The following is a 72,089-nucleotide window of genomic DNA, read 5'->3' as shown; positions in this document are numbered from 1 at the left end:
AAGAGGGCTAACAGAGGGAGAAAGATAAAGACGCTCCTGAAGAATAATAAGGTGAGAGATTTATAATTAAAACAATGGAAATGACTCGGATGGATCAAGACCAACGAACAGAATAGAGCCCAGAAACAAACTTGTGAATACATGGAAACTTGATACACACGACATTTCAGATCAATCGTAAAAGGAAGGGGTTTTGAAAAAATAGGGTGCTGAGACAAATGGCTATCAATATGTGGCGGAAATTAAGTCCCTACCTCACACTATGGGCTTCTCTAGGGCTCAGCAGTAAAGAGCCTGCCTGTCAATGCAGGAGACGTGGGCTGGATTCCCTGGTTGGGAAGATCCCCTGGAGAAGGAAATGGCAACCCGCTCCAGTATTCGTTCCTGGAGAATTCCGTGGACAGCGGGACCTGGCGGGCTACAGTCCAATGGCGTCGAAGAGTCAGACACGACTTAATGACTCAACAACCACCACCCCACACTGCACAAGTGTAAGTCCCATCAGAAAAAGAGCTAAATGCCAAACAAAAATTTTAAACAGGGAAAAAAAAAAACATTTTCAGACCTCAACATAGAAGTCACAAATTACATGCATATAGCTAAAGACTGATTAATCTCATGATTTAGAACTACAATAAAATTAGACTCCATAAAAAAGTAAAAAGTCAAGTCACAGATTTGGATATATTTGCCATACCTAAAGCAAACGATTTGTATCTGGAATATATCACACTGCAATACAGTGTTATATATACTAAATTAGCGGAGTAAGTGTGTGCACAATGCAAATTAAAGCCCATCATACCATCAGAAGGACACAAGCTTTAAGACCGGATACACCAAGTGTTGGGAAAAACATGCCCTAAAGAGAACTCATTACATTGCTGGTGAGAGCATAAATGGATAAAAAAACTAACTAGAGTATTGTGTAGTAAAATTAAATATGCACATGCCCTATGACCCAGCATTTCTACTACCGACATGCGGAAACTCTCGCACAGGCACTGCAGTTGGTGTAAAACACTGTTCACTGTAACACTCTTTCTAATGGCAAACAACTGGAAACAACCTAAAGCTGGATTCAAAAGGTATATTCAGACAATGGAATGCTATACAGGTTGAAAATGAAAGAACTGTCCAAATGTCATTATAAAAATGAACATGGATGGATCACAAAAAAAAATGTTAGTGAAGAAAATCCAGCAAGGTCCCCCAAAATATATATAGTGATGCCATTGTATACAAAATTAAGTGGTGCCCAAAAGTAAATTGCATTATTTATATATATGTTTATATGGAGCAAGTAAGATAAATAATTGTTGCAGTGTTATTTACAATAGCTAAGACAAGGAAGCGACCTAAATGTCCATCAACAGATGAATGGATAAAGAAGAGATAGTACATATGTGGGCTTCCCTGGTGGCTCAGATGGTAAAGAATCCATCCGCCTGCAATGTGGGAGACCTGGGTTCGATCCTTGGGTTGGGAAGATCCCCTGCAAGAGGGCACGGCAACCCACTCCAGTATTCTTGCCTGGAGAACCCCCATGGACAACGGAGCCTGTCCATGGGGTTCAAAGAGTTGAACATGATTGAGCAACTAAGTACACATTACATATACACAGTGAAATATTACTCAGCCATTAAAAAGAATGAAATATAGAGAAGGGAATGGCAACCCACTTCAGAATTCTTGCCTGAGAAATCCCATGGACAGAGGAGCCTGGTGGGCTACAATCCATGGGGTTGAAAAGAGTTGGATATAACTCAGCAACTAGACCATCATCGTATTTCTATCATGAACTTTAGATGCTGTAAGCAGAATATGGATGTGACTATATTTGCTTAACCCTGATTTGTGCTGGTGATGGTCCCAGGATGTCTTTCGGTTTGTGTGTAACTCATCTGCGCTTGCAGTAAATCCCCTCCTTGGCCCTTCCCCCCGATGTTATTAGGGTGGTTGTTGCTGTTGTTCAGTCGCCCAGTCATGTCCAACTTTGCGACCTCATGGACTGCAGCATGCCAGGCTTCCCTGTCCTTCACCGTCTCCCAGAGTTTGCCCAAATTCATGTTCATTGCATCGGTGATGCCGTCCAGCCATCTCATCCCCTGACGCCCTCTTCTCCTTCTGCCCTCGATCTTTCCCAGCATCAGAGACTTTTCCAATGAGTCATCTGTTCTCATCAGATGACCAAAATACTGGAGCTTCAGCTTCAGCATCGGTCCTTCCAGTCAATATTCAGGGTTGATCTTCCTTGAGACTGACTGGTTTGACAAGGACTTGCTGTCCAAAGGGCTCTCAGGAGTCTTCTCCAGCACCAGTCTCCAGGAATCAACCCTATGGTGCTCTGCCTTCTTCATGGTCCAGTCCTCACTTCTGTACCATGACCACTGCAAGACCAGAGCCTCGACTACACAGACTGTCGTCGGCAGAGTAGTGTCTCTGCTTTTCAACACCCTGTCTAGGTTTGTCACTGGGGTTAATTGTTATGGTTAATTATCTGAATTAGTCCAGGGAAAGTCACCTTTCGGAAATGGTGCTGAATGTATAGGTACCAACCTTAGTGTCTACACTGCGTACTCCACCTGATTTTCTCTGTTCAAAAACTCAGGTTTTTCTTCCCGGTGAGGAAAGATGGAAGTCAATATCCTTTCCCGCTTCACCTGAAATGTGGTAGTTGACCTCTACTGAGGGGAAAATTACTCTACAGGAGGGCTGAGCCTGGCTCACCCATCCTGTTGAGCTGGACAAGGGGAGCTCGCCTAAGTTGGCTGAGAATTTCCAGATTGCGGTGTCGGTTTTCCTCAGGGCTGGGAGGGTGGTCTGAGGAGCTGAGAGATGCAGGGTGGGTCGCAGTCGCTTTCTGAACCCTTGTGGGCCTTCGCCCCCTCAGCACCATCTTCCTCCTCACATTTTACTTTGAAAGGTTTCAGTACAAAAGGCGGAGAGAATGATAAAATTAACTTCTGTGTGTCCTTCATCAGAAGTCGATAACATTTTGCCTAGCGGTTTTCCTTAAATAAACTCCTTCCCTGTTACCTTAGGCGGTATCTGTCCCCAGTGACTGGAGACTATGGACAGGAAATTTACAGAACAAGAGACGCAAATAACAACTAAGCACGTGAAAACTCTTCAACATGACTGCTTTTTAAAAATAAAACAAGGAGATGAAATGTTTCAGTGTTAATACTCAGCTTGTCGGAGTCTGTGGGGAGGTGAACACCCTTTCTAATTTAGGAATGTGGTGTAGCCTGGACTCCAAAAGGCAGTTTCATAGTGTGCAGGATGAGTTAAAATAGGGAAAAATTGGCAATGTTCCAATACAGGATTTGATAAAAATATGGAATATGCATGTAATAAAATGCTATGAAAATATGAAAAAACTACACAGACCTTACAGACATGCTGTGCATGTGTGTGTGTGTGCATGTGTGTGTGTGTGTGACCTCAGTCACATTCAACTCTTTGTAATCCCATGGACTACAGCCTGCCAGGCTCCTCTGTCCATGGGATTTTTCCAGCAAGAATACTGGACTGGGTTGCCATTTCCTCCTCCAGGGGATCTTCCCAGCCCAAGGATCAAACCCTCATCTTCTGTGTCTCCTGTACTGCAGGCAGATTCTTCATCCACTGAGTCATCAGAGAAGCTGATACATCATTAAATAAAACAGCTATTGCAAAGAAATACGGGCAGAATAATTACACCTTTGTAACCTGTATATGCAGACCAGGAAGCAACAGTTAGAACTGGACATGGAACAACAGACTGGTTCCAAATAGGAAACGGAGTACGTCAAGGCTGTATATTGTCACCCTGCTTATTTAACTTATATGCAGAGTTCATCATGAGAAACGCTGGGCTGGAAGAGGCACAAGCTGGAATCAAGATTACCGGGAGAAATCTCAATAACCTCAGATATGCAGATGACACCACCCTTATGGCAGAAAGTGAAGAGGAACTAAAAAGCCTCTTGATGAAAGTGAAGGAGGAGAGTGAAAAAGTTGGCTTAAAGCTCAACATTCAGAAAACGAAGATCATGGCATCTGGTCCTGTCACTTCATGGCAGATAGATGGGGAAGCAGTGGAAACAGTGTCAGACTTTATTTTTCTAGGTTCCAAAATCACTGCAGATGGTGATTGCAGCCATGAAATTAAAAGACACTTGCTCCTTGGAAGGAAAGTTATGACCAACCTAGATAGCATATTGAAAAGCAGAGACACTACTTTGCCAACAAAGGTCCATCTAGTCAAGGCTATGGTTTTTCCAGTGGTCATGTATGGATGTGAGAGTTGGACTGAAGAAAGCTGAGCGCTGAAGAACTGATGGTTTTGAACTGTGGTGTTGGAGAAGACTCTTGAGAGTCCCTTGAACTGCAAGGAGATCCAACCAGTCCATCCTAAAGGAGACCAGTCCTGGGTGTTCATTGGAAGGACTGATGTTGAAGCTGAAACTCCAATACTTTGGCCACCTCATGCAAAGAGTTGACTCATTGGAAAAGACCTTAATGCTGGGAAGGATTAGGGGCAGGAGGAGAAGGGGACGACAGAGGATGAGATGGCTGTATGGCATCACTGACTCGATCGACATAGGTTTGGGTTGACTCTGGGAATTGGTGATGGACAGGTAGGCCAGGCGTGCTGCGATTCATGGGGTCACAAAGAGTCGGACACGACTGAGCGACTGAACTGAACTGAACCTGTATATGAATACACAGAGTTTGGGAACAAACATCAGTTAATTAGAAGTGGATATTTTTTGATGGTAGTTTTAACAGGTGATTTACATTTTTATCTTTATTTTTACCTATGTTGTGTGAACTTTTCATAAGTGATATGAACTTTATAATTTGAAAAAATAAGGTAAGTGGAAAAGTTACTTAAAATACCAAACAGAAAATGCTGTAAAGAAACCACAAGGAAAAAACAAAAACAAAGTCCCAGCTCTGCTGGCACTGGCATCATGGTCCAAAGGTCAAGCCCACATTCTTTTTCTTGGCACCGAAGTACTTCACAGGCTCTTTGAACCCTCTATGTGAAATAGGTTGCTTTTCTGGAATTCATAATCTATCAAAGGTATATGAACCAGAATGCCTGAACTCTTTGAGGAAAGAAATTTTCCCCAGCCCAGCCCAGCACCCAGCACCTAGCAAGGTGACAGTAGAGGCGGGTAGTACCTGACTGGCTGCTGTGAACACCGAGGCCTGATGGACAGGCTGGGGCCGAGCCAAGAAGAGAGAAGCCACAGCTTCGGGCACTGTCGTCCCGGAGACTAGAGGGCTGCTGCTCTTACTCTCAGTCCCTGTTCAGCACGGCAACCACTGGGAGAGCAGGAGTGGTTTGCCTCAGTGGGTGCACTCTGGAGGAGCTGAACAGAAATGGCAGTGCCAGCCGGGCCCACATCCCTGGGGCTGCCTCAGCTCAGCTGGGGCCATGGCAGGAGGGGAGGACCAAGGCTCCTGACCAAGCTGGGGCCCAGCAAAGCTCCTCCCCTCAGCTGCTGGGCTGCTGAAAGCCCTCCCTCACAAGGAGAGTACCCCAGATGCGCCGTGTGGCTAGATCTAGGTAACTAACAGGTAAAGACAACACAGAAAAGGCAAATGTTTACACTGAGATAGGCTCTTGGCAACAAATGCCCGAAACTGTATGATTCTGGAGCCACATGAATGTTTCTTTGTTTGTGTTTTTTTCCTTGCTGCTGTTTTAAACTACCACAAACCTGATGGCTTAAAACAATACAATCTATCATCCTACAGTTCTTTAAGTCAGAAGTCCAACACAAATCTCCTGGGCTTAAAATTCAGCAGGGAGAGTACAGAACATTCCATGTGCTTACCTTTCACCGCTTCTAGAAGTTGCTCACATTCCTTGACACATGGCCCCTTCTTCACCTGCAAAGCCAGCATGCTGCAGCTCTCTGATCATGCTTCTGTAGTCGCAACTCCCTCTGACCACCATCAGGGAAATACATTTCTCTGCCTTGACGACCTCTGTGGTTACACTGAGCCTATCCAAACCATCTCTGATAGTCTCCTCATCTCAAGGTCCCTAACCTTGATCACACCTGCAAAGCCCCTTATGCTATGTAAGGTAACGTATTGAGAGGTTTCAGGAATTAGGCTATAAACATCTTTTTTGGGGTATGGGGGAGGCATTATTCTCCCAACCACAGAAATGTCTATTATTGTTCATGATAAGTAGGCAGTTCTCTATAGAAAGATCTGGAAAATATCTGATATATTATGAACTAGAAGTCAGCAAGTTCAGTAAATATTTACAGAATATCCTAATTTTGCAGAATCTCCATTGTTCCCAATAAATGCTGAATGAATTCTCTCTGACCCACCCCCCGACGAAGGGCAGAGGGGGAAGTCCCACCTCAGTTTTGTAGTCATTGGTCCTTAGACAGATTTTTTGGCTAATTTGATAAATGAAAAGTTATCTTTTAGCAAACCATTTGTGGCAAATTGATCTACAGTTAAACCATAATAGATAACAACGAAAATAAGTAATGAAACAAGGGGAATGATTGCAGCCTCATCAAACTCCTATCCACCGGCCCCTCCTTCGCACCTGCACTGGCCCTACTCTGTGTTTGATGGCTCTTGTGTATACATCTCTGGCAACTTTTTCCCTGTTTGTTTTAAATTTCTGATTGGTTACTAAACAATTCTTCCTGGGTTCTTCACAGTCCTGTTTGAGGAGAAGTGTTTAGAAAAGTCCAAGAAACCAGAAAGTAGAGAGGAAAGAATCCGATGCAGGTTCAACATAGGAGGGGGTGGCCAGAAAGGACCACACACTCCGATTTGCCAGAGGCAGGTGTCAGTCAAGCAAGCTTGGAAGTGGGAAGGTGGGGCTTAGAGGAATTTGCCGAAAGGGAAAAAGGATATTTGCAGGAGATTCTTAATTTTTGAGAGTGCTGCATGGAATCCCAGGCAGGATCAAAAAATCCAAGTTGGGATTCTGCAGTTTGGGGTAGGTTCTGAGATGCAGACCCAAGGGCCTATGAAGGGAAAACACCCAAGAAAGGAGGCTGTGTCAGTAGCTTAGTCACTGGTGCAGTGGTCCGCAGGGATGGTGCCTAAGCCTTGGCTCCTGGGGTTGTCCCGTGCCCCCGCAGTGACAGGGCGTCTTGGCTTCAGCATTTACCTAACCTTACTCTACATCCAAGCTGAGGACTGAGGCTAACTCTAACTCCATTTATGCTTTTAGTAGACACTGAGTTCTGAATACCTAATAAGAGCAAACTCTGTAGTCATAACTTAAAAATTCCTCACCTTCTAAACTATATACAATATTTCAATATATCTAGGAAGGGGTGGGCTTCCTAGTTGACTAATCCTAACCCTAAACCTAACCCTAACCCTAACCTGCCTGCCAATGCAGGAGGTGTAAGACACACGGGTTAGATCCCTAGGTCAGGAAGATCCCCTGGAGGAGGAAATGGCAACCCACGCCAGTATTCTTGCCTGGAGAATCCCATGGACAGAGGCGCCTGGTGGGCCACAGTCCGTAGGGTTGCAAAGAGTCACACACAACTTAGCATGCATGCAAATGAAGGGAAGGCACGAAGCTTAACTGTTTCCTGTGGGGAGGCACGAGAGAGGAGCAGACACAGGAGGGCAACTCCACTTCCACTCAGAAGACCTCTGAGCGATTGCATTTTGGCAGCAGACATCCATCGTGTATTGGAATTGTAATTAAAAATAAGAAGTATTCAGTACTTGCAACACTGTGGTTACTACACTTTAGTTCTGTACTGCTTAATTTATTTTATACCCAGTCGGTATGATTTTCCAATGAGATCACATTGGCATTTGGAAGAGTGTGGTGGTTACACACAAGCCTGTGGGCAGAGATTCCTCAGCAACCAGATCCTTCCTCTGTCTCAACTTTAGTCCGCCCAGGTAACTCTCCCTCAATTAGTGATAACAGTACTAGGCTTCCCGGGATCTTGCCAGGTTTTTCCAGTCCTTGGCATGGCTTCTAACTCTCAGGAAACAACACTCCCCTCTGTGTCCCATTTCCTTTGGATCTGTTGCCTGTTATATAACAGCACAAACCTGAGAATTCAGTCAGAATGAACACCTTAGGTGGCTGCTGATAAGTTAATTATTGTGCTGACTTGAACTCTAGGTTGGTATCTCCTGGTTGGCAGTCTAGAGTCTTCTGCTTTATCCTTACAGTATTTACATTTGCCACAAGCCTGCACTCAACTGACATAGCCTGTATTTAATGGCTCAGACAAGTAAAGATTCTGCCTGCAATATGGGAGACCCAGGTCAATCCCTGGGTTGGGAAGATCCCCTGCAGGAGGGCATAGCAACACACTCTTCTTGCCTGGAGAATTCCATGAACAGAGGACCTTGGTGAGCTACAGTCCATGGGGTCGGACACAGCAACCCTCACGCAACACTTACTCATTCAATGGAATGATCAGGTGAGTGTATCCTCCTCGGTTCTGTCTTGTCACAACAAAGATTTGGAGTGATGGACATTAAAGCCCTCCACGCGTCACAGCCGTCGGGTCTTGGACAGACCGTGTTATAGCTCTTAGACAAATCAGTGTTACAGCTCTATTTTATTTAGAAAATAGGAAGGGAATCCATCCTCGAGGCGTGAGGGCATGCCGACCCAGAGATGTGAAGAGGAGAGAGTGCGGGAAGGTGCCAGCGTGCGGGAGAGAGAGAGAGTGAGAGCAGCTCTGGCTCCTCTTTTTATGTCTTTGCCTCCCCCCCGGCCTGCCCTGTGTAAATCGGGCTAGCCAGGGGTGCTGTTTGTTCTACCTGAGGTGCTCATTCCGGTCCTGACCTTCCTTTGTTCTATTTTCAAGGGCTTTCCTCTTCCTTGTCTTTTAGCCAGCGCCATTTTGGACTCCTGTTACCTATTCTAACTACCTAAGAGAATTTAACACAAAAGACTGAGGATTTCCAGCCCCCAAACAGATCTAACCAGGATGGACTTTTATTTTTTTATATTGAAGTAGAGTTTATTTACAATGTTGTGCCAACCTTTGCTGTACAGCAAAGGGATTCAGTTATACACGTATAGACATTCTTTTGAGCAGGCAGCCATCTTCAAGCTCATTAAGCCGATTAACGATACTCCTCTGATGTGCAGAATCACTGTGGTTTTAATTTTCTTTATAGTTTTTAGATTGTTCCAATTTTCTATCATATGCATATAATACTTTTTCTCTATAGCAGAAAAAAATAAATGTGAATTAAAAAAAATACCCCAAACCACTACACACGGTGTTAATAGTTCCTGCTTCTCTGCATCACTCGTACGCTTTGAATTCTTGCCCCGATCCAAGCCACCCAGTGAAACATTTCCTGTGAACCCTTTCTCAGAAGTGGTTTTCAAGTGGATATTATGAAGCCTTTCAAATCACATGGGCTAGCACTGGTGGCTCAGACGGTAAAGCGCCTGTCTACAATGCGGGAGACCTGGGTTCGAGCCCTGAGTTGGGAAGATCCCCTGGAGAAGGAAATGGCAATCCACTCCAGTACTATTGCCTGGAGAATCCCATAGACAGAGGAGCCTGGTAGGCTACAGTCCATGGGGTCGCAGAGTCGGACATGACTGAGCGACTTCAGTCAGTCAGTCAGTCAGTCAGCACTTGAATCATAGCTCAGAGTGAACATGGACAAGCGTCTTAATTCTCTGAAACTGTCTCTTCATCTGCAAAAGAAAGAAAGACCTACCTTCTGGATTGTCATGTTGTTGGATCAGCAGCCTCCCAAACTTTAACGTGTTGATGAATCACCTGGGAGGTTGTTAAAATGCAGGCTCTGACTTAGTAGGTCCAGGATGGCCCCAAGGGGTCTGCATTCCTAAGAGCTCCTAGAAACGGAGCTGATGTTGTGATGCATGAACCGCACTCTGGTGAGCGACACGACACCGCAAGAGTCCGGGCGCGAACGTCCTGCCTGCGCTGGTTCCTTTCCTTCCAGGGGGCCTGGGTGTTCCGGCTGCTTGATGAGCCCGCCTCGGAGAAGTGCTGACTGAGATCTCTTAAGGTGCAACCTGACTCACCTGAGCTTCAACCTGTTCCTATTTTCTCCCCACTTCAATATCCTTTGTTTTTTCTGTTCAAGGACTTCATTCTTCTTTGGCCTAACAAAGATACTGGCACCTATGCTTTTAGGTTATAATTCTTAATTATCTATTTTCGGCTCTGCTGGGTCTTAGCTGCTACATGCAGGCTCTCTCTACTTGCTGTGAGCAGGATTACTCTACAGTTCTGAGGAGTGGGCTTCTCATTGCGGTGGCTTCTCTTGTGGAGCATGGTCTCTAGAGCATGCCCACTTCAGTAGTTGTGACCCGAAGCTTGCGCAATCTTCCTGGGCCAGGGATTGAACCTGTATCCCCTGTGTTGGCAGGAGGAGTCTTAAAATGCTGGTCCTCCAGGCAAGCCCAGATTATATTTTAAAGATTATTGAGGTATGACTGATACATGATAAATTGCACTTAGAGTATACGATTTAATAAGTTATACAATATATGCTGCAAGGAGAGCCAACCTGTCCATCCTAAAGGAGATCAGCCCTGGGTGTTCATTGGAAGGACTGATGCCAAAGCTGAAACTCCAATACTTTGGCTACCTCATGCGAAGAGTTGACTTATTGCAAAAGACTCTGATGCTGGGAGGGATTGGGGACAGGAGGAGAAGGGGACGATAGAGGATGAAATGGCTGGATGGCATCACCGAGTCGATTGACATGAATTTGAGTAAACTCCGGGAGTTGGCGATGGACAGGGAGGACTGACGTGCTGTGATTCACGGGGTTGCAAAGAGTCGGACACAACTGAGTGACTGAACCGAACTGAACAGTATGTGTACACTTGAGAAACCATCATCATACTCAAGATAATGACATATCCATCACCCGCCCAAAGTGTCCTTAAGCTCCCGAAGCACATTCCGACCCTGGACACCAGCCATCTGCTTCTGTTACACAGACGAGTCTGCCTTTCCTAGAATCTAAATGCAAAGAATCATGCACATTTACTCTTTCACTATCTCACTTTTCCTCTTTCAGCCTAATTATTTCAGACCTAAGGATCATAACCCCCCAGGCTCCTCTGTCCATGGGATTCTCCAGGCAAGAATACTGGAGTGGGTTGCCATGCCCTCCTCCAGTGGGATCTTCCCAACCCAGTGATCAAACCCACCTCTCTTATGTCTCCTGCATGGGCAGGGGTGTTCTAACCACTAATGAAACCTGGGAAGCCTCATCTATTGTCTCTTTTTTCTTTCAGCCTAATTACTTCATCCGTGGTATGGTGTGTGCCAGTAACTCACGTGTTGTTTATTGCTGATAGTGTTTCATTGTATGGATGCTGCTGCTGCTGCTGCTAAGTCGCTTCAGTCGTGTCCGACTCTGTGGGACCCCATAGACGGCAGCTCCACCGTCCCTGGAATTTTCCAGGCAAGAACACTGGAGTGGGTTGCCATTTCCTTCTCCAATGTATGAAAGTGAAAAGTGAAAGTGAAGTCGCTCAGTCGTGCCTGACTCTTAGCGACCCCATGGACTGCAGCCCACCAGTCTCCTCTGTCCATGGGATTTTCCAGGCAAGAGTACTGGAGTGGGGTGCCATTGCCTTCTCCGATAGCTGCCATAATTTGCTTATCCATTGGCCTGTTGATGGAACTTTGGCTTTTTTCCAATTTCTGATTGCTACTAATATAGCTGCTTTTAACAGTTTTGCACAAGTCCTTGTATCAACATACACTTTCATTTTCTCTTGGGTAAACACCTAGAGGGGAGTGGTTGGGTCATATGGCCAGTGTATGATTAAGTTTAAAAAACTTAATCTATTTTCCAAAGTAGATGCACCATTTTACATTACCAACAGAGGAGTATGAAGTTCCATTTATTCCACATTCTGGAAATATTTACAACTGTGAATAAACACTGGAAAAAGTTTTTTAGGAAAGTCATTAGGGCCAAAAACACCATTTCCATCATTCATCCTACTCATGGGAGATAACACCATCAAAAGGCCATGTTTGTAGATTTCCAGAAGTTTGCTCTCGTAAGAGAATATAAAGGAAGAAATTGAACAATGCACTTTTCTCTGTCTTCACTGCTTTTTTAAAAAGCATTTTAAAAATAGATTTTCTTAGGGAATAGATCAGATTCTATCTTGTAAGTATTTTAAGTATTACGGTATTTGTCTGTGATGTGGTAAACAAGGACTATAGAAGTTTCCACTAGCTCTCCTTCTTCCTATACCCCCAGGGCAGTAGAAAATAATTCACCAACATTACAGGCCTTCAGTTCAGTTCAGTTGCTCAGTCCTGTCCGACTCTTTGCCACCCCATGGACTGCAGTTTGCCAGGCTTCCCTGTCCATCACCAACTCCCAGAGTTTACTCAAACTCATGCCCATTGAGTCGGTGATGCCATCCAACCATCTCATCCTCTGTCACCACCTTCTCCTCCTGCCTTCAATCTTTCCCAGCATCAGGGTCTTTTCAAATGAGTCAGTTCTTTGCATCAGGTGGCCAAAGTATTGGAGTTTCAGCTTCAGCATCAGTTCTTCCAATGAATATTCAGCACTGATTTCCTTCAGGATGGACTCGTTGGATCTCCTTGCTGTCCAAGGGACTCTTAAGAGTCTTCTCCAACACCACAGCTCAAAAGCATCAATTCTTTGGCGCTCAGCTTTCTTTCTAGTCCAACTTTCACATCCATACATGACTACTGGAAAAACCATAGCCTTGACTAGATGGACCTTTGCTGGCAAAGTAATGTCTGCTTTTTAATATGCTGTCTAGATTGGTCATAACTTTACAGGCCTTAAGAGCCTTAAATGAGTTAACAACAAACAAACAAACGGGAGGGGAAGGAATGTCTTTCCTCGTGACATTATATCTGACAATTTTCCCCTTATTTCAAGAGAGCCATAGAGAGAGCTGGTAGAAAAAGTAGGTAAAGAGCATCAGTAATCGTAGTGGACTCTCAGTCATCACAGAACACCCACTATGTGCTCCCTGGGGCTCTCTCTGTGCACATTCCCCTTCATTAGGGCTGTGGAGAGTAACCTGCTTTCTTTAGTGTCGACTCAAGCTCCACAGCAGGGATTACTGAAAGGTCTAAAAGTAGGGGAAAGAATCTAGATGACATTTCTCGGGCTCTCTGGGGAAGCACCACCCAACTCCCTTCAACTGCACACCAGGGTGGTTTCCAAGACCTCTGCCACTCTCGGCCCCCAGGTTCACTTCCTCTTCCGGGTATTCCACTCCAGAAATGATCCTTGGACTCAGCCACCAGGTAACGTCAGCTCCTTTTTATCTTATCTATGGAGAAGGAGTTTTCTTAACGAGTCTTTGTAACACTGACACCCTCTTAGAATCTATAGGTCTAACTTCTTTGTTTGAGTCCACAGAAGATGCAACCCAAATTCATACTTAAATTGTCCAGTCCTCTATCTTCCGAGCGTCTGAAGCGCAAATGACGTCAATATCAGGCCAGTCTGTAACCTCAGCCTTTGTTTCCCTAACCCTAAAAATATAACGAGGTAATTCCTACATCCTAGGGTTTATTCACGTACTCCCTCACATGTTCAGCCGTTCCTTCCTTCAAGAGTTTAAGCAGCCACTCATCTGTACACTCACTCGTTCGGTTCATCAAGTACCTAGTCCCTGCCAACCACCATTCTAGTGTGCTAAGTCGCAGGGAGTCAAGTTCCTCGAGGCGGTAGATACTCTAATGCTCTAGGCAGTTACTGCTTTTAGAAGAGTTTTTACTATCAGTGGTCATTTCTCCACAAACCATCAATTACTTAAATTACAACGGCAAGATACGGACCAGAGTTTCTTGGCACAGACGTTCCGAAATGCCTTTCCATTTTGGAAAATATTCCGGAAGCAAGAAGGTCCTCCTCCCTGCCAGACGGTTCTCCGGGCTGGCACCATGACGCCTTGAGGTTCCTGGAAACTTTTCTTGCCCAGGGACTCCAGAGGACGTGCAATGTATTTCTGGGCTGGAATTGCGAACCGAGTTCTGCCCAGTACCGTTCGGCCTCTGTCCTTAGCCTGAACAGTTCTATGCTTCAGTTTTCCCGACTGAAAACCAGGTGCCAGGCTCCTCACCGGCTGTGGCACGCAAGCTACGCGAGTCCCTTAGCCTTCCCGGTGCTGTTCCGAAAAGCGAGGGTTCGTCCACACTGAAGTTCTGGGGTGAGCGGGTCGCGCCCCAAGCTTGGGCGCGCCCCCCAGATAAGAGGGCGCTGATGTACAGGCAGCGAAGGCACCGAGCCCAACCCTGCCTTCCTAAGCATCATGAGACGTACTAGAAAATGAAACTGAAAACGGGGAGCTTGTTTCTAACCTGCCCCGGCCTAGTTCGCTCGGAGACTTGTGACGGCCCGGCGGGCAGGCTTCCGATTGGCTGCCTGAATGCGGAGTATAAAGGCGAGCGCGGCACCCGGCCGCTCACTCCGCCACCCGCGCAGCTGCTGCCAGGATGGCTGGCTTCGCGGCCTTGGTCCTTCTCGGGCTGCTGTCGCTGTCTGGACTGGACGCCATCCAGCGTGAGTGTCCTCTCCTCTCTCCCCTCTTCCGCCAGCCCGTCCTGTCCCGATCACACCCACTTGGCACCCTGGGCACTAACTCTGTCCACCCCGGTCCCGCTCCCAAGTTTTCCATCCCAGCTCCGTGGAGGAGCAGCCGGCTTCGTCTCGGGCAGTGGAAGCGGCGGGGTGCGCGGGGAGTGGGGAGAGGGTGCGACCTCAGGTCGCCAGCTTCCCCGGGATGTGGGGAGGGAGCCCCTGGCTCGGCCGGACGGTACCGCGCGGGTCGGGACGGAGTTCCTGGGTGCGGATGTGGTTCAGGGCGGGCGAGGTGGGGGAGGGATTCTCTTCCGCTGCTTCGCGGGGCTCTGGCTGCCCCCGCGCATCTCGTGCTGGGGGCGGGCTGGCGGGTCCCAGAGGGCAGGGTTGGGGGCTGCGAACGGGTGGAGACAACGCGTGGGCTTTGGGGGAGTCGCCGCCAGGGTATGTCGGCCAGCTGGCATCCTGAGGGCCTGGAGCTTCCAGCAGGAGCCGGGCAGGTTCATCTGCCCCTCTGTACTTTTCCCCAAATAAGGGACCAAACCAGAACGAGGAATTTTCGGAGACTTTGGTGGAATGCCTTGAGGTTTAACAAACCAATGCTCGTCGTTAATTCTCTTGTTCTCCTTACACTTCGCTTTTAATAACAAGCATAGAGGTCCCCGTTTACAGCTGTCTGTCCCGCTCTGTGTGCTGTGACATTTAATTGTGAAAGGGGTCTGCGATGTAAATACGGTGCCCTATCATCAGGGTGTCACAAATGAGGAAATGGAGGCTGAAAAGTTGAAACAAGTTAATCCCGCCAGGGGCTCAGTGGCAGACAGTAGAGCCTGACCAGAGCCTTTGGCCCGGTGGTGCGCCCCTTGGGCAGTCACTGGTACGTTTTCCACAATCTTCTGGGGTGAGATTCTAGGGAGCAGGCTGGGCAGCCGTGGGCCTCTGTGACCTTTGTTCGCAAAGGGCTTCCTCCTTTGGCTCCTTGCCTGGTTCTTTCCAATATGAAGTGTCTCTCTGCTTTCAGTTTTGAGTAAGTGAAGGTTTATCAGTCAGAAAGGTTGTAAAACTAGGGCTGAATAATCGACACACTTACCCAGGTTGTCAGGGACGCTGTGTTCAGATACCTTCTAAATACACCGAAGCTCAGATTTCTCTTTCATGTGAAAATGGAGTTTAAAATGTATTTGCCAAAAAAACACATGATGTCTGTATTATCACTATTGATATTTTGTTGTGGCCATAGAATTCTTTCAAAAAATAACAAGCAGATATTAAAAAGTATGTTCATTAGAAAATTTCCAAGAGAATACATGCCTGGAAAATACACAGGGGATTTCTAGAAGACATACAAATAACATGTAAGTGTGATTCACTTTGGGAGGGGGGGGATCTATTTTCTGCTCTTTCCCTGTGTAGGTTTTATTTCAGTCTGGGCGTAAATTTTCAGTTAAACTACAGAAGCTAAAATAACTCTTCCCCAAAATGCAGAAGCAGTAAGTGGCCGAAGCCAGATTCAAACCCAGACCTGTCGGATACACCTCCTCCTTTTGGAAATCACTACTGTGATACCCTTGCAAACCCACCCCCCGGCACAATCTGCCTAGCTCCCTCAAAGGGAGGATTCCAGGTGGGATGAACCTGTGCTGTTGGATGTATTATGGTCTAGTTATTAGATCCACCTGCAATGGGGGAGACCTGGGTTCGATCCCTGGGTTGGAAAGATCCCCTGGAGAAGAGAAAGGCTACCCACTCCAGTATTCTGGCCTGGAGAATTCCATGGACTCGATAGTCCATGGGGTCGCAAGGAGTCGGACATGACTGAGCAACTTAACTGTCACTTATTAGAAGCTCAAATGTAACTAAAGGTTTAAATAGAGGTAAACAGAGGTGTAAATAGAGGTTTCTGATTTATCTTCACTTTGAACGTTGGAAAAATACCAGGGCTTCATAGTATTTCCAGTCTAGCTCTTAGTGGGACTAGGGATCTTTTCTTTGATGATTGGAAGAGTCTACAGAGATACATCCAGTCACAGTGGCCTGGACTCCTCCTCCTCTGTGCCTCCTGGACATAGAGGATGAACTGACCTTTGTAATCATGTCCCCTGAGTGCATTTGTGTATAAGTGCATTATATACATATATTTATATCGGTCTGTAAGTTTAGCAGCATTAACAGTTCACTTAGAAAATGTAGATACAGAGCTTATAATACTTTCTTCCACATCCTCATGGAGGGTCTAAATGTGCGTCTCATTTTGGAATCCACCTGTCCTGTAGCAATGTGTAATATTCTCAGCCTGGCAGATGTGGAAGTCACTTGACCGTGCTCATTAAAAACGCAGCTCCCACCGTCCCATGCATTACGCCACTTGGTCCTGATGGAGAGTCTGATCTTTCCCATTTGCCGCAGTCCTCACTCCCCTGTTGTTCTCACCCAGCTCCTGTGGGTGTTTCCCTTTTGCTTCTTTCTTGTCTGGCTCATGAATCAGGTACACGTTCTGATAGAGGTTTGTCACGTAAACTCTAGACATGGTGAACAGCTTGTGTTCTGTGGAAATACACTGTGGGTGGACTCTGTTAGGAACCTGAGCAAGGAGGTAATGATGATTACACCTGCCGTTTACCAGGCAGCTGCGCTGTGCAGGGCTCTGTACTAGGCACCTGCTGAGAAGTCTGGTGGGTGTGCATCTAGACAGGAGACCAGGAAGAAAGCAGCAAATGTGAGGAAAATAACTGGCGGGGCTGAAACAGGGTATAATATGGGAGTCTTTTGATGTGGCCACTCTGGAGGGTGTGTGAAGTGAGAAATGAAGCCCGATCAGTCGACTGGGGCCAAATCATGTAGACTCTTGAGCGATACAGATTCTATGTGCTGAGGAGCCGTGAAGCCTCTTGAGAGCCTCCACACACAATTCTTAAAAGATACAGCATTGTGTCCGTTGACAGAAAAAGATGTTACCAGAAATCTGCCAGGAAAAGCCTGAAAGGCCTGTGTAGGGGATTATGTGGGAGAAATACTAAGTCGTGGCGTTTCCCACAAACTGGAGGTGGCCTTTTGCAAAAATGGAAGGTCATTTGGCCCGAGGGAAAGAGGAATTGGGAGAAATGGAGGATCCAATATAAACATTTGGTGCCTGATCTAGCTTCAGACCAAAGGAGCCCCAAGTGGAATACTCTGCAATTTCATGTGTCTTTCCCTGCCGCTCCTCAGGTATTCCAGAGGTCCAGGTATACTCAAGACACCCGCCAGAAGATGGAAAGCCAAATTACCTGAACTGCTATGTGTATGGGTTCCATCCACCCCAGATTGAAATCGATTTGCTGAAGAACGGGGAGAAGATTAAATCGGAGCAGTCAGACCTGTCTTTCAGCAAGGACTGGTCTTTCTACCTTCTGTCCCATGCTGAGTTCACTCCCAACAGCAAGGATCAGTACAGCTGCCGAGTGAATCACGTTACTTTAACACAACCCAAGATAGTTAAGTGGGGTAAGTTGTCAAGTTCTTTGGTTAACCACTGACAGTTGTATCTGAGCACAGCCACGGCATAAAGCTGCTTTGATATAAAGACATCTGCATCCTGGGATTATCAGGGAGTGTTACTAAAGCTCTGCGTAGTGGCACCCTCTGAGAGAGCTGGGCACAGTGTGGTCGCTGAGACAGTGGCTTCCCTGCAGTGAGAGCAGGGAGCAGCGGCACTTGCGCAGGCACTCCCAAGGCTTCTTCCCTGTGGCCTCCTCGGCTCTCCTGGCAGCCTCGGGCACACCCAGGACCAAGGAGGGTCTCCGGAAGGCACGGGCCTTGAGTGCAAGCCCTGCTACGGTAGGGCCCTCCAACCCTGGCCTCGTCCAGCTCTCTGGATGGCTTGGGATCTCCGGCTGGTAGGAAATGTCTAGGTTTTTCCTCACAGGCTCTTCTGCCATCTTTGTTCATAACAATTTTAGACTTTTGTAGTAAGCAGCATTTCAGAAATCAAACTTAACTGTTTTCTTTCTCCATGTTCTCTTCCACAGATCGAGACCTCTAAGCAGCACCATCAAGGTGGGTTTCTAACCTTAAGAAACTCTATTGTAATGTCAGTATCCTGGGGACCATTACAGACAGCTCTAATATGATAAGCCTCACAGTCTGGAAGACATTAATCAGGGTAACAATTCAGCAGGCAGAGAAGAATCCCATGGGGTCCCATTCCCTGCCCCTGGGAGCGGGGAAGATGAGGAAGGCCGTGATCCTGGGTGTGACTTTCCCAGCATCACTAACCCTCTAAAGGGAGGACAGAGGAGCTGCAGGTGTGGGGTTACAGGCAGAGGCAGCACCTGCAAGTGTTTGCTCTTGCTGCCATTTCCACGTTGGGTACTTCTGGGCCTTCAAAGGTGAACTGTCCCTCCCTTTGCGTGGCAGCTCTTTGCTAAATAGCCTGAAGAGAAGAGTGACGTGGTTCTGCAGAGACACCATTCCTAAGTGTCTGGGCACTGTAGTTGGGTCTCAAAGCTCCCAGTCCAATAGAGGAGAGAAGTGGAAACAAGACTGTTGTAACTCAGTGTAAAGACACTGTAACAGATGTATTGCAGCTCTAACACCTAACTCTAGCAGCATGGAACAGGGAGGGATTGGACTTCTCTGCCACTTCAGGTGGAGGCCAGAGACAGATAATCCAGCTTTTCTGGGAAATTGTATTACTCAGTGTATCTTGGCATGGAAAACCTATTCACATTTCCTGTTGCACTGTAGGACAGGGAAGTTAATTTGCGAGAGCATCAGAGAGTTTGGCTGACCTGCCCAGCATCACACCAGTTACTAAGTGGTGCAGTTAGGATGTGAACTCTATAACCAGTATCCTTTTCTTTAATGTTGTTAGTGGATCAGTGGGATAAACTAGTAGGTTATGCTCTTTTAATTCATCTGGAAAATCTCCTGCAGCTACTACTGTTACCATGAATGATTTATATACAGCACAAGTTAGATAAGTTTGGTGGTGCTATCTGTAATCTAAATAAAATAAATGTATTTGGTAATAACTCTTTTTTTCCCTCCCCCAGGTCTGACGATGCCTCATTTGGGTTGGACTAATTACAAATCTTGTTTTCTTGCTTTTTAATACTGATACACTTTCATGCTTTGTGCACATAAATTAGAAATTACATTGATGTTACCACAAACATCTTTTAATTGTTCATTGTGCCTGCCTTTCCCTGTAGTTTGGTCTGTGTTGGCAGTATCCTGCAGTGGAGGTGCTATGCCATCATCTTAGAGGTGTGGAGGGAAGAACTCTGATGTTCAACATCAACATCTTGGTCAGGGTGTTTTGCACACAAATTGTAATCAGATAGCTATGCATGTTTAGAGTAAATCCACAATTTGTAATTTTCCTTAGAATTTTGCAAAATGTTGTGACAGATATTTGTCAGAATTATTGGAAATGTGTTATGGTGGATGGCATTTTGTCATATAAAATGATATTTACTTCTTACTTCTGTTGAGACATGGCTATGCCTGTTTTCATTTTATTTTGTTTTACTAATTAAAATGTGGTAAAACTTGATGTGTATAGTATTTATTTTTAGCTCCTCTTCTACTGCCTTCATTCAGACAGGGAAGTGGTCTTCAGATGTTGTTTGGAGAAGAACATAAATTCCTGATGTGTAGGGCTGCTCACAGTGGAAGGAGCATCAGCTATTTGGATTTTACAAATGAGGGAAAGCCTCCCTAAGAAGTTAAATAAGTAGAGGGTCTGTGGTCTGCTGGGAGATCTGGCTTCTGTCTTTTAACCAGAATTCTGTTCCCTGGGCTAAGGAATGAGGAATGTGCAGACTCTCAGAAGGAGCAAAATTATCTGGAGGAGTTTTTAGCAAGCGATATATCCCAATGAAAAATACTAGACTTAGAAACCTCATAAGGCATAAATGAGGCATAGTTTATACTTGATGATCAGGTTGGTGCATTTTAAAAAACTTGACCATGAATTTGAGTTAGTGCTAGGTTCTGACAAGGTGAATAAAACTCAACACTGCTCTCAAATTGCCTTAGTGGAGGTGGAGACATGCACTTAAATAGTTAAAATACATCCTGATGAGCAGCTAGCACAGTTACAACCGAAGAACTGGGTGAGAGGAGAGTGTGTTCAGGGAATAAAAAACTCCAGGTAGAGTGTACAGTAGTTCTGCTTTTATTTCTCAAGGAGCTCCCATATTGTCTTCCATAGCGATTGCTAATTTACATTCTTACCAACTATGTACTAGGGTTCCCTTTTCTCTAATATTTATCTATCTATCTGACTGACTGACTGACTAACTTTCAGTATGCAAAAACGCAAACTTTAGGTAAGTGTTACGGAAGCCATTTGTTTGTGCTGTGTTTTACTGGGTAGTGGTTCTTCCAGTTGTTAAATGGGGCCTGAGTTAAGGAGGTAAAATGGTGAGATGTCTAGAGGTATGACAAACAGTGGTGCAGAGATGAAATGTGCACCCTGGACACACATTAGAGTTGTAGGGTAAGGGAGTTAGAGAAGGCGGGGTTTGGAAAAAGAACGAGGCCGGCACTTTACAGGAACACATCATCTTTAATGAGGTGAGAGGGGGCAGTAGTCAGATTAGTGAGCTGCTGCCTTAACCCAAGAAAAAAGTATGTATATGTAGGCATATATGTGGAAAGCTACTGTCCCTTAGGGGGCCTGTTCTTCTTCAAGGTTGTTCAGAGTAGTTTTCTCTTAAATGGCTGGGGCAAGGAATTTTGGAGATCGGCCAGAGGCTGGGTGTAATCAGCCTTAATGTCCATTTTTTTCTTTGGGTGAGAGAGTTGTTTGTTTTGCACAGTATGGTGGGGAGGACCTGGAGGGGAGTTTTAATTCCTGGCTATTTTGAGCCATGTAATTTTCCTTCAAGAATCACCTATGGAACTTAATAAAAAATACCAGCTCTAGAAATTAAAGCCTATTAAAAAAACCCACCACCTTCCCAAGTACCAATTCAGACCAACTAAATCACAATCTGTAAGTATGGAACCCACATACCAGTATTATTGTTTTTGTTGTTTTTTTTTTTTTTAGTTAAAGCCTTATTTTTTTACAGCAGTTTTAGGATCTCAGCAGCACTGAGGGGAAAGTGCAGATATTTCCCATATACCTCGCACCCACACATGCATAGCCTCCCCCACTATCAACATCCCCCACCAGAGTGGTACATTTGTTAAAACTGATGAACCTACAGTAACACATCACAATCAACAAGGTTCATAATTTAAGGTTGTTCTTGGTGTTTTGTTCCATAGGTATAACCCAAATGAACTTTTTGGCCAACCCAATATCATAACATGTATCAATCATCATACTGCCCTAAACTATGTGCTCTACCTATTAATTTCTGCCACCCCTGGAAATCACTGATCTTTTTTTCACTGTCTCCATAGTTTATCCTTATCTAAAATGTTATATCCAGAATCATGCAATATGTAGCTTTTTCATATTGACTTTTTCCATGTAGTTATATGCATTTAAAGTTCCTCCATGTCTTTTGAAAATGACTTTATAACTCATCTTTAAGCTTTGAGTAATATGACATTATCTGGATGTACCACAGTCTATCCTCTCATCTACTGAAGTACATTTTGGTTTGTTCCAAATTTGGGTAATTATGGATGAAGCTGCTATAAACAGCATGTGCAGGTTATTGTGGATGTAAGTTTTCACAGTACTTGCTTAAATTTTTACATAGTTCTTATGTACAGCCAAGGTTGAAACCCGTTGAGTTACATCATAAAGACTTTTTTGTTCCATGTCACTCAACTATTTTGTGAAAAGCTGCTTTGCTGGCTGATGTTTCAATGTAATGACACTTTGGAGCATGCTTTAGTCTCCCATTTCAGAAGAAGAGATTGATCAAAGAGGATAAATACTGGAGCTTAATTAAGCTTATTAAATATAACTGCAGTTGCAAATTAAAAAGTAATAAAGAATTAGATCTTATATTCTGACTTGGAAGAATACCCATGTTCTATGGCTGAAGCAGAAAAGCAGTTTCTAGAAAATATATATTGTAAGCCTTTATATATAAGTACATGCATTTTATATTTGTATCATACACCAAAGCCAGTCTGGTAAGTAATGCCCTGCTCTGAATTGTTATTCAGGGCATGAAAGCGAAAGTGAAGTTGCTCAGTTGTGTCAGACTCTTTGCGACCCCGTGGACTGTAGCCCACCAGGCTCCTCCATCCATGGGATTCTCCAGGCAAGAATCCTGGAGTGGGTTGCCATTTCCTTCTCCAGGGGATCTTCCTGACCCAGGGATCGAACCCCGGTCCCCCGCATTGCAGGCAGATGCTTTAACCTCTGAGCCACCAGGGAAGCCCATTCAAGGTATGGATGAGGGTAAATAAAGAGAAAGCAAGTCATTTTCATTAGTGTCAACTGGTGTTTTTCAGAAACCATATGTACTAGAGGGAGTGGGGAGGGATTTGGGGGAGGGATGGGAGTTGGGGATTAGAAGGGGAAACTGCAGGCTCAGACTCTGAGCAGTGGTGTTCCCCTCCTGCTGTTTACCGTGGCCAACAGTGAGGCCTGTGCCTTGCTCTTCTCAACATGGAGATGTGGCAGCTGAGCCAACCACCACCTACCATGGCCTGGCCAGATGGAAGGAGGGTAGGACCTATCAATATTGCCCACATTCTCCCAGGCAGAGAACTGGTCTCAGTCCAGGCTATGCTGGTGAAAGGGCCCAAGGAAGCTGTCGCTCAGTTTGGAGCAAATTGATTATTTGAAGAATTGTTTTGCTAATTGATATATAAATTTTTTTCTTTCAAGAAATTTCTTTTATAACTGTTTTAAAACTGCCCCCTATCAGGTGGCGCTAGTGGTAAAGAGCCTGCCTGCACTGGGGGGCGGGAGACACGAGACTCAAGCTCGAGCCCTGGGTCGGGAGGCGCCCTGGAGGCGGGTGTGGCAGCCCGCTCCAGTGTTCTTGCCTGGAGACTCCCACGGACAGAGGAGCCCGGGAGGCTGCAGTCCATGGGGTCGCTGAGGGTCGGACACAACTGAGAGACTTCACTTTCACTTTCATGCATTGGAGAAGGAAATGGCAGCCCACTCCAGTGTTCTTGCCTGGAGGATCCCACGGACAGAAGAGCCTGGCGGGCTGCAGTCCACAGGGTCGCAAGAGTCGAGCACAACTGAGTGACAACACACATAACACACACATCATCAAGTAATGAAAATAAAGAAAGTATTATAAACCTTTGTAATTTCTCTTATGGAGAAGGAAATGGCAGCCTGCTCCAGTGCTCTTGCCTGGAGAATCCCACGGATAGAGGAGTCTGGTAGGCTACAGTCCACAGGGTTGCAAAGAGTCGGACATGACTGAGCGAACCACCTTTTGGATCCCACTGGCTTCTCTCAACCCATCATTCTCCATTTTATGTTACAGAGATCTTTGTTAAATAGATTCTCCTTGCATTTCCTTGTAATTTCCCACTTCGGATAATTTAGAAAGATCCAAGAAACTAGAGAAAGACAGCACAGAATTGGATGCAAGTTTTAGAACTGCAGGGCAGCCTGAGAGAACCCCATAACTTCACTGACCAAAGCAAGTGATACTGAGAAAAAGCTGTAGGGTGGGAGCTGTGACTAAAGGCAATAAACCATAGTAAAGGGAGAAAGAAACACCTGGAAGAGTCTATAAAGAAACACAGAAACGCAGGTTAGAATTCAACAACTTTAACAGAACTGCTCTGTTGACCCAAGGACCTATAAGGAAACATCAAGAGATGAGACTGTGACTCTAACTTAGTGGTTTGTGGATAACATTCCTCAAGAATGGTGCTCAGATCTTGGCAACGTGGCAGTCAGCCTGCTCATTCGTTTCAGAGCATCAGTATTTACCATCTCAGGTATTCCACGCTGAGGTGCTACCTCTGATCCCATTTTTATATAGGCTTAAAGCAAACCATATTTACCTTTTAATTTTTTTTCTCAACCTCTCTAAGCAGATTAACACCAACAAGAAAAGGTCCAGAAATGTATACAACAATCTCTTAATGATGTTTATCTAGGGGCAAGGGCCAAGATGTCAGGAGAACATGAAGACAGAGTTTTAAAATATAATTCTACATACTTCTTTTATTATTTGAATGTATGTTCATAATTTTTGAAAAACACAAAGTCTGTATAGGCAAAAAAACCCCCCCAAAACCAACTTGTGAATTCTACTACCCAGAGATGATGTTCACTTTGGTATGATTAGTTTAAAAAATATTTTTACTTATTTTTCTGCACTGAGTCTTGGTTGTGGCACACAGGATCTTTGATCTTCACTGTGGCATGTGGGATGTAGTTCCCCAACCAGGGATTGAGCCTTGGTCCCCTGCACTGGGAGGGTGGAGTCTAGCCACTGGACTACCAGAAGTCCCTAGTGTGGTTAGTTTTTCAGGAGATTTTAACTTTTGTTCTATCTTTTAAAAATTGGTCACTTATTATTTTTAAATTTTTTGGAATAATTGTTATATCTCACTTTGTTTCCACTGTCCCCAGTGAAAACATGGCATAAAAGGAAGCAGTACAGAGGCCTGGCAAATGTTCATATCTAGTGTTTGGAGAAGGAAATGGCAACTCACTCCAGTATTCTTGCCTAGAGAATCCCAGGGATGGGGGAGCCTGGTGGGCTGCCGTCTATGGGGTCGCACAGAGTTGGACACGACTGAAGCGACTCAGCAGCAGTTTTTGTCGACAACTACTGTCCCAATATGTTTGCGCTGTCGCTTTTACTTATATTTCTTATATTTTAAACTTGAGGTAAAACTCAAAGCCTTTAACAAAATCAGTATTTTCTCTGTGATGTAGCCATCAAGATTTTGCCTCACTTTTTCCTTGAATTCTAAGCTTTTACAAAAAAACCCCAAAAAACCTGAAGACTAAAATTGGGGTCCCAGATATCTTAAAAGAAATAAAGTTACCTGTGAGTACCTTAATTGGAAATGTTATGCAGTAGAAAATATTCTGATACTTCAGAGAGCACAAGAAGGGTTTAATAAAAAAAAAAACAAGTAGTAAATGTAATTACAAATCACACTTTGATCACATATCAATTACTTAAGTGAAAGTCACTCAGTCGTGTCCAATTCTTTGGGACCCCATGGACTATACAGCCCATGGAATTCTCCAGGCCAGAATCCTGGAGTGGGTAACCTTTTCCTTCTCCAGGGGATCTTCCCAACCCAGGGATTGAACCCAGGTCTCCCACATTGCAGGTGGGTTCTTTACCAGATGAGCCACAAGGGAAGCCCAAGAACACTGGAGTGGGTAGCCCATCCCTTCTCCAGCGAATCTTCCCAACCCAGGAATTGAACCTGGGTCTCCTGCACTACAGGCAGATTCTTTACCAACTGAGCTATGAGGGGAGCCCAAGTACTTACTACGCACTAAATCCCATACGTCTCCTCTCATTATTTGGATACAGAGTTATTTATCTTCCTTAGTCCTCCACAACACAGATGATCACAAATTCTACAAAACTACAGCATATTAAAAAGCAGACATTGTCCACAAAGGTCCGTCTAGTCAAGGTGGACCATTTCTCAATGGTCATGTATGGATGTGAGAGTTGGATTATAAAGAAAGCTGAGCGCAGAAGAATTGATGCTTTTGAATTGTGTTGGAGAAGACTCTTGAGAGTCCCTTGGACTGCAAGGAGATCCAACCAGTCCATCCTAAAGGAGATCAGTCCTGGGTCTTCTTTGGAAGGACTGATGTTGAAGCTAAACTCCAATATTTTGGCTACCTGATGGGAAGAGCTGACTCATTTGAAAAGACCCTGATGCTGGGAAAGATTGAGGGCAGGAGGAGACGGGGATGACAGAGGATGAGATGGTTGGATGGTACCACTGACTCAACAGACATGGGTTTGGGTGGACTCTGGGAGTTGGTGATGGACAGGCAGGCCTGGCGTGCTGCAGTTCATGGGGTCGCAGAGTCGGACACGACTGAGTGACTGAACTGAACTGAAGGAGATGTTGTATTTCTATAGCACACAGGCTCAGTTGAAGACGGCAATGATGTGCAATCTTCCCCTCCCCCATGGGCCACTTCCTCTTTTTACTGTTTTTCACTTAGAAAACAGAGAGGGCTCTTGATGCCACACAATGCCATACTGTTACTTGAAGTGGTTTTCTAGGTATATTAAGCCGCCTGCAACTGTGCATACCATTTTCCTCATCTAAAGAGTCAGTGAATGTTTTACATCTTGTTCTTGCAGAAGCAGGCCCTGAGTCAAGGATCTGGATGTATTAATCTGTGACTTAGGGCTTCCAGGAGAAACCAAAGAGGGTGTGGGGATGAAGGATAGGAAATGAGAAGAAGCCAAATGAGGGTGTGATTTCAAAAATCCTACCCTCAACCCAGGCCCATGGGAGCTCAGAACGCAGGAGTGCACGTCAGAGACTGTCCTGCCTTGTAGCAAAGGAGCTGCGCTCTGGTATTCCACATCAGCCTGGCTTTGCTTGGGTGATGCCAGGAGTGTGAGGGGTGAAACACAGAATGCCCAGGTACTTCCAGCTCACTCCATTGTCTGAGGGTAATTTGCAGCCCTAGGGGTAATGCGCACGTGCTAACTGAGAGCAGCAAAATATGAAAAAGCTGGGGATGGACTCACAGCCATGGGTGGGGCATCAGTTTGCTACTGTGGGTTTCTTGTAAACTTCCTCTGGTGGGTGCACAGCACATGTAATCACAAACTTCCACTGTAAGTTATAAGTTTCTGACCATAAAGAAGGCAGAGTGCCAAAGAACTGATGCTTCCGAATTGTGGTGCTGGAGAAGACTCTTGAGAGTCTCTTGGACTGTAAGGAGATCAAACCAGTCAATCATAAAGGAAATGAACCCTGAATACTCATTGGAAGGACTGATGCAGAAGCTGAAGTTTCATTGCTTTGGCCACCTGATGTGAAGAGCTGACTCACTGGAAAAGACCCTGATGCTGGGAAAGATTGAAGGAAGAAGGAGAAGGGGATGACAGAGGATGAGGTGGTTGGGTGGCATCACCGATTCAATGGACAAGAACTTGAGCAAACTCCAGGAGATGGTGAGGGACAGGGAAGCCTGGTGTATTGCAGTCCATGGGGTTGCAAACAGTCAGACACAACTTGGTGACTGAACACCGAGAACAAAGCATCAGAGTGTGAGTGAACGCCACTGAACTCAGACTTGAGTGTAGATCCTAATTCCACAAACGGAATGGGAAAAGTCATGTTTCTGTTTAAGTCTGAATTCTAACTCCACAAAAGAAATTGGAAAAGTCATTATTACTATCTTGATTCTTTGTCACCAAATCCATAAATGGGAGAATCATCTTTACATCAAACGTTTACTCATTTATTTGGTCAATAATTCATTCAGTGAATATGGAGTATCTACTCTGAGTCAGGTTCTGTTCTAGGGTTATTCTGAGAAGGGGACAGTGGTAAGAAGAGCTCTGTAAAATGTAAAGCTCTAGGCAACTGCTTTATTTCCAGTGGTTATTTATTTTCACAGCTCACTACAACACATAAAATTGCCTAAACCACAGCAGGAGATACAAGGAAAAACTTCGTACAGAGCTGGTTGGGGGAAAAAAACCAACTAGAGTTGTTTCCAGAGTGCCTAGACCTGCCTCTGTCACAGTTGATCCTTTTTCAAATCTCTTAACATTTCCTATCATTGGTTTCCTTATCTGTAAAATGAACAGTTCTCAGCTACTAACCAGTGATTACCTATTAGAGCTCTAGGAGAGGGAGTTGGCAGTCAAGTTCAGGCTTGGCAGACTGAGGTGGGCACAGTCCCTAGGGCTCCAGTGTGGATGAGAGGCTCCAACTCCAGTCACATCTGGCACCTCCTGTTTATAGCAACTGTTCAATGGTCATCTTTTTGCTAATTCGATCATGAAAGCTGAGCGACTCAGGGTGTGAACGCTCTAGCCCGGCTGCACTGGCTGCCGTAAAGCAGCGCCAGGTGCTCGCAGCTGGCCTAGGGTCTCCGTCACCCGTGGCACTGCTGCCTGAGAGCTGCATTATATGCGTGGCTCCAGCTCAGATATGGTACTGCTTGCTGCGGTGTGATTCTCTGAAACGGTGAAAAATCTCTAGGTAGAAAACCAAAAGCAAGCAAACAAGAAAAACTCAAATACATATCTTCCTTTGAGTTGCCTGGTAGTTGCCGTCTTGGAAAATTCAGTGTATATGGGTCTGGCATAGTAAATGATCAGTAAATAATCAAGGAAAAAAATTAAAATAATTGAAAAACAAAACTCACTTCATCATGTGATTGTAAAGCCCAGATTACAAGCAGGGTTTTCAAAGATGGAGAGGAAGAAAGAAACAGTCGTGTATAGGCTGGGGTCCCTGGCTCAGCCCTTAAATATCCAGAGGGACCCCATCCCCGGAACAAGCAAAGGCAGCCCTATTAATTTTCAAAACTTCTCCCAGAGAGACATAATACCATTAGGAACCAGTTTTCCAGAAAATGAGAGTCGCTAATCTAATGACTAGGGGAGAAAACAAAACAAACACAAACAAACAAAGCAACCAACTTGGCCCCTCCCCTTTCTCGGAAAACAGACTTCAGAGAAAGACTCCGGACTGCAAAGTCCCCTTTCTAACCTGAAACAGCGCTTTCTGCCCAGAGACTTGTGACAAGCTACCACGGGCTTGGATTTTGATTGGGCAGTTGAGAAACTAAAACAGCGGGTGAAAAGGAGAGAAAGCCTGTGATTTCTGCCAACGGGTTGGTGGGAATGGCGGCCCTGACTCTCGCTCCGCGACCTTGGCTCTTTTCCCCTCTGGGCCTGACGCGCCGCCAGCCTGACGCGCTCACCCTGAGACCCCGCGCGCGCCCGCCCGCCCCGCGCTCTGCTTCTCGCGTTCAGCCCCGACCTCTGGCTCCTTGGTACTCTCTGCCCGCGCAGTGTAGCTAGGCACCCGGGCTCGGCTTGTTCAAGCTCAGTCTTGAGCAGACCAACAAGCCGCGGCGAGGCCAGAACCTGGCAGCCGCAGGAGCGCAGGCTTCCTGTTCTGTTCTCACACGACAGCTTCCCAGACGGGACAGGGAGAAACAGGAGACAACGCCACGGTCGTTGATAAGCTGCTGGGTGCGCCGGTGGGCGTTGAGGACGCTGGGCACTGCTTTGCAGGGCTGCCTGGTGTCACCCCAAGGGTTCTCTTTTCCTGGGCAGAGCGGAGGAGGGGCAGCCTGGTCACGAGGTCAGTGGTCTGTTGGGAGACAGGCGTTTGTGGGTCCAAGGTAAGGACCGCCTGAGTCAGCAGGTCAGCGCTTTAAGTGGAGCATTAAGCACTGGGCACTGTCCCCTCTGGGCTCCCACCATTCTCCTCTGGGGCGCCACACTTCCTCACTAGGTTCAAGGACTCGTATCTAAATCTAAATATCTCACACTGTCGTGTGTATCACTTCTATGGCATCTTAGGTGTTTTTTTTTTTTTTTTAATTAAAGCTTTACTGAATAATTCACAAACCGTAAAACTCACCTATTTACAATGTTCTTCAGGGGGTTACAGTATATTCATGGAACTGTGAAACTATCTTCTCAATATTAAAACATTTCATCATCTCCAAAAAGAAACATTGTACCAGTTAGCCATCACTACCCATTTCTCCCCAACCACTCTCAGGCTAAGGAAACACTAATCTTTCTATCTGGGTGGATTTGCCTATTCTTGATAAATCATACAAATGGAAACATACAGTATGTGGTCTTCTGTGACTGGCTACTATCACTTGCTATAGTATTTTCAAAGATCATCCATTTTAGCAACTATTGGCACTTTTTAAAAATTGCTGAGTAATATTCCATTGTATATTACACTACATATTGTTTAGTCATTCGTTAATGAGCATTTTGGTGTTTCGACTTTTTGGCTATTAAAAATACTATTATCGACTTTTATATGCATGCATGAACTGAACCGATGTGTGCTAAGTTATTTCGGTCATGTCCAACTCTGTGTGACCCTATGGACCGTAGCCTGCCAGTCTCCTCTGTCCATGGAGTTCTCCAGGCAAGAATACTGGAATGGGTTGCCATGCCCTCTGCCAGGGGATTTTCCTGACCCAGGGACTGAACCCGCATCTCTCATGTCTCTTGCACTGGCAGGCAGGTTCTTTACCACTAGCACCACCTGGGAAGCCCCATCAACATGCATGTACAACACGCACGTACGAGTGTTCAGTCCTCTTGGGTGGAGTGGAATTCTGTCCAGGAGTGGAATTGCTGGGTCATATAGTAGCTATATCTTTACCATTTTCAGGAACTGCGAGGCTGTTTTCCAAAGGTGCCATACCATTTTACCTTCCCACTAGAAGCATATGAGAGTCCCAATTTTCCTACATCCGTGCCAACATCTTTTTCTCTTCCCATCTTATTGTGATATAACTGACATACAGCACATAAGTTTAAGGTATTATATCACAATAAGTTTAGTGAACATCCATAATTTCATATGGATACAAAATTAAAGAAATAGAAAAAATGTTTGTCTCGTGATGAGAACTCAGAATTTTCTCTTAACTTTTAATATAACATCCTACTGTTCATTATATTTATCATGTGCATTTAATCCCTATGCATATAACTGGAAATCTGTACCTTTTGACTGCTTTCACTGAATTCTCCCTTCCACAACCCCCTGCCTCTGAGTAACCACACATATGATCTCTTTTCCTATGAGTTTATTATTGAAGTATAATTGAAAATGCTATATTAGTTCCTGTTACACAATGTAGAGATTCGATATTTCTATTCACTTCAAGACAGTAACCGTGATTATACTGTCAGCATACAAAGATGTCACATAGCTATACTATACATTTTGTGCCCATGACTTATTTTGCAACTGGAAGTTTGTACCTCTTAATCTCCCTCACTGATTTCTTTCCTCCCTTACTCCCTCCTCTCTGGCAACCACCAATTTTTCTCTGTAATTAGAATTGTTTCTATTTTGTTATGTCTGTTCATTTGTTCTGAAGTTTAGATTCCACATGTAAGTGAAATCAGACAGTATTTGTCTGTCTCTGACTTATTTCATTTAGCACAACACCCTCTAGGTCCATCCATGTTGTCACAAAAAGCAAGATTTCATTCTTTTTTATGGTTGAGTAATATCTATTATATAAATATATATGCAGCAACTTCTTTATCCATTCATCTACTGATGGGCATTTAGGCTGCTTCCATATCTTGGCTGCTGTAAATGATGCTGCAATGACAGAGAGGTACATATATCTTTTCTAATTAGTGTTCTTTGAGTAAGTTTGTTTTCTTTGGATAAATATCCAGGAGAGGAAATGCTGGATTATGAGGTACTTCTAGTTCTATTTTTCATTTTTTGGGTAATTTCTATACTCTTTTCCACAGTGGTTGTACCGATTTACATTCCCAGTTCACAAGGGTTCCCCTTTCTCTACATCCTTGCCAACATGTCTTATTTGTTATCTTTTTGATACTAGCCATTCTGATGTGTGAGGTGATATCTCATTGCAGTTTTGATTTGCATTTCTCTGATGATTCTTATGTCTGTAGCCATCTGTATGTCTTTGTTGGAAAAATGTCTATTCAGATTCTCTGATCACTTTTAAATCAGTTTCTTTTTTATCTTTTGTTATGTAAGTCCTTTGTATACTATGGATATTAACCCTTTATTGGATATAAATTTGCAAATACCTTCTATTCAGTAGGTTGCCTTTTCATTTTGTTAATAGTTTCCTTTGCTATGCAAAAGCTTAGATGAAGTCCCATTTGGATATTTTTGCTTTTATTTCCTTTGCCTGAGGAGACATATCCAAAGAAATATTACTAAGAGTGATATCAGACAGCTTACTGCCTTTACTTTCTTAAGAGGTTTGTGGTTTTAGGTCTTATATATGTCTTTAATCCATTTTGAATTTATTTTTGTGTATACTGTGAGAAAGTAGTTTTTTCCAGTTGTTTTTTTGCATATAGCTGTTAAATTTTCCCAACATCATTTACTGATGAGGCTATCTTTCCTCTCCTGTACTATTCTTGCTTCCTTTGGCCTAGATTATTTGCCTATAAAATGTGGGTTCATTTCTGGCCACTGTGTTCTGTTCCTTGGCTTATTTGTCTGTTTCTCAGACGGGCGGGTCATGGTGGAGAGGTCTGACAGAATGTGGTCCACTGGAGAAGGGAATGGCAAGCCTCTTCAGTATTCTTGCCTTGAGAACCCCATGAACCGTATGAAAAGGCAAAATGATAGGATACTGAAAGAGGAACTCCCCAGGTCAGTAGGTGCCCAATATGCTACTGGAGGTCCATGGAGAAATAACTCCAGAAAGAATGAAGGGACGGAGCCAAAGCAAAAACAACACCCAGTTGTGGATGGGACTGGTGATAGAAGCAAGGTCCGATGCTGTAAAGAGCAATATTGCATACGAACCTGGAATGTCAGGTCCATGAATCAAGGCAAATTGGAAGTAGTCAAACAGGAGATGGCAAGAGTGAACCTCGACATTCCAGGAATCAGCAAACTAAGATGGACTGGAATCGGTGGATTTAACTCAGATGACCACTATATCTACTACTGCAGGCAGGAATCCCTCAGAAGAAATGGAGTAGCCATCATGGTCATCAAAAGAGTCCAAAATGCAGTACTTGGATGCAATCTCAAAAATGACAGAATGATCTCTCTTCGTTTACAAGGCAAACCATTCAATATCACAGTAATCCAAGTCTATGCCCCAGCCAGTAACGCTGAAGAAGCTGAAGTGGAACGGTTCTATGAAGACCTACAGAACCTTTTAGAACTAACACACAAAAATGATGTTCTTTTCATTATAGGGGACAGGAATGCAAAGGTAGGAAGTCAAGAAACACCTGGAGTAGCAGGCAAATTTGGCCTTGGAATGCGGAATGAAGCAGGGCAAAGACTAACAGAGTTTTGCCAAGAAAATGCACTGGTCATAGCAAACACCCTCTTCCAACAACACAAGAGAAGACTCTACACATGGACATCACCAGATGGTCAGCACCAAAATCAGATTGATTATATTCTATGCAGCCAAAGATGGAGAAGCTCTATACAGCCAACAAAAACAAGACCGGGAGCTGACTGTGGCTCAGATCATGAACTCCTTATTACCAAATTCAGACTTAAATTGAAGAAAGTAGGGAAAACCGCTAGACCATTCAGGTACGACCTAAATCAAATCCCTTATGATTATACAGTGGAAGTGAGAAATAGATTTAAGGGACTAAATCTGATACACAGAGTGCTTGATGAACTATGGACGGAGGTTTGTGGCATTGTACAGGAGACAGAGATCAAGACCATCCCATGGAAAAGAAATGCAAAAAAGTAAAATGGCTGTCTGGGGAGGCCTTACAAATAGCTGTGAAAAGAAGAGAGGCGAAAAACAAAGGAGAAAAGGGAAGATATAAGCATCTGAATGCAGAGTTCCAAAGAATAGCAAGAAGAGACAAGAAAGCCTTCCTCAGCAATCAATGCAAAGAAATAGAGGAGAACAACAGAATGGGAAAGACTAGAGATCTCTTCAAGAAAATTAGAGATACCAAGGGAACATTTCATGCAAAGATGGGCTCGATAAAGGACAGAAATGGTATGGACCTAACAGAAGCAGAAGATATTAAGAAGAGGTGGCTAGAATACACAGAACTGTACAAAAAAGATTTTCACGACCGAGATAGTCACGATGGTGTGATCACTCACCTAGAGCCAAACATCCTGGAATGTGAAGTCAAGTGGGCCTTAGAAAGCATCTCTATGAACAAAGCTAGTGGAGGTGATGGAATTCCAATTGAGCTCTTTCAAATCCTGGTAGATGATGCTGTGAAAGTGCTGCACTGAATATGCCAGCAAATTTGGAAAACTCAGCAGTGGCCACAGGACTGGAAAAGGTCAGTTTTCATTCCAATCCCAAAGAAAGGCAATGCCAAAGAATGCTCAAACTACCGCACAATTGCACTCATCTCACATGCTAGTAAAGGAATGCTCAAAATTCTCCAAGCCAGGCTTCAGCAACACGTGAACCGTGAATTTCCAGATGTTCAAGCTGGTTTTAGAAAAGGCAGAGGAACCAGAGATGAAACTGCCAACATCCGCTCGATCATGGAAAAAGGCAAGAGAGTTCCAGAAAAACATCTATTTCTGCTTTACTGACTATGCCAAAACCTTTGACTGTGTGGATCACAATAAACTGTGGAAAATTCTGGAAGAGATGGGAATACCAGACCACCTGACCTGCCTCTTGAGAAACCTATACGCAGGTCAGGAAGCAACAGTTAGAACTGGACATGGAACAACAGACTGGTTCCAAATAGGAAAAGGAGTACGTCAAGGCTGTATATTGTCACCCTGCTTATTTAACTTATATGCAGAGTACATCATGAGAAACGCTGGGCTGGAAGAAACACAAGCTGGAATCAAGATTGCTGGGAGAAATATCAATAACTTCAGATATGCAGATGACACCACCCTTATGACAGAAAGTGAAGAGGAACTAAAAAGCCTCTTGATGAAAGTGAAAGAGGGGAGTGAAAAAGTTGGCTTAAAGCTCAGCATTCCGAAAAGGAAGATCATGGCATCTGGTCCCATCACTTTATGGCAAATAGATGGGGAAACAGTAGAGACAGTGTCAGACTCTATTTTTTTGGGCTCCAAAATCACTGCAGATGGTGACTGCAGCCATGAAATTAAAAGATGCTTACTCCTTGGAAGGAAAGTTATGACCAACCTAGATACCATATTCAAAAGCAGAGACATTACTTTGCTGACTAAGGTCCATCTAGTCAAGGCTATGGTTTTTCCTGTGGTCATGTATGGATGTGAGAGTTGGACTGTGAAGAAGGCTGAGTGCCAAAGAATTGATGCGTTTGAACTGTGGTGTTGGAGAAGACTCTTGAGAGTCCCTTGGACTGCAAGGAGATCCAACCAGTCCATTCTGAAGGAGATCAACCCTGGGATTTCTTTGGAAGGAATAATGCTAAAGCTGAAACTCCAGTACTTTGGCCACCTCATGCGAAGAGTTGACTCACTGGAATAGACTCTGCTGTTGGGAGGGTTTGAGGGCAGGAGGAGAAGGGGATGACAGAGGATGAGATGGCTGGATGGCATCACTGACTCGATGGACGCGAGTCTGAGTGAACTCCGGGAGCTGGTGATGGACAGGGAGGCCTGTCGTGCTGCGATTCATGGGGTCGCAAAGAGTCGGACACGACTGAGCGACTGAACTCAACTGAAGGGACTCAGCATGCATGCACATGTCCATGTGATTAGGGAAAAGGGCCTATTTTCTCCAGCTTGCCAGCAGCCCTTGACTCTCCCTTATGTGCTCTACCCAGCCATATTTTCCTTATGTAGACATTTGAGTTTTTGATCTCTGCTTTATGGGAAAAAAATGCCTTTGGGTGAAAGTTGGGCAGCCATGGAGGCAGGGCCCTACTGCTGAGACACACGTAGCAGTAGTCACTACAGTCACCATGACTGTAGCCTCTCTCTTCCCATACTGTTAGCGCCTGCAGCTGACCAATGGAGAAAGACCCCAGCAAGTGTTGCCCTTTGAGCGCCTGCTGCACTGAACAACTGAGAAGGACCCCAATCAGGGCTACCCTCTGAGCAACAGGGAAGAACCTGCCAGGGCGGCCTTCTGAGTGTCAGCTGCCAGTGGCTAGAAAAGAATCCTAATAGTATATCGCCTGCTCCAGTAGCCACTGGAAGACAAGAATATACAATGGGGAAAAACAGTCTCTTCCATAAGTGGTGCTGGGAAAGCTGGAGAGCTAGTGCAAAAGAATGAAATCAGAATACTTTCTAACACCAAACACAAAAACTCGAAATGGATTAAAGACCTAAATGTAAGATCAGAAACTATAAAACTCTTAGAAGAAAACATAGGCAGAAGCCTCTGACATAAATTGAAGCAAGATCCTCTATGACCCACCTCCTAGAATAATGGGAATAAAAACCAAAACAAATGGGACCTGAAAAGTGAAAGGTTAAGTCTCTCTCTTTGCGACCCTATGTAGCCTTCCAGGTTCCTCTGTCCATGGGGTTCTCCAGGCAAGAATACTGGAGTGGGTTGCCATTTCCTTCTCCAGGGGATCTTCCTGATCCAGAGATTGAACCTTGGTCTCCTCCATTGCAGGCAGATTCTTCACCGTCTGAGCCACCAGGGAAATTAAACTTAAAAGCTTTTGTACAGCAAAGGAAACCATAAATAAGATGAAAAGACAATCCTCAGAATGGGAGAAAATAATTGCAAATGAAGCAACCGACAATGGATTATCTCCAAAATATACAAGCAGATCATGCAGCTCAATATCAGATAAACAAACAACCCAATCAAAAAATGGGTCAAAGACCTAAAAAGACATTTCTCCAAAGAAGACATACAGATGGCCAATAAACACGTGAAAAAATGCTCAGCATCGCTCATTGTCAGATGAAACGAAAAGTGGAAGTGAGAGTCGCTCAGTCGTGTCCGAATCTTTGTGATGCCATGGACTATACAGTCCATGGAATTCTCCAGGCCAGAATACTGGAGTGGGTAGCCTTTCCCTTCTCCAGGGGATCTTCCCAACCCAGAGAACCCGGGTCTCCTGTACTGCAGGCAGATTCTTTGCAAATTAAAAACTACAATGAGGTATCACCTCACACGGTCAGAGCGACCATCATCAAAAAATGTACAAACAATAAATGGGGGACAGGATATGGAGAAAAGGGAACCCTCCTGCACCATTGGTGGGACTGTTAATTGATATAACCATATGCAGAACGGTACAGAGATTTCTTTAAAAACTAGGAATAGAACTACCATATGACCCAGCAATCCCACTACTGGGCATATACCCTGGGAAAACCATAGTTCAAAAAGACACATGTACCCCAATGTTCACTGCAGCACTATTAACAATAGCTAGGACATGGAAGCAACCTGGATGTCCATTGACAAGTGAATGGATAAAGCAGATGTGGTACATATATAAAGTGGAATATTATTCAGTCATAAAAAGGAACGAATTTGAATAAATTCTAGGGAGGTAGATGAACCTAGAGCCTGCTATAGAGTGAAGCAAGTCAGAAAGAGAAAAACAAATACCGTATATTAATGCATGTATATGGAATCTAGAAAAATGGTACTGATGAACCTATCTGCAGGACAGGAATAAAGATGCAGACATAGAGAACAGACTTATGAACACAGCCAGGGAAGGAGAGGGACCTAATTGAGAGAGCAGCATTGAAAATATACATGACCATATGAAAACCAGCTAGCCAGTGGGGAGCTGCTGTATAACACAGGGAGCTCAACCCCGTGCTCTGTGCCAGCCTAGAGGAGCGGGGTGGAGTAGGGTGGAGGGTAGGAGGGAGGTTCAGGAGGGAAGGGACATATATATACTTATGGCTGATTCACGTTCTTGTGTGGTAGAAACCAACACAACATTGTAAAGCAATTATCCTCCAATTTAAAATAAATGTTTTCTGATAGTATGATAGACCTATGTTGTTAAAAAGATGAATAAGATCATATCCAAGATGGTAAAGAATCCACGTGCAATGCAGGAGACCCCGGCTTGATTCCTGGGTCAGGAAGATCTGCTGGAGAAATGGATAGTGACCCACTCCCATATTCTTGGGCTTCCCTGGTGGCTCAGCTGGTAAAGAATCTGCCTGAAATGCAGGAGACCTGGGTTTGATCCCTGGGTTGGGAAGATACTCTGGAGAAGGGAAAGGCAACCCACTCCAGTATTCTGGCCTGGAGAATTCTGGGTCACAAAGAGTGGGACACGACTGAGCGACTTTCACTTTCACGAAGCTCACAACTAGGGGGGGAAGAGAATGTAGTGAAGGGCTTCCCTGCTGGTCCAGTAGTTAAGAATCTGCCCTGCAATGCAAGGGACATTCATTAGGTCCCTGCTCTGAGAAGATTCCACGTGCCAAGGGGCAACTAAGCCGGTGCTCCACAATGCTGAAGCTGTGCCCTGGAGCCCAAGAACCGCACCTCCTGAGCCCACGTGCCACAGTGACTGAAGCCCGCGCGCCTAGAGTCCCTGCTCGCAACAGGAGAAGCCGCCATAATGAGAAGCCTGAGCACCGCGATGGAGAGTGGCCCCTGCTCGCCACAGCTAGAGAAAACCATGCAGCCACGCAGACACAGCAGAGGCAGTAAATAAGTTATGTATTTAAGAAATAAGTAATGAGGCAGTGAAATAAAATCCATGACAGAAGTTTCTGCTAGGTGCTGCTGGGCATAAAAGAGGAAATAACTGACTTCTCAGTGGCTTCCCTGGAGTTGGAAAATGGAACTTCCAATTTATATTAAGTTCCACTGGAGTTCTTGAAGGTTAATACTTCTTGTTAAGATTAATACCTCTTATAGATACTTATATCTCTTGTTATATTTCAAGACAAAGTTAATTTGAAGGGGCTTTCGTTTTGTAAACTGTCTTCTGTATCAACGTTGGTGCGATATAATGATAGCTATGACTATTTATTGGGTGCTTACTATATGCCAGATACTGCTCAGTACTTTACATAAATTATCTCATTTAATCCTTGAAACAATCCTCTGAGGTTTGTATTACCATCTCTCTTGTATTTTTTATTTATTTAAAAATTTTTTGGCCTTGCCACATGGCTTGCAGGATCTTAGGGATCCTTGCAGGATCTTGCAGGGATGGCACTTGTCTGGTCTGCAGCAGAAGGGCAGAGTCCCAACCACTGGACCACCAGGGAACTCCCTATCATCTCCATTTTACTTACGATAAAATTAAGGCTTGGAAAAGAAAAGCAACTTTGGCTTATGACTACATTTTCATTTTTTAGTACCCCCGATTACCAATTATATGGTAAAACCTGGTATGTAGTTTTTTTTTTTTATTAGTGTATAATTGCTTTACAATGTTGTGTTAGTTTCTGCTGCAGGACAACATGAATCAGCCATATGTATACATATATTCCCTCCCTGTGGGACCTCCCTCCCACCCCACTCCCCCCATCCCATCCTTCTAGGTCATCACAGAGCTGGTATGTAGTTTATTAAACACCACTGTCTACTGCCCACTTGCTCAAAACTTTATTTTTGAATAATGAAATAAAATCTCGAAATGCCTTTTTGTGAGATTTTGGACCTCTATGCTAAATAGGTTTTGAAATAACAAACTTCAGAGGTGGAAGGGAAGCCTCAGGAGTTCATATTTTACAGATGGAAGAACTGATTCCAGAGGAGTTAGACATCTTAGCCAAGGTTACTCATCGTTCTGGAGGGTGGAGGGAGACAAGGCTTGTCTCTCCTAACCCACTATTCTCGCCCCAGGGTCAAAGACTCAAGAATGTGCTGACTTCAATGTTTAGTACAATCATCTTTACTAAACATTGTTAAACACTGTAACCAACAACAAAACATTCAAGATGAAACAAACGTTTTTTTTTTTTTTTACTTTGGGGAACATGATTTCTAGGTGATCATCAGCATTTCATAGCCATTTATTTGGCAAAGAACTTGATCCAATGAATGCTGTGTACCATCAAGGTAAGCATGACACAGCATAACCCAGCAGCTGTTCATAACTTAGGGAGGGGGCAGACGTGCAGTCAAACAGTTAATTATGTACAAACATGCTCAAAGGTCTATTGCGCTATACAAATGTGTGAAGCAGTGGTTCTCAGCTGGAGGATGGGTCACACTCCCATATCCCCAGCAGACATTTGGCAATGTTAGGAGATAATTTTGATTCTCACAACTTGGGGGTGGGGGTGATACTGGCATCTAGTGAGCAGAGGCCAGAGATGCGGCTAAACACCCTCAAATTCATAGGTCAGCTCCCCAACAACAAAGACTTAGGCAGCCCAAACTGTCAGCAGGGCTGAGGCTGAGGTGGTGTACAGGCAGCAAAGTATTTTCTACAAGGGACTGGCTATGGAAGAGTTTACTAAAGAGGTCAAGATTGGGGTGAGGGAGGGTGGGCCCCCAGAGGAAGAATCAGCATGTGCACAACCACAGAAGCAGCAGATGTAGGCAATCGCACACACCGGTGGGAGGGTCACGGGCGCAAGGCTGGACAGCTAGGTAGGAGCTGACACAGGAGAAAACAGATGGAGCTGGAGGAGCCACTGTGAGAACCGTGGGTCCTGTTCTGTGCTTAACAGGCCACTCAGGAGCACAGGCCAGGGGCCGGCCGCTGCCAGCGGAGACTGTCGAAGTGCCTAAAATGAGACTTCTCTCATCTTGCATCCTTACGGTCTGGGGTTCTCCAGGCATGTTACTTTCTCAGAGACACAATGCATAGGCTGTTTCAATGGAATAGAAGCTCTCAGGTGGAACAGCTCTCTACTAACGCCACCCAGCTGGGTCTCAACGCTGTGATGAAATCAGGAGCAGGGATGAAGTGGTTATTCCTCATGCATTAGTCTTACAGGCAAATGACGACGTTCCACTTTCAGGTAGCAATGTAGGCCAGAAATGGGGATATGTGACCCTTAAGATTAGACTGCCACTTTGAATCTAAATGAGTTGTTTTCCATTCCTTGCCAAAAAACGGTGGGCAGGGAGGCTGTTCCAATCAGGGTTTCTCTTTCTCTTAAGCTAACGATGACCAAAGCAACTGACAAACTGTCACGGAATCTGCCAGACCTCACACTGGCCTTCCTGTCTCCCCAGCTCCTGAACTTCCCCTCCTTCTCTCATGCTCTGGGCCCATTCTCAGCAAACTAACAAGTCTCTGACTCCTGATCTGCAGCCATCCTGGAGGCCTGTTGAGCTCTGGTCCAAGTGTCCATCTCTGCCCCCTGGTGGCTTGATGATAGAGCTTCATGGAGGTGAGCAACCTTTCTCTAAGTTAGCTGGTTTCCTGAATATAATGTGGAAAACTGGATCACAGAAGAGGGCATGGATTTTACAGCATGAAAGAAAATTCAGGGAAAGAGTTAACTTGTGGCAGTTTATAGCTTCTATATTCTTTCTAGGCCCTGAATAATTGAGAATTTAGAGAAGAGAGTATGGTAGGAAGTATTGAAATCCATCACAAACTTTTGAGAAAAATTAACTATACAAAAATATACTTTCCTTCTTAATGTAATCATGTTATTATAATTTTATATTTAAAAATTTAATTTGTTCATTATACTATCACACTTGGTATTTAACACTTAAAGTTGAATTGATTAAACATGTTAAATTGAATTCCTTCAAGATCTCTTCAGAGCTAAAATAATGCAGTTATACTCTGAAGTTAGTGTTTTCTTGATTGTCATATAGATATAAGATGTTTATTTACTACAACTACAGGAAAGTAAAAAAAAAACTCACTGATTCATCAACAAGAAACTATGACATGAATTATCATTTCCATTAGTTACCACTTCTTATATAGTTTAAATTAGATGTATATTAATCATTAAGATCAGGTTCTAATTTCCCCTATCACAGGACCTTTAGATTTGCTCTTACCCTTCTCTGTCCTTAGCTGTTGAAACAAAAAAGGTGTATTTTGTTTATAATTTCTAGAGAAAAAAGTTTCCATTATTCCCTATTCCTCAGTTCAGTTCAGTTCAGTTCAGTCGCGCCGTCATGTCCGACTCTTTGCGACCCCATGAATCGCAGCATGCCAGGCCTCCCTGTTCATCACCATCTCCCGGAGTTCACTCAGACTCACGTCCATTGAGTCAGTGATGCCATCCAGCCATCTCATTCTCTGTCGTCCCCTTCTCCTCCTGCCCCCAATCCCTCCCAGCATCAGTCTTTTCCAATGAGTCAACTCTTCTCATGAGGTGGCCCGAGTACTGGAGCTTCAGCTTCAGCATCATTCCCTCCAAAGCAATCCCAGGGCTGGTCCCCTATTCCTACTACGTTCTTGTTCCTTTACAGTGAGGTCAGTAAAAATGGATGCTTTCTTCTAATAATAAACAAAAATTGTGTAATTGTGAACCTCCCCTTATTTCAAAATTTCAAGCAGAAGCTAGAAAGGAGTGAATTAAATGACTTAAGATCTCTTTCAATTCTGAGCTCTGATAAGTTAAAAAAATTCATAATTCTCCCCTCTTATGTGAAAATGGAGGGATTTGTGAAGCATATGTCTTGCTAGTATGGTAACTCTGCCATGTGATTTGTCCTGTACAGACGAATTGTATTTCTCTGTTCTTTTGGTTAATTCTTCAGAAAATTTGCCCATCAAAGTTTTCTTTGAGGTAATAAAAACTGAGAAAAAATGCTCTTAAATAATGCAACAAAGGTCCTTACCAAACAGCAAACTCCCTTAAATATTTTATTAATCATGATTTCAAAAATCACAATTTAAAAATCAGGAAAAAAAAATCTCAGGGACAAACTAAGTATTTCTTCTGCAAGTTTCCAAGGACTTCATCACTCCCTGCCTTTTCTCTGTTCTAGAAGAATGTGCTTGGTGAGTGGAGAAGGATGGCTTTCTTAGACAGGCTTAGAAGGATGAAATCAATTCCTGACTTGGATTTCCCTCCCTCTGCCTTAAGGTTGGGCAACTTTCCATAAGGGTCTGTCAGTGGGTGTGATTTCCTAAGATTTCCAGGTAGAGCAATGTCAGAAACTTCTTTGATTTCCAATTACATTCCTCCCTCTAGAGCAGTAGCAGGTTTTTATAGGTTTTTTGCCTCACAAATTTGATCCATTTGATAAATTCAACTGCATAAAACACTGGTTGGCTTTCTGGTGACTAAATGATTATTAGGATAATGGGTTCTTGGTCATACAAACAGACCAAACCCAAGCGTCATCACTTAATTACTATGTAACCTTGGCAAGTTCTTTAACCTCTCTAAGCTTCAATGTCAGTTGGTGCTCGTGGTAAAGAACACTCCTGCCAGTGCAGGAGATGTAAAAGATGTGGGTTCACTCGCTGAGTCGGGAAGATCCCCTGGAGGATGGCATGGCAATCACCTCCAGTATTCATGCCTGGAGAATCCCATGGACAGAGGAGCCTGGTGGGCTATAGTCCTTAGGGTTGCAAAGAGTCAGATACGACTGGAGTGACTTAACACACAATCTTCAATCTCCGTAAAAATGGAAAAATATCTATCTCATAAACTTGTGGTTGTACAGTCACTGAGTCATGTCCAACTCTTTGCGGACTCTATATAGATTTTTATGAGGATTCATTTATACACAGTATTTTACACAATGAAAGATCAATAAATATTAGCTAATAAGATTAAGAGAATCCCTTGTTTTATAGCAGTGGCTATACTCTTGAAAGTCAGGATAACTGGCAAAACCTCAACTGGCAAGATGAATTCACATGAAATACATATATTTCATGTCACAAAATTCACCATTCTATGGTGTTCAATTCAGTGGCTTTTTGCATATTCACAAAGTTATGCAGCCATCACCATTCTCTAACTGTAGAACGCATTTATCACTCCAAAAGAAACTCCATACCATTAGCAGTCACTCCTCCTTTCCCCCTTGCTCCAGCCCTAGCAACAACTAGGCTCCTTAAGTCTTAAAATTTTAATGTTTCTGGTGTTTAGTTGATTTACAATGTGGTATTAGTTTCAGTTGTATGGCAAAGTGATTCAGTTATACATACACACATATTTTTTTTTTAGATTATTTTCTCTTACAGGTTCTCACAGAATATTGAGTAGAGTTCCCTGTGTTATACAATTGCTGGTCCTTGCGGGTTATCTATCTTATATATATAGTAGTGTTGCATATTCATCCCAAGCTCTGGATTTGCCCTCCCCCCGACATTTCCCCTTTGGTAATCAAAAGTTTGTTTCTGTTTGGTAAATAAGCTCATTTGTACCATTTAAAAACTTAGATTCCACATGCCAGTGATATTCGATGATATTTGTCTTTCTCTGACTTCATTTAGGGTGACAATCTCTAGGTCCTTCCATGTTGCTGCAAACGACATTCTTCCCTTCTTTTTATGGCTGAGTAATATTCCCCTGTATATATGCACACCTTCTTTATCCATCCCTCTCTTGATGGACATTTAGGTTGCTGCTGTGTTGTGGCTGTTGTAAGTAGTGGGGGTGCATGTTATCTTTTTGGATTATGGTTTTCTCCTGATGTATGTCCAGCAGTGGGACTGCTAGATCACATGGTAGATCTACTTTTAGTTTCTTAGGGAACATCCATACTGTTCTCCATAGTGGTTATACCAAGTTACAGTCTCATCAAAAATGCCGGAGGCTTTCCTTTTCTCCACACACTCTTCAACATTTATTGTTTGTATTTATCAGTTCAGTTCAATTGCTCAGCTGTGTCCGACTCTTTGCGACCCCATGGACTGCAGCATGCCAGGCCTCCCTGTCCCTCACCAACACCCAGAGTGTACTCAGACTCATGTCCATTGAGTCGGTGATGCCATCCAACCATCTCATCCTCTGTCATCCCCTTCTCCTCCCACCTTCAATCTTTCCCAGCATGAGGGTCTTTTCAAATGATTCAGCTCTTTGCATCTGGTGGCCAAGGTACTGGCCACCAGCATCAGTCCTTTCAATGAATAGTCAGTGTTGATTTCCTTTAGAATGGACTAGTTGGAACTTCTTGCAGTCCAAGGGACTCTCAAAAGTCTTCTCCAACACCACAGTTCAAAAGCATCAATTCTTTGGCATTCAGCTTTCCTTACAGTCCAAATCTTACATCCATACTGGAAAAACCATAGCTTTGACTAGACGGACTTTTGCTGGCAAAGTAATGTCTCTGCTTTCTAATATGCTGTCTAGGTTGGTCATAGCTTTTCTTCCAAGGAGTAAGTGTCTTTTAATTTCATGGCTACAGTTAACATCTGTGGTGATTTTGGAGCCCCCCAAAATAAAGTGTGTCACTGTTTCCACTGTTTCCCCATCTATTTGCCATGAATGATGAGACCAGATGCCATTTTAAGCCAACTTTTTCACTCTCCTCTTTCACTTTCATCAAGAGGCTCTTTAGGTCTTCTCTCTCTGCCCTAAGGGTGTTGTCATCTCCATATCTGGATTCCATCACCTCCACTTGCTTTGTTCGTAGTGATGCTTTCTAAGGCCCACTTGACTTCACATTCCACCCTACATATCTGCATTTTTTTTTTTTTTGGCCTTACGTTTAAAATTCATCTTCTAGATTCTGTTTCTTTATGATTCTCCATGGCGTGACCTTTTTGTTCCAAACTCTACCTCATGGAAACCTTAAACCTTCTGCTTCGATCGTCAATTTCCTGATTCTCTCTCGTTTCCAGAGCTAATTCACAAGAGGTTCTGTTTTTCCCATACCATCTTTTTTTCACTGAGCCATATCTTGGGTTGTTGAACAGCCTATGGAATGGGTCAGAAGCTGACTTGTATTTTAATCACTTGGGAGAAGGTCAGTGGAGGTCGCAAGCTATACAGAGGCTTGACCTTTAGCATGGACTATGGGAATGACAGCAACTGTATCAATGTATCTAGTAGGTCCTGGGGGTGAATCTTAGTTTAAAAATCCAGCTGTGGGAAGGATAGAGCACAGCCTTTTCTATAACACTGCTTAGTATTGACTTTGAGTCCCTATAGCTGTTGCTGGAAGGAAATGTAACTTGTAATCTTTTAAGAGAGGCATCTACATTGATGACTGCTGAAAGTCCATTACTTAATCTGATTAAGATGGTATATGAAAGACATATTGAAATATCCTCCCCTACCCTCTCCCCAGCCCTTTTCTACATACATAAAAGGATTTGATAAATGGTCAAAAACAATTTAAGCGTTGGTTTTCAAGTGTTAGAATAAAAACTGATTTGCTTTCTTCTCTCAGAAATCCATCCAACTCGAAACTATAAAGAGAATGAAAAACAGACAAAATAGATAAATGAAAACAGATAAAAATAGTCTGTAAGCCTGGACTACAGCCTATGACTACAGCCCAGTATAGCAAAAGTCAAACAGGAATGTGATAATGGATGCCTAGGGATGCACATTTTATACAATGTGAGAGTAATACGGCTCTCCAAAGAAAGTGACCCGAGACCAAAAAGCTCTTGTACTGAACAACAAGAACAGGCAAGCAGACCAAATTTGGAGCTTTTTATAAAAAAAAATCTCCATTTGCCACAAAGATTTGAGGTATTGGGAAGGTGAAGCTGAACAAGGACAAACAGTCATGCCTGTAAAAAGCAGTCTGTTGGTAAGGAATAGTGAAGGACATGGACTCTCCGTCGTAAGAAACCCTGAAATGCTAATCATGGGGAAAAGCAAGCACTAGCACATACTGGTTCATGGAGTAAATGACCTTAAATATGCTCCTGCCTCCATCCTCTTGAAAGTCTCTTGCAAACAGCCGATGAAGAACTCAGCTCATTCAATGTTTAAAAAAAGCAAAAAATAAGTAGCATCCATAAAAAAAGAGTGGGGAAAAATGTCCAGAGCAAAGCACTGAGAACTTTGGAATTAGAGAATATGAGAAGGACATTAAGAGAAATGTGGGCTAAAGGGAGAGGCCCCTACATTTGCCTGATAGACGTTTCAGAAAGACTGAGGAGAATGGTGGAGGGGTAATATTCCAAGAGAGATGGCTCTATTAGGTCCAGGCAGGCAAGACCCAGGATTGAGGAGATCAAGTGTCAGGAGTGAAGGACACAGGCAACACAGGGACACTAGGGAGCAAAGGTCTAGGAACTCAAGCAAAGCATTTGGGGAGAAAGAGGTGAAAGTATAAGTGTGGAAAGAGAGCAGAAGAGTTATCGATGAGTATGGAATCTGATGAACGGTGAGGCAAAGCATTTTTAGCCATGTTCTCTTGGCTAGAACAGATCTGAATATGAGTGAAACTAACTTTACAAGTAGAGGCAAGCACAAAGTTATGACAGGTAATGGAGGGTTAGAAATGAAGAGCTAAGAGTTCTGGATACTTAGATTCTTGAGGGATGTACAGCAGATAGGGACAACTGAGGTCTTAGGGCCAGAGCCCTTTGGACTCCCTTGATTCTACGACTGACTTGAGTGTCAGAGCAAATTCTGAATTCCAGTTTTCCTTTCAAGAGCATGAGAGTAACCTATGGACTAATCATCAGGGATTCTGCCTCAGAATAAATTTTCCATCTATATTTAAGCTTTTCATCCTTTGGAGGACACAATACGCAAACTGAAAAATAGTGTATGTACATTTAACATTTTTCTCCCATGATAATGTTCCTCACTTTCGTCTGCCTAAGATCTGATCTTTTGAGTCCCGTCTTATATAGCCTATATATTTCCATTGACCACACCCCCAGTCATACATCAAGGACCCATCTATTATGCTCTCCTAAAACATACTAGAGATATTACCTTGCCAACAAAGGTCCGTCTAGTCAGGGCTATGGTTTTTCCACTGGTCATGTATGGATGTGAAAGTTGGACTGTGAAGAAAGCTGAGTGCTGAAGAATTGATGCTTTTGAAATGTGGTGTTTGGAGAAGACTCTTGAGAGTCCCTTGGACTGCAAGGAGATCCAACCAGTCCATCCTAAAGGAGATCAGTCCTGGGTGTTCACTGGAAGGACTGATGCTGAAGCTGAAACTCCAATACTTTGGCCACCTCATGTGAAGAGTTGACTCGTTGGAAAAGACCCTGATGCTGGGAGGGATTGGGGGCAAGAGGAGAAGGGGATGACAGAGGATGAGATGGCTGGATGGCATCACTGCCTCGATGGACATGGGTTTGAGTGAACTCCGGGAGTTGGTGATGGACAGGGAGGCCTGGCGTGCTGCAGTTCATGGGGTCGCAAAGAGTCAGACATGACTGAGCGACTGAACTGAACTGAAAAAATACTTAGTTCTGCTATACAAATTATCCTCCTGCTCTGAAGAGGTTTCGTCTCAGTCTCCATTTCTATACTCCTGAATCATAGCATTTCAGCTTTAGCACTTAGGAAAGGGTAAGAATACACAGAGCTGGTAATGGTATATGCTGGGAGCAGTGGATCCTGGCATTTGAAAAGTCTAAGCTGGGGGCAAAGTCATTTCAGGAATCCTGGCAGAAAACTTTGGAAGAAGGAGAGCCCTGGGCTGTCAATGGTGACAAGGTCCTCCACACAGCTAAGTCAGACAGACCCCACAGGGCCCTGAGCCTCCAGAAGTTCAGTTGTGGTAAAGATATCGCCTGTGAGATGGAACTCCAGACTTGGTTTCAGGCCACCCTCTTGTTGCTGATTCCAGAACAGAGACAGGCTCAACCCATGGCTAGTGCTCAGATGAGGCAGAATAAAAGTGAATGGAGTGGGCAGGGAAGTGCCACGGCTAGACCTGGGCAAGGCTCCCACTCTGACCCTCCTCCAGCTATATTCCTCTTTATAAGATAAAGAGGCCATGACTGGACACAGAGCACATGCTCTCTCCCATAAATATTTTAAATTACATGCTATGCATCCAGGACTCTTAAAATTCTCTATTCAAGAGATTCTGTGTCCACTGTTGGGACCTCCATAGCTCCCATAGGCAACTGTGTGCCTGAAGGGCCGCTGTGTATAGGGGTGTGTGTGTATGCATGTATGGAGCTTTGTTTTGTGGGCTAGGCTTTCCACATACATGCTTATGAGGTATGGGATAGGGTAAGGGAGTTGGGAGGTTAAGAGGAATGGGCCAGGGACTTCGAGCAGTACTTTGCCATGACCTATAAATGCTAGTGAAAACCCAGATGGGAGCAGTTCAAGGGCAGAGCCTCTATCTTACCCACATCTATGCCCTAACAAGTTTGGGCATTAGAACAGAGCTGGAATTATTGAATGTTTACTTCATCAGGCTCTTAGGTACTGATATCAAATCCACTTCTGCTGGTTACTATTTAATAACAGCAGCTATAATACTGTGAATCATTTATTCTGGGAAATATCTGGCAATACTGTGAACCGTTTATCCTGGAAAACCTGCCACTATAAAACATCTCAAAATGCCACAAACATCCTTTGTAATGCATACCTGAGTGGACAAGAAAGTAAAGAGACATTCCAAAGAATACAGACTGGAAAACAGCAAGATGGGCTGGAGTCACTGAGAGCTGTATCAGCAGTGCGAGTTTCTGTGTATCTCAGGAAAACCAAGATTAAACAACTTAAAAAAATTTATTCATTTAACTTGTGGAAAATTGATTTAACAATCTTTAGACTCATATCAAGTAGGGAGTTGGACCTCAGACCCTAAATAATGGTAACACATTTGAACGGTTACATCCTCAGCGAAGGAGTGGCAAAGAAAAATAATAAAGGACCTTTACTATCTTGATCTGGGGTCTGAGTGATAAACAAGAGTGTCTGTGGAGAATTTTTAACCACAAGCTTGCCCTCCTACAGGGTTAGGCTTAAAATGTACAATCCCCTCTATGAGCTGTGAAGCTGTGTGAAGCTGTGAAACTGTGTGAAGCTCGCTCAGTCATGTCTGACTCTTTGAGACCCCATGGACTGTAGCCTACCATGCTCCTGCATCTGCGGGATTGTCCAGGCAAGGATACTGGAGTGGGTTGCCATTTCCTTCTCCAGGAGATCTTCCCAACCCAGGGATCGAACCCGAGTGTCCTGCATTGTAGGCAGACGCTTTACCGTCTGAGCCACCAGGGAAACTCCATGAGCTGGCTAGCAGTAAAGAGCCCGTCTGCCAATGCAGGAGACGCAAGAGAAGCGGGTTCTACCCCTGGGTCGGGAAGATCCCCTGGAGGAGGGTATGGCAGCCCGCGCCAGTATGCTTGTCTGCAGAATCCCATGGACAGAGGGGCCTGGCAGGCTACAGTCCATAGAGTCACAAAGAGTAAGACACGACTGAAGCAACTTATTTAGCATGTACGCTAAATAAGTTGTAGCATGTAGCTACAACTCATGTAGCTACAGATTTGAAACCAATAATATTAACATAAAATGGTGGAGGGCTGGTGTAATTTGGATCTCCAAGCAGAAATAAACAGATATTCCCTGTAGGGACTTGCCTTTAATCTAGGCAAAATATAAAATAGAAGAGATTCATAAACTAAATTATACTAAATTACACTGCTGCTGCTGCTAAATCGCTTCAGTCGTGTCTGACTATGCAACCCCTTGGATGGCAGCCCACCAGGCTCCCCTGTCCATGGGATTTTCCAAGCAAGAGTATTGGAGTGGGTTGCCATTGCCTTCTCCGAAATTACACTGAATTACACTAAAATTAAGGACTTCTTTTCTTGGGAAGACACTATAATGGGGATGAAAAGAAGCCATATACCAGAGATGGGAGAAGATATTTATAAAACCACCAAAATAGAACTAGTATCTGGAATATATAGAGAACTACTCTGAATCAATAAGACAAACAACTCATTAAAAAAATGAACAAAAGACTTAAGACACTTCTCTTAACAAAAGATGATCCACAAACACGTGAAAAATGTTAAACTCTATTGCTGCTGTTGCTAAGTCACTTCAGTCGTGTCCGACTCTGTGTGACCCCATAGATGGCAGCCCACCAGGCTCCCCCGTCCCTGGGATTCTCCAGGCAAGAACACTGGAGTGGGTTGCCATTTCCTTCTCCAATGCATGAAAAGTGAAAAGTGAAAGTGAAGTCGCTCAGTTGTGTCTGACTCTTAGCGACCCCATGGACTGCAGCCTACCAGGCTCCTCCATCCATGGGATTTTCCAGGCAAGAGTACTGGAGTGGGGTGCCATTGCCTTCTTTGGTTAAGCTGCATTAGGTAATCACAAAAATGCAAACTAAAGCTATACTGAGGTACCATTACACACCGGTTGGTTTGTTATAAGACAGAAAATGTGACAAAAATAGACATTGGTGAGGATGTGGAGCAACCAAAAGTTTCATGTTCTGCTAGTAGAGTATAAATTCCTACCATTGTTTTGGCAAACAGTTTGGTACTATGTGGTAAAGCTAAAGGTGTTCATATCCCATGATCTATCAATGCTATTTCCACATGTATAATGCACAAATTTACACATGTCCACAAAAAAATACAGAAAAGACATACAATAACACATGTAAGAATGTCATTAATAGGATTGTGCATTTTTTTACAAATTGAAGGTCTGTGGCAACCCTGCTCTGTGCAAGTATATTGGTCCCATTTTCCCAAAAGTATTTGCTCACTTTGTGTCTCTGTGCCACATTTTGAAAATTCTTGTAATATTTCAAGCTTTTAAATTAGTATATTAATATCTGAGATATTACATATTATATATTAAATATATAATTATATGTACTGTTAAATTCCTATCACAGATGTTATATTATTTGTGATTAGTGATCTCTGATGTTATTGTTGTAACTGTTCTGAGGCCCCACAGATCACACTTGCGTAAGACAAGGATACTTAATAAATGCTGTGTGTGTTCTGACTGCTGCAGATGGGCCATTCCTTTGTCTCTCTCCTTTTCCTGGGCCTGCCTCTTCTCTGAGACATAGCAATGTTGATATTTGGCTGACTAATAACCCTACAATGACCCCTAAGTGTTCAAAGGGAAGGAAGAGTCACGTGTCTTAAATCAAAAGCTACAAAAGATTAAGCCTTGGTGAGGAAGGCATGTCAAAAGCCAAGACAGGCTGAAAGCTGGGCTTCCTGTGCCATGTGGTCAACTTGTGTATGCAAAGAAAAATTCTTGAAGGAAACTGAAAGTGTGAGTCCAATAAGCTGTGAAGTGTAAAAAAGCAAGACAGCCCTACTGCTGATAATGGAGGAAGCTTTGGGGGTCTGGGTAAGAGATCAAACCAGCCACAACAACCCCTAAGTCAAAGCCTCATCCAAGCAAGGCCCTAACTCTTCGATCTCAGGAAGGCTGGGAGGGGTGAGGGGGCTGCAGAAGAAGAGTGGCTCCAGGAGCCATCGCCAAGACATGAACGTTCCAGGTGAAGCAGCCAATGCTGAGGCAGAAGCTATAGCAAACTGTCCACAAGCTCTCGCTAAGGTCATTAGTGAGGGTGGCCACACTGAGCAACAGATTTTCAGTGTAGATGAAGCAGCCTTATGTTGGAAGAAGATGCTACCAAGGACTCTCACAGCTCGAGGGGCAGTCAGTGGCTGGCTCCCTAGTTTCAAAGGCCAGGACGTGTCTCCTGCTAAGGGCGAATGCAGCTGGTAACTTTAAATTGAAGCCAGTGCTCATTTACCATTCTGAAAATCCTAGGGTCCTTAGGATTTACATTAAATCTACTCTGCCGGTGTTCTATAAACAAGGCCTAGATGACAACACATCTGCCGACAACATGGTTTACTGAATATTTTGAGCCCACTGTTAAGATCTACTGCTCAGAAAATAATTCTTTTCAAAATATCATTGATAATTTGTCTGATTACTCAAGAACTCTGATCGAGATGTACAATGAGATTCAGGCTGTTTTCATGCCTGCCAACAGGACATGGAACAAGGATAATTTCAACTTATAAGTCTTGCCATTTGAGAAGTACATTTCGTAAGGCTATAACTGCATTAGATAGTGATTCCTCTGATAGATCTGGGCAAAGTAGATTGATAGCCTTCTGGAAAGGATTCACCACTACAGACGCCATGAAGAACACTGACGGTTTGTGGGGAGAGGCCAACTATCGACATACACAGGGATTTGGAAGAAGCTGATTAAAACCCACAAGGAAGAATTTGAGGGGTTCAGAACTTCAGTGGAGGAAGTACCTGTGGATGTGGTGCAATATCAAGAGAACTAGAACTGGAAGTGGAGCCTAGAGATATGACTCAATTGACTGCAATTTCATGGAACTAAAGAGCTTCTTGATCAAGGTGAAAGAGGAGAGAGAAAAAGGTGGCTTAAAACCCAACTAAAAAAATCCAACTTAGAAAACTAAGATCATGCATCCAGTCCCATCACTTCATGGCACATAGATGGGGAAAAAATGGAAACAGTGACAGACTTTCTTTTCTTGGGCTCCAAAATCACTGTGGATGGTGACTGTAGTGATGAAATTAAAAGACGCTTCCTCCTTGGAAGAAAAGCTATGACAAACCCAGACAGCGTATTAAAAAGCAGAGGCATTACTTTGCCGACAAAGGTCCGTATTATAGTCAAAGCTATGGTTTTTCCAGTAGTCATGTATGGATGTGAGAGCTGGACCATAAAGAAGGCTGAGCACTGAAGAATTGATGCTTTCAAACTGTGGTGCTGGAGAAGACTCTTGGGAGTCTCTCGGACAGCAAGGAAATCAAACCAGTCAATCCTAAAGGAAATCAACCCTGAATATTCATCAGAAGGACTGATGCTGAAGCTGAAGCTTCAATACTTTGGCCACCTGGTGCAAGAAGCCGACTCGTTTGAAAAGACCGTGATGCTGGGAAAGACTGAGGGCGGGATGAGAAGGGGATGACAGAGGATGAGATGGTTGGATGGGATCACTGACTCAATGGACAAGAGTTTGAGCAAACTCCAGGAGAGACTGAAGGACAGGGAAGCCCGGTGTGCTTCAGCCCATGGAGTTGCAAAGAGTGGGACACAACTGAGCCACTGAACAACAACAATACCTGGCGGTCTAGTGGCAGTCACCTTCCAATGTGGGGGGTGTGGGCTTGATTCCTGGTCAGCGAGCTGAGATCCTACATGCCTGGTGGCCACAAGACCAAAATATAAAACAGAAGGAACATTATAACAAATTCAACAAAGACTTCAAAAATGGTTCACATTAAAAAAATAAAACAGTAATAGAAGAGAAGTTGCTTTTTATGGACGAGGGAAAAACGTGGTTTCGTGAGATAAAATCTACTCCAGGTGAAGATACCATGAAGAATGTTGAAATTCCAACAAAGGATTTAGACTATGACATAAAATTAGTGATAAAGCAGAGGCAAGGTTTGAGAGGACTGACTCCAATTTTGAAAGAAGTTCTAGTGTGGGTATAATGGAATCAAACAGTGCCACATGCTAAAGAGAAATCACTCGTGAAAGGAAGAGTCAATCAATGCAGCAAACTTCACTACTTATTCCAAGAAACCTCCACAGGCACCCCAGCCTTCAGCAACCATCACCCTGAGAAGTCAGCAGCCATCAACACAGAGGCAAGACTCTCCACTGGCAAAAAGACTCCACTTGTTGAAGGCTCAAATGATGGTTAGCATATTTTAACAAAAAAGTATTTTTAATTAAGATACGTACTTTTTAGTCACCACACTACTGCACATGTAGTCAATTAAAACTACTTCCGCAGGCACTGGGAAACCAAAAATGTCATGTGATTCCCTTTACTCTGATGTTCATTTTATTGTGGTCGCCTGGAACCCAACCCACAACATCTCCAACATATGTCTGTATAGAATATATGTTCACCAAAAAACATGAGCAGGAATGTTCCTAGCAACACTATTTATAATAGCTCCGCACTGGTAACTACTCAAAAAGTCTATCAACAGTAGAACAGAGAAATAAATTATGGCATATTTACACACTGAATATTATGCAGCAATGAGGATGAATGGACCAAAATTATATAGAATATGAATAAATCTCACAAATATAAGTTGACAAAAGAGGTCAGCAGCAAAAGAGTATATATTTGCATTTATATAAAATTAAAAAACAGATAAAACTAATATATTGTGTTGGAAGTCAGGATGGGGGTCAGTCTTAATGAGGGATAGTGACTTGCAGCAGACATATGGGGGGGGGCTTCTGGGATGCTGAAAATGTTTTTCTTTTTTTAATGCTGTTTTCAATTTTATTTTTTTCAAATTTACTTTTTATTTTATATTGAAGTATAGCCAATTAGCATTGTGACAGCTTCAGGTGGACAGTGAAGGGACTCTCAGTCATATACATGTATCCATTCTCCCCCAATCTCCCCACTTCCATTCAGATTGCCACATAACTTTGAGCAGAGTTCCCTAGGCTATACAGTAGGACATTGTTGGTTATCCTGAAAATGTTTTGTTTCCTGATCAGGGTTATGATTACACAGATATGTTCATTTTGTGAGAAGTCATTGATCTGTACCCTTATGATTCTACATTTTCTGTAAAATGTTATTTCTGGAATGTGTTTTTTAAAAAGGAAGGGTGAAGGGCCTGGATGATATTATGGTTGATGATATTATGGCATTGACTGAGGAATCTGACTGATCTTCCAATTCTTTGCACACGACTTCTAGAAAACAAAATGAAAGGTAATAACTAATAGAACAGATGTTTAAAGTAAAACTTTCAACTGATATAAGGAGAAAGGGAGTGGAAGAAGTGATATACAATGAAATACATTTTTTGATTGGGTGCTCTTTCGTCTTCTGCCTTGGTTCTCTATTAAGTCTAATAATGCTGGGAGTAGAATGAGCTCTGATGTTAGAGAACACTGAGTTTACTGATCACTTTCAGAGAAGAGATGATAGTGCTTTTCTTCTGGCTGCACCAGTTCTCAGCTCCTTTAGGAACAGAGCCCACTACCCTGAAGTGGGCAACAAGAAAGAGAAACTCATTTTAGCTGTTCTTTTTCAAAGGTATCTTCCAACCTCTCCTCCAAAACTGACTCAGACAGCTACGCTGAAGTGAATGATGTGATCACCCAAATATCCTCCAAAGTGCAGATACAAGATATTACTACGGAATTACACTGCCCATTGTGTAATGACTGGTTTTGTGATCCACTAATGCTAAGCTGTGGCCACAACTTCTGCCAATCTTGTATCCAAAACTTTTGGAAGCAGCAAGCAAATGAAACATTCTGTCCTGAGTGTAAGATGTTATGTCAATACAGCAACTGTACATTTAATCTTGTACTGGAGAAGCTGGTAGAGAAGATTAAGAAGCTACCCCTGCTCAAGGGCCATCCACGGTGCCCAGAGCATGGAGAGAACCTGAAACTGTTCAGTAAGCCAGATGGGAGGCTAATATGCTTTCAATGCAAAGATGCTCGATTGTCTGTAGGGCAGTCTAAAGAATTCCTGCAGATCTCTGATGCTGTCCGTTTCTTCACGGTGGGTGAGCCCTGGGTCTTGAACAGTCTTGAGCAATTCCTTAGGAAGGCTGGGAAAAACTGTTGGACTTCTTCTTTCAATACCACCCCTCATTCAAGTGATTATTAGAAAGCTCAGAGTGCTCAAAAAATACAACGTATCTTGCAAAGTTCTTTCTCTGTAGTTGTCAATTATAGGGAAGCAGTAAAGGAGCTCTGGCCTACTTCCTCAATCAATCAAACATTTACCTGAACCTTGCCTTGACAGCATTCTACTAGGCACTGTACAGAACATGGACATGTAAAATATTGCTTTTGTTATTGAAGTCTTGAAATGTAGTCAAGTTTAAAGTGAACAAAGCAACAGAAGGAACATAAGACAGCCTACTGTTGAGAGCTAAATTTTTGTCACATTTGTTTCAGAGATTAGAGAAAACTGAAATAGTCAGGGGAGGCATGGTGAAAGCAAGCTTGAAGGGGGGGCAATTATTTGAATTTGGATGGGTAGAAGGAAGAAACGAGTGTTCTGAGAACAATGTAAGTAAAAGCAGAGATAGCAAGAACAGTGTAAATATAGTAGAAAGTGTACAGAGTTCTGTTATCTTCCTTAAAGCCCTGTAGTTAGCTAAGAAGAAGATAAAACTTAGTTTTTCTGCAGTTTGTAATTTTCTTCACAATTTTTGGAAGAGACAGGAATTATGATATAAGGGAAAAGGAAACTTTTGTAGCAGGAGCTTGCTTTCTTTCCCCCTGACACCCTGGGGCTTTGGGGTAGATGTTCTTCATGGCCCTTTATCTCCCAACTAGCACGGGTTAATTCTTTATGGTATCCCCAGGAGGAGCTTACCATCCATCAGGGTCAACTGGAGGCAACCCGGAAGGAGCTCCTGTCCCTGAAGAATATGCAGAAGGATGCTATTGCTGCTCACAAGGTGAGGAGCAGGGTAGAGGGATCATGAGCCAGAACTGGACTTGTACCCTCCTTGTAACTTCAGCTATGTGGGTGGAAAGGTACCTTTACATATACAACAAAATGCTAAATGGCATCTGGCCTTAGAAGTAGAAAACAGACACTGTAGAGTGGAAAAAAATATGGCAGTGGAGTAGGTTCCCAATAGCTGATCAACAGAGAGAGCAGACTGACCTTTCCCCTAGATAAGCTGATCCTTTTCATGGTGCAGTCCCTAGGTGATTGCTCTGGGGCTGTGATCTGTCTGATCTTTCCTATTATCTATGGTAAAATAAGGAATTTATTTTTAAAAAGTCCACTAAAGATTGTGATGTTCAAAGAAATAACTTTCTTTCCTTTGGGCTTAAAACCAGGCCTCTCTGAACCAAGGTCTCTTAGACTGCTGGCTTTTCTCTGTGATCTAATCCTTCTTAGCTTCTCCCAAACTAAATAAAACTACTGCTTATACTTTTAACTTCACAGGAGCTCTAGAGCAACATTAATGGTTAGGGACTTGGCAAACCAGTTCCTAGGCTGGGGGAATAATTTGGGAGTTCTGTTTCTTCATTAATTATCCTATAGAGGAGAGTCTTCTCTGGCATTTGGCATCTGGAAGAAGAAACAAATATAATGAGGGAAAGAAGAAGGCTAGATGGAAATAAAGATGTCTCAAGAGAATCGTGTTCCTGTTGTAAGAGTTCTTAGTTCAGCTATTACAGTCAACACTCATTCATTCAACAAATATTTGAGTGGTGCAGCATTATGCTAGATATTGTATTCCAACTATGGTGGGAGACAGATGTTAATTAAATAATCCCACCAATAGTGAAACATCACTGTGATAATTACTATAAATGATTATAAATATACAGTATATTAGAGTATATAAATGGAGAGCCTAATCTAGACTGAAGAGGTCACTTATTAAAAAGTGAAATTAAAAATTTCTTATTAAAAATTGAGAATTGAAAGGATAAGTATTATCTTTAGCCAAGTGAACTGGGTGAGGGGAATATGAAGGAAATGGCCTGTAGAATGTTCTATGAAGAGGAAAGAGCATTATAGAAAAGTTCTTGAGACAGGAAGCTAGTTACTATGTTAAACAGAAAGAAGGCCAATTAAGATGGATCTTGGTAGGCAAGATGAGACCAAAAAGGCAGATAAGGCCCAATCATGTAGGCCCTTGTAGATAATGTCATGAATTTTGCATTTTATTCTGTGCATAATTGAGAAGTTATTAAAGGGTTTAAACAGGACATAGTCTCATCTCATTTTGAAAGCATCAGTCTGGTGGCTGTGTGGAGTGTGGACTGGAGAAAGGCAATAAGAAGGATAACGGTTAGAAGAAGACTACTGAGGTGGTTCCAGAGAACGACGATGGCTTGGACTAAAATGGCAGTAGAGACCGAAAGAAATAAACGGCTTTAACATATGCTTTGGAAATAAAAACTGCCTGCATGTGGTGACTGATTAGATGTGAGAGGCGAGTGGTGATATCAAATGGACAACTGGATGTATGGACCTGGAGTTGAGAAGCTGGTCTAGGCTGAAAATAAGAGGTCAGCGTACAGACTGCACTTCAAAGTTGTGAGAGCAGGGGCTATTACCGAGAACGAGTGTGTAGAATGAGAAAGGGAAAGAGCCTAGGACAGAGTATCAAGTAATTTAATATTCAAAGCTTGGTTAGAGACACAACTAACAAATGAGACTGAGAAATAGCGGTGAAATAGGTAAAAGGAAAAATGGAAATGTCTGACCTAGAGGACAGTGAGAGTTAAGACTATTTTAAAGAGTACAATTACAGTGCTTGACCACAGACTATAAGCTGGATAAGAGGGGACATGAAGACAGAGAAGTTGAAGAACAGAAACGGAGGGGTCAATGAATAGGAGGATTCTATGAAATCCAATAACTGTTGCAACAGTGGAACCTGGGTAAGCAAACATAAAAATTAATTCTGGGGATGGTACAATTGCTGAGGAAGATAAAACCCTCAATGTAACTAAAAGAACGAGTAGATATAGGTAAAAATCACTAGAAATGATGATGAGGAACTGAGAAGCCAGGATGTCAGATGGCTTGCCCATGAGGAAGCTGAAGTCACCTAAGGGAAAGAGCTGCCAGTGTAACAGTTACCGATTTCAAGTGCTGCAGACATCACCCATCACTGGCTTCTTTTGTATTGTCCTGGCAGCAGGAATGGTGCCTCCTCCGTTCTGATTTCTTGAAAAAGGGCAGTTCTTCCAGCCTCCTCTGGACCCAGTCTAACAGCATCACTTGGTAGATACTGGTTTGTACTTGTGGATAAAAGGGTATTATTGTTCATTTAAAAGTGTTTGATTAACCCCACAGTCTTATTTAAGATGGCATTGGTTACCACCTCAGTTTTGCAACAGGAACCTAGACATGACTTTTGACTATTCAAACCCTAACTATTAAACTAGCTGGGAAAGACAGAGTAAGTTTCCCAAAGGCCTCCTTTTGGGAAGGAGGATGTTGGGAGTTGGATGTTGATATGCAGTGTTTGCATGTGTTTTCCTGTTATGGTATTTCCCAAGTTGTGGGAGTGCTGGTGGTGTGGGCCCCCATCCCTAAATGCTAGTCTCAGTAATTACCATGGTGATGATCATGGAGGTTTCCAGGAAAACAAGCTACATCTGCAGCAACACATCTCCCTGGAGTTTCTAAAGCTGCATCAGTTCCTGCACAGCAAAGAAAAGGACCTTTTAAGTGAGCTCCGAGAAGAGGGGAAAGCCTTGAATGAGGAGATGGAGCTGAATCTGAGCCACATTCAGGAACAGTGTCTCCTAGCCAAGGAGATGTTGGTGAGCATCCAGGCACGGATGGAGCAGCAGAACCCCTTCGACTTTCTCAAAGTGAGACTCCACACTGACATGACTATGGGTACAACAGAGGGGGGAAGAGAGGGTTGGAAAGAATGTACAAGCAGATTTTCCCTTCCAGGAGGGTAAAAAATTCTGCTGTAGTGATTTTAAGATTCCCTGGGAGAAAAGCAGAAGGTTCCTTTTGCCTTAGACTCAATTGAAAATTTTCATACGCCTAGTAAAGAAGATAGTAAGATGCCATTAAAAGCAATGTTTTAATATTTCCCCATAAAGAACTCTGAAGCTTTATTTCTCAAAAATAATGTTGCCACCTAAACTGTATCTTTTACTGGCTCTCAGTAATTGTAAATTGACCTGTTTGAAAAGCTGTTTGCCAATCTTTGCTACCTGACGCTTCACCTCTAAAGTGGCATTGGTTACTACCTTAGGACTCAGAAGCTTAATTTAGCCATTGTAAAGAAAGTGGACTTGGGGTGGGAATATCTATTGTGTTGTTCTCCTGAGACTAAGTGGCAGTATAGGTAAAGACAGCTTAACCTTAATTTTTTTGTTTCCTTTAACAAGAAACTCCAGAAAATCAGAGGAAAGTAAGCCAGTTTGTTCTGGGATAGATGAAGGATGAAGATCAGAAAAGGCATTTGGAGGATGAGAGGAGTTGGTGGCAATGGGATGGGGGCCATCTGCACAGGACTGCAGTTTTGACCATCAGATTCTGATGGTGGCCAGTAACACCAAACAAATTTCTGGAGCTGATGAACATGCATCTAACCTTTCCATTTCTCCTTTCCTCTTCTAGGACATCATACCTCTCTTGGATAGGTAAGTGTTTCCTTGTGGTATTAACAGCCTGCCTTCAGTCCTTGGAGGATGTCTAAGAATAAACAGTTTACGTCCCCTGCAGCTTGGAGCAAGGAATGAGAGTGCTGACGCCCAAGGAGCTTGTCTCCAGAAAGCTGAGCCCAGGCGTGTTTAAAGGGCCCATCCAGTACATGATGTGGAGGGACATGCAGTCCACCCTCTCTCCAGGTATCAGTGGGTAGGAGCCTGGGGTAGGAGCCCCAGGAGTTCCTGGGGCTCCCAATTTAACGTTTCATCCTCAGGACCTCTTCTGTGGCCCTAATAGTACGTTTGAGTCTAGATGGAGGGAGGGGTGAAGTTTAGCCAAAAGGCTAGTTGGTATGACTGAATTTCTTTTACTGTTATCTAAGAATGCAGGATCTTATACTTGTGAATAGAGTCTGGTGTCAGAACTAACTTCTCAGCCTATGATTTTGCTTGACTGTTCTATCAAATGTAACAACCAATATTTTAATATTTTTCCTAAAACAGTTATGTAAGTCTCTGAGGCATCTCTGCCCTGAAGGTGGAAGTTACTATACATATTCATCATATGCATGAGTACAGTTCCTCTTGTGGTTAATGTTCATAACACAGAGTATATCATCTTAGGAGATTGTTTACAGATCTTCAGTGCTTCAAAAGAAAACCAATTATTTCAATAGCTGTGACTAAGTTGTTGTCATCTTGCAGATACTAAAAAAAAAAAAAACTGGACAGGACAGGACAAAAGAACACAAACAACATTTCAAGAACATAAAACGACGTTCTAAATAAAAAGTTACAGAAATAGAGCTCTAAATAAAGTGATTTATAGACTCATTATTATTTGTAATTACTGATTTAATGAAAATCACACATCTACCCCTGCTAATTTTTCCAGGTAGCTCACAATGGGAAAAATCAGCTTTACTGAGGTATAATTAACATAGAGGAAAATTCGCTAATTTTAATGTACAATTTGATGAGTCTGACAAATGTACACACTTATGTTAACATCTCCAAAATCAAGATACAGAAAATTTCTGTCATCCCCAAAAGTTCCTGCATAACCCTTTGTGGACAATCTTTTTCTTCTATCCTCAGTTGCTGATAATCACTGATCTACTTTATTTCACTTTGTCTTTTCTAAAATCTCATGCATATATTATGTGCTCTTTTCCTTTTGGCTTTTTTCCTTTAGCAAAATGCTTTTTGAGATCACCTACGTTGTTGCATGTATCAGTCGCTGTATTTTATGGATGCATCACAATTTGCTTATTCATTCACCAATTGATGGACATTTGGATAGTTTCTAGTTTATGGCTAGTATGAAGAAACTTGACTGAATATTTGTTTATAAATCTTTTTGCTTTCTTTTTTAAATTTAATTTTCATTTAACTGAGTCACTGGCTGCGCTGGGTCTTTGTCGCTGCACCTGGGCTGCCTCTAGCTTTGGTGAGCAGGGGCTTCTCTCGGTGCAGAGCTCGGGCTCTAGGGCGCATGGGCTTCGGCAGTTGCAGCCCCTGGGCTCAGTGGTCGCGGTGCATGGGCTTAGTTGTTCCACAGCATGTGGAATCTTCCTGGACGAGGGATTGAACCTGTGTCCCCTGAATTGGCAGTTGGATTCTTAACCCCTGGACCACCAGGGACGTCCACGCTTTAATTTTTTCATTGTAAATATCTAATGATGGGATTGCTGGGTTGTGTGTTAAGTATATGCTTAACTATAAGAAACTATCACATTTTTTCCCCTTAAATGGTGGAATCATTTTAATTCCCACCTCCAATGGATGAGAGTCCCAGTTTCTTCAAATCCTTGCCAAAGTTTGATAATGTCTATCTTTCTGGTTGTTTTAAATCCATCAAAGAAAATATTTTGTTCAGGCTCCCAAAACAAATTTGAGAAGTTATGCTGGATTTAAATTGAAAAAAGCCAAGTTAAAACACGGAAATAAAGTTTTCATTTGGTGGACTCTGAAACCAATGTCTATTCCATGTGGCATTTTTCGAGTGTTTTTAAGGGTCTACCAAGCTAAACCCTTCATTGCCTTTACTTTCCCACTTTCCTTTCTTGCACTTTGCCTTCAGCCTTTTTTATTCCTGCCTCTGGTTCATCCAGCATGGAGTAATATCCATGCTGGTCTAGAAGACTCCTTTTGTTTCTCTTAATATCAGTCTCCATTTTTATGTCTTTTTAATCTTTTACTACACGTTGAGTTTTACCATGACAATGTTTGGATACCACTACAGTTTTATTTTACCTCAAAGAAAATATTTTTCCTCATATAGAATTGTGGGTTGATAGACTCTACTGCTTTAGAAAAGCCACCCCATTGTTTTCTCACCTGTACAGTTTCTGATGAGATGTTTATTATCATTTTTATATCATTTCTCTGTATGTACTATCTTTTTTTCCCATGGGTTACTTGTAAGATTTAGTTTTTTGTCACTTTTTTCCCACCAAGTTGATTATGCTGGGTCTCGGTGTGTTTTCTTGGATCCACGGGTTTATAATTTTCATCAAGTTTGGAAAAATGCTGGCTATTATTTTCTAGCACTTTGTACCTCTCCATCTTTTCTTCTCTACTTCTGGAACTCTGACTGTACACATGTTGGTGTTGTTCAGTCACCAAGTTGTGTCCGACTCTTCACAACCCCATGGGCTGCAGCACACCAGGCTTCCCTGTCCCTCACCATCTCCTGGAGTTTGCCCAAGTCCACTGCCTCGGTAATGCCATCCAACCATCTCATCTTCTGTCACCCTCTTCTTCTTCTGCCTTCAATCACATTCAGTTCAGTTCAGTTGCTCAGTCGTGTCTGACTCTTTGCGACCCCATGAATTGCAGCACGCCAGGCCTCCCTGTCCATCACCAACTCCCAGAGTTCACTCAGACTCACGTCCATCGAGTCGGTGATGCCATCCAGCTGTCTCATCCTCTGTCGTCCCCTTCTCCTCCTGCCCCCAATCCCTCCCAGCATCAGAGTCTTTTCCAATGAGTCAACTCTTCGCATGAGGTAGCCAAAGTACTGGAGTTTCAGCTTCAGCATCATTCCTTCCAAAGAAATCCCAGGGCTGATCTCCTTCAGAATGGACTGGTTGGATCTCCTTGCAGTCCAAGGGACTCTCAAGAGTCTTCTCCAACACCACAGTTCAAAAGCATCAATTCTTTGGCGCTCAACCTTCTTCACAGTCCATTAGACCACCTAAAATTGTCTCACTTCTCATTGATGTTCAGCATTTTTTAAGCCTTTTTTCTGTGTTTCATTTTGAAACAGTTGCTATTGCTATACAAGTTCTCTCATCTTTTCATCTGCACTCTCTAATCTTCTGTTAATCCTGTTTAGGATGTTTTTCATTTCAGTTACATTTCTTCAAAAAGTTGCATCTTTTTATATCATCAGTTTCTCTCTTTAACATGTTCATTGTTCATCTACATTCTCAGGCTAATGAGAGATATTTATAATGTCTGTTTTAATGTCTCTGTCTGCTAATACCACCACTGTTGTAATTTCTAACATGTTTTTACTGTGTGTGTTATCTCCTGACTGTGGGTTATATTTTCCTGCCACTTTGCATGGCTGATGTATTTTTTTCTTCTTAAAAAACTTTATTTTTTAGAATACTTTTAGATTTACAGAAGAATTGAAAATATAGTAGAGAGTTTTCATATACCTCACCCCCAGTTTATATTATCTTATATTTAGTGTGATACATTATTTACAATTAATGAACCATTACAAATGCATTACTAGTAGCTAAAATCAATAGTTCATTTGAATTTCCTTCAGTTCAGTTCAGTTCAGTTGCTCGGCTGTGTCCGACTCTTTGCGACCCCATGAATTGCAGCACACCAGGGCCCCCTGTCCATCACCAACTCCCGGAGTGAATTTCCTTAGTTTTTATTTAATGTTATTTTCCCATTCCACGATCCCATCGAAGGTGCAACATTACACTGAGCTGTCATGTTTCTTTAAGCTCTTCTTGGCTGTGACAATTTCTCAGGCTTTCCTTGTTTTTTGAAGATTTTGACATTTTTGAGGACTGCTGGTTCTGTATGTTGTAGGATGCCACGTTAGTGCAATTTGTCTGATGTTTTTCTCACTATAATGCTAGGGCTGTGAGTTACTGCGAGGAAGACCATGGAATTACAGTGTCATTTTCATCATATCAAGCATAGATTCTGTCAGCATAGTCTATGACTGTTGATGTTGGCTTTAATCACCTGGCTGAGGTAGTGTAAGTTATTTCCCCTCTCTTTTCCATACTGTATACTGTGGAAGCAACTCACTATGTGCAGCTCACACTGAAGGAATGGGTAGTTATGCAATCTGTCTCTTCTGGCTGTCAAACATGATCTGTTTTACATTGCTATTTGCTAATTTTGGTGTAATCCTTTAAGCTCTATTGATTTAACTGGCATTTAGCGAAGTTATTTGAAATAACTTTGCTCCTTTTGACACTTTAAGCTTTGTTGAGCCTTTAAGCTTTGTTAGTGTGTTTCAAGAGAAGCCTTTAATCTGGGGCTAACTCTGCCAATTTTCCAAGATATCACCCTTCTGAGTACTCTGTCTCATGTTCCGCATATTAAAACATTTTTTCCATTCTGACTGGCAGGATTGAAAACTATTCCCAGTCTTGCGTGAGCTCTGCTTTCTGGAGATTCCCTCTCTAGATTTAATGAGTTTCACTGTAGTCGTGTGGCGACACTCAGTCACAACCTTGAGGGAATCCCTCTGTAGACGTTTTGATGTCTCTATGCAGCTCCCTCCTCTCTTACTCTACCCTGAAAACTCTAGCTCTCTCAAGATCACAGTGTTTTTCTTCTTGTCCTCTTTGCCCCCAAACTTCACTTCTAGCATCATTTAAAGCACAAACTGACTTTTTCCTTACTTTTGGTATAATTTTACATTTAAGAAAATCAAATGGGATTTATTTAATATATGGCTATTTTAATAATAATGTAACTATGGTCAAACCTTGGTAAAATATACTTTATACTTCTTATTTCTAGGCCTTTGCTTATTCTTATTCTGCAGATTCTTATTTTCTTCTTTCCTGCCTTATAAATGAGGCTATTGCTTTAATTCAGGGGCTCATACTTTTTCTGTAAAGAGTTAGATAGTAAATACTTTTGGTTTTGGGGGTTGTTTGGTCTTGTCAAACTATTTACCTATGCCACTGTAGTGAGAAAGCACCCATGGACAATATGGCCATCCGTGTATTTCAGTGCAGGGAATTGTTTTTATCTTAACATATTTTAATATATTTTCTTTAGTTTTGTGTGTATCAATAAAATATCACCAAAGTTCACTCATTTGACATACTCAGAGAGGGCCTACTACATGCTGAGCATTAAGCTGGGCTCCAAGGATACAGAAATAAAAGACACAGTTTCCACTCCCCAGGAGAGTCTCAAAGACCAAGTTAGAGTCTGCAGCAACCTTCTAGGTGAAAAATTATTAAGATGTAAGCCAGAGGCATGGTAATGGAACATAAAGAATAGATTCCAGAGACAGAATTCTGAGAGGTTAAATATATAAGACAGTAATTAGTGGTAAGGCATAGAGAAAGGTGATGTCAAGGATGGAAATACAGGGGATGCAGATTTTGGAGGGGGCTGATGAGTTCAATTTTGGCCATGTTGTGTTGACTTATAGAACAATTAAATGAATATATTCAAATGGATAATTATTCTAACTAGAGCTTAGGAGAGAGGCCAGAGCTGGAACAAATAATATTGAGTGGGGGTAGCTGAGCTATTGATATAAATGAGATTGCCTAAGGAGAATGAGAATATACAGTCAAGGAGAGAACGTGTTATAGAGAATAACAGCAGATGAAGGTCAATTAAGCCTCAGAAGGGACTGAGGAATTATCTGGAAAGAGAAATAAGAGAAAAAACAGGAAATAAAGTCCCCATGGAATCTAAGGCAAAGAGAGTGTCAAGGAGAAGGGAATGGTCACTCATACCAAATGCAGAGATCAATTTAGAAAATAACTGGAAAAGAGATGCTTTTAACAATTGGTGGCTTTGAAACATGTATAATATCATATATGAAACGAGTCGCCAGCCCAGGTTCAATGCATGATACAATGCTTGGGGCTGGTGCACTGGGACGACCCAGAGGGATGGTACAGGGAGGGAGGAGGGAGGGGGGTTCAGGATGGGGAACATGTGTATACCTGTGGTGGATACATGTTGATGTATGGCAAAACCAATACAATATTGTAGAGTAATTAACCTCCAATTAAAATAAATTAAAAAAAATTGGTGGCTTTGATAGGGGTGATTTCAAAAGAGTGGAATGAGTATAAATTATTACATATTGTATAGGGTTCAGGAACAATTTGGAATGAGGCAGTAATGAAGTGAATAGATCACTCATTTGAGAAGTTTCAATAAGAAGGGAAGATGTATATGTAGAAGCAAAGACAAAAGCGGACTTCTAAAAACATACTGAGGGGAAGCAGCCTGTAGAAGGGCAGAAATCAGCATAAGAAAGGGAATAATTGGTGAATGTTGGAAAGAGTGAGAGCTACAGAAGAGAGAGGTACTGACTTTACACAGCTTTCTCCAAAACTGGAGAGGAGATAAAGACAGTAGAAGCAAATAATTTTGTGAGATAAGGTTTGCAGTATGAGTAGGAAGAATTGAGGGGTTCATCTCTTCATTCATCTATTCATTTATAAAATGTACTGTAGTTTCTCTGTGAAAGAGGAGATGAAGCCTTCTGCCTGGAAGTGAGGAGCAAAGTGGTGGAACAGTGATTTGAGGAGGAGTTGAAGGTTTGAAATTGCTGTTGTGAGGAAGTGGAGAAGGTTTGATTTGGACAATATAAGAGTTTGGGGCAGTGCTGATGGCCAAGCATAGAGTAGAAATAATGAATTTGTAGCAGTATCTGTATGCATAATTCTGTGATTTTCTTCCTGCAATGGTGAGGAATTAGGATGTGAATTTGAATAGCTGAATAGATCCAAGGTTGGAGAGTTGCATGGCAGATGCTGCAGAAACAAGAAACATGAGAGGACGAAAGTGTTGAGGTTATTGGCAACGAAGCTATCAATGCTAAACTGTTTAGGGAAGAATTTTAAGCCAGGAAGCAAAGAGATTAGGATAATAAAGAGAAATAGGAGACTAGAGATGTTAATGAAGTCAAGTAATGGTTGTAGGGAGAGATGGGAGTGAGAAAGCTCAAAAAATGAGTCTGGCATACCTGAATTGAAGATTTTAGAGAATGAACAGTTCCTGGCGACTACCAGCTCCAGAACATAGGCACTGATATGGGCGGCTTAGATGCAATAAGAGTTCAAAAGTCATGAGCAGTGAAGTCGAACCCATGGAAGAAGCGATGGGCAGCTACGCCCAGAGGAGAGCAGAGCCCCGGGATGGCGGGCTGGACCCGATGCGGGAAGCGAGGCCAGCCCGAAATGCGGGGGTGTAGCCATGAAAAGTTTGTAGGTGATGGTATTAAACAGAGACAGAGGGAAATGTGAAAAGGAATGACAAGAGCCTCAAACAAAGAATGATTTTTTAACATGAGATTGAGGAATAGAGCACAGGTCTGGAAGTGGTGGTGGTGGCTACTTGATCTTCAGCATCTGATTTTAGAAAATGAATAGTCTCTTGAACTTCTGGAAGCTGTTATTCAGTTACCTTCTTTTTTTGGAAGAATCAGTCTGGAGTATGTTAAATTAAGGAGGTGATAAGAGAATTCTGTAAACTGAAGATGTGCGAGAGTTAAATGGGGAAGTAGATCCAAAGGGCAGGGTGGAAATGGTTGGGTGGGAACAGCTGGAGGATGGGTGAAGGCAGAGGAAGTAAAGAACAGAATAATGAGGATAAAAGTACAGTAGACATTAAATCATTAGAGAGATCTACAATCTGTGTGTTTATGCAAAGGATAACAGGAATACAAGGCATGGTGAAATTAGTTGGTGTCAAAGATTCATATGGAACTCTAATTGCAGTTTATTTAATTGTTTAATAAATAGTTACTTGAATACCTAGGAATAGTTTCAAATTTTGAAGATAGATGAGGAAACAAAACAAAGTCCCTGCCTTTCCAGAGATTACACTCTAGTGGAAGAGACAATTAAGTAATTTCACATACTGATAACTATTGTGAAGAAAACAAAGCATGATACACTCAACAAATAATTATTTATGAGAGAAAAGAAAGCAGGATAAGAGTATAAACCATGATAGACGGATGAACATGCTACTTTAGATAGAATGCCTAGAGAAAATCTCTTTGAGCAGGTTCTCCCTGTGTTTTACTGTAGACATTTCTAAACATACTGAAAAGTTAGAAGAATTTTACAGTAAACACTTCTATACCTAGCTAGATTCTATCAATAACATTCTATTGCACTTGCATGAATAAAGGTCTGAATGATATTAAGGAGTAAACAATGTGGGCAAAGAGTGTCCAGAATAGAAATAGGAATAGAAAGCGTACAGACCCTGAAGTAGGAATGAACTTAGTATGTTCAAAGAACAGCCAAAAGGCAAGGGTGGCTGGACCACATTGAATGGGGGGAGGGAGGTGGCAAGTGGTGGGAGATGAGGTCAGAGAAGTGGGTAAGTCATGCAGGTCTTGTCTCTTCAGTAAGGACTCTGGATTTTACCTTGGATGATGGGAAGCATAAGAGTATTTTGAGTGGAGAACTAGATGATCTCATTCTTCTTATTGGCAGAATAGGCTGCAGATAGGCAAGAGTGGAAACAGAACAATTAAAAAGCTACTACAGTAGTTCCAAGACACTGGTATTTGTGGAAGTTATGTCTATATATTCTGAGTAGGCTCAGAATATATTCTGAAGGTGGAGCTGACAGAAAGAATTTACTGTTGGATTGAATATGGCATAAGAAGAAAAGCTGGTATGCAAAGCGGACTCCTAGGAATCCTCAAAGCGAGGGCAGGCTGAGCTAGCTGGAGATGTCAGAGGCTTGGTGATGAGAGCAGACTGGGGTTCTAAAAAGGTTAGCAGGAATTCTTTATGATACCTCCAAAGAAATTATAGTGCTCACATCCGGAAAAATAACAACCCTACATGAATGAGGATCGATCTGTGAGAGTGAGAAGACTTGGCCTACATGGAAAATCTTCAGGATTCTTCAGAGTCTCTTTGTTAGAAAGAAAAAGTCTCTGAGATGATGGAAGAGACTCAAGCTTTTCTGAGAAGAGAGAGAGAGGGTGGATAGTTCTTGCTTCCAGGATAAATAAATCCATTAACAACAAATGTGTTACAAATACAAATGCATATTTGTATCCTTGTCCATGATTTGAACACTTTTTGTGTTTCCTTTATCAAATTTTGTGCCAAGGCTCAGTTATCTCACATTTAGAATTTGTGTCACCTTCTTGCTAATATGCTTCCAACCTCTATTCATTTAGAAATTCCCTTTTTATACTGCTGTCCATTGATCTGTCTAAACCACTTGTCAAATTACCTGTGATGAAGGACCAGTTTTAAAAAAACTGATGTTTGCAGAATATAAATGTTATTTGAAAAAATGGAGTTAAAAAAATTGCAAAGTGCAAGCCCAGTTTTTTAACTAAATTGATTGACATAAAATTATTCTGTCAGATTTCTATGACAGTTTCTAAGAACTTACTCTTAATTTCTCTACCATCCTGTCCCAGACTGGCAATTATACAGCTTGTGCATCACAGTGGGCTCACCAGTGGCATTAACCATTCTAGACCTCAAAAGTTCCAGTGTCTATTAGACCAAATGCAAACTAACCACCATTGTCCCCTAAATTCTGTATCAGTTAGTTCAGTCTCACCTGCTCCTAACAGGCAAGTCCTTATCTTCTCTATCATGCAAGCTACTGTTTTTAACCCATTCTGTTTTTGCCATTGTTTACCCAAAGCATCCTGATACACCTCATACATGTTACATCAAACTAAAATACTGCTTTAGAACTCTTTTTTGGGCACACTTGCCGAATCTTTATCCTTTCAGCATTTGTATTTTCTTATATGTATTAGTACAGATTTATTTTATCTGTAGTTTTTATTGGAGTATAAATTGCTTCAGAGTAAAATCTGATTTTTTACCACAAATATAAAAAATGTCTAGAATGTAGCCACATGGATAGCAAAACAATATATATAGAGAGAGTATATAAGATTACCTGCCCATCTAAGCATATACGGCACAGGGAGAGAAAGCACATAAATACTGTTTATGGGAACCTGCATTCATCCCTTTTCCCCCATGCCCTGCTTTCTCTTATTTTCTTACTAGGCCTATCTCCATTAACTCTGGACCCTAAAACTGCTCACCCAAATCTAGTGCTCTCCAAAAACCGAACGAGTGTGTGGCATGGTGACATTAAACAGGTAATGCCTGATGATCCAGAGAGGTTTGACTCAAGCGTGGCTGTGCTGGGCTCAAAAGGCTTCACATCTGGAAAGTGGTACTGGGAAGTGGAAGTAGCAAAGAAGACAAAATGGACAGTTGGAGTTGTCAGAGAATCCATCCTTCGGAAGGGCAGCTGTCCTCTAACTCCTGAGCAAGGATTCTGGCTTTTAAGACTAAGGAACCAAACTGATCTAAAGGCTCTGGATTTTCCTTCTTGCAGTCTGAAACTGACTAACAACCTCAACAAGGTGGGCATATATCTAGATTATGAGGGAGGACAAGTGTCCTTCTACAATGCTAAAACTATGACCCACATTTACACCTTCAGTAGCACGTTCATGGAGAAACTTTACCCCTACTTCTGCCCTTGCCTTAATGATGGTGGAGAGAATAAAGAACCATTGCATATCTTACATCCACAGTAATCTGTCATACTATTGTGTAAATTCAGAGAGTTATTAAAGAGGTACTGAAACAGTTTACCAGTCTCACTGGTTTCTCTTCCCAATGTATGGGGAACTCTGGAAAATGAAAAGAGGATTCACAAATTGAATTCCATTCTCAGTATTTTAAATGGATTTCATTGGAGCTTTTCGAGATGTTATTCTAATTCTCTGGGGTCTACTATGACACAGGAGCCACTTTCATGAGCATGCTCATCATCCTTTTTCACCTGAGCAAAATGCAACTTGAGTTTGTGATGATCAGGAACCCTTTTCTAACAT

General features: G+C 42.9%; 2 protein-coding genes across 6 annotated transcripts; both read left to right on the top strand.

Moving 5' to 3' along the window:
- Window positions 14,412-20,095, top strand: B2M (beta-2-microglobulin). Its single transcript, XM_018053818.1, has 4 exons — window positions 14,412-14,541; window positions 17,767-18,042; window positions 18,567-18,594; window positions 19,593-20,095. The coding sequence occupies exons 1-3, from the start codon at window positions 14,475-14,477 to the stop codon at window positions 18,578-18,580; spliced, it is 357 nt and encodes a 118-aa protein (XP_017909307.1). The 5' UTR covers window positions 14,412-14,474; the 3' UTR covers window positions 18,581-18,594; window positions 19,593-20,095.
- On the top strand, window positions 41,017-71,846 carry TRIM69 (tripartite motif containing 69). 5 transcript variants are annotated; one of them, XM_005686208.2, is made up of 7 exons: window positions 41,017-41,370; window positions 55,920-56,396; window positions 57,211-57,306; window positions 59,966-60,199; window positions 60,966-60,988; window positions 61,071-61,195; window positions 71,248-71,846. In XM_005686208.2, exons 1-7 carry the CDS (start codon window positions 41,365-41,367, stop codon window positions 71,787-71,789), a joined length of 1,503 nt encoding a protein of 500 aa, XP_005686265.1. In that variant the 5' UTR covers window positions 41,017-41,364; the 3' UTR covers window positions 71,790-71,846. The 5 variants fall into 5 exon arrangements, with proteins under 5 accessions (XP_005686265.1, XP_005686266.1, XP_013822855.1 ...); XM_005686209.2 differs by lacking the exon at window positions 55,920-56,396; XM_013967401.1 differs by lacking the exon at window positions 55,920-56,396 and having other exon boundaries at window positions 59,958-60,148.

Source organism: Capra hircus, chromosome 10 (genome assembly GCF_001704415.2).
Source record: "Capra hircus breed San Clemente chromosome 10, ASM170441v1, whole genome shotgun sequence".
NCBI classification, from domain to species: Eukaryota; Metazoa; Chordata; class Mammalia; order Artiodactyla; family Bovidae; genus Capra; species Capra hircus.
This window is presented reverse-complemented; position numbering and strand designations above follow the sequence as displayed.

Coding starts and splice junctions, on each gene's coding strand:
- B2M (XM_018053818.1), top strand. CDS start 14,475: ATGGCTGGCTTCGCGGCCTTGGTCCTTCTCGGGCTGCTGTCGCTGTCT. Junction 14,542..17,766: donor TGGACTGGACGCCATCCAGC/GTGAGTGTCCTC, acceptor GCCGCTCCTCAG/GTATTCCAGAGGTCCAGGTA.
- TRIM69 (XM_005686208.2), top strand. Junction 56,397..57,210: donor ATGCTGTCCGTTTCTTCACG/GTGGGTGAGCCC, acceptor TGGTATCCCCAG/GAGGAGCTTACCATCCATCA. Junction 60,200..60,965: donor ACCCCTTCGACTTTCTCAAA/GTGAGACTCCAC, acceptor TTCCTCTTCTAG/GACATCATACCTCTCTTGGA.